The sequence below is a fragment of the Crocodylus siamensis genome, unplaced genomic scaffold (assembly GCF_052110815.1).
Source record: "Crocodylus siamensis isolate JL-2025a unplaced genomic scaffold, ASM5211081v1 HiC_scaffold_32, whole genome shotgun sequence".
NCBI lineage: Eukaryota > Metazoa > Chordata > Crocodylia > Crocodylidae > Crocodylus > Crocodylus siamensis.
Genome location: NW_028324442.1, coordinates 26,106 through 96,558, shown reverse-complemented (window position 1 = coordinate 96,558; position 70,453 = coordinate 26,106). Strand labels below are relative to the sequence as shown.

The window sequence follows — 70,453 nt, the reverse complement described above, 5'->3', positions numbered from 1 at the left end:
CTCCCCAGGTCTTCTTTCCTGCCTTCCTTGAAGATTGGTACCACATTGGCCTTCCAATCTTTGGGAACTTCACCTGAGCACCTTGAGTGCTCAGAGATCCTTGCTAGTGCTTGGGCTATGACGTCTGCCAGCTCCTTAAGTATCCTGGGGTGCAAACTGTCAGGACCAGCTGACTTGAAGGTGTCCAGCCTCTCAAGGTGTTCCTTTACAAGGCCTACACTGATGTATGGTATCAATTCACCCTTGCCCTGGCCATCCCGCATCATGTTAGGCAGAGTAGTCCCTTTGGGCTGGTGAAAAAAACGACGCAAAATACTCATTAAGCAGGTTGGCTTTTTCTTGGGTGTTGGTTGTCAGTTGTCCCATTTGGTTTAGCAGGGGTCCAACGTTACCCTTGCGTTGCTTCTGACTCCCCACATATCTGAAAAAGGACTTTTTATTGTCCTTGATACGTGGAGCCAGTTGGAGTTCGGTTACAGCCTTGGCTTTCCTGGTTCACTTCCTACAGGACCAGTGCAGAATACTCCTCCCTGGGGGTGATTCCAGTCTACCATTCTCTCACTCAGAGAAACTCAGCCAGGTGTCACTATTGAGTGAGAAAACAGCAAGAGCTGACCTTGTTTTTTTTTAAACTGCTGCTTTAATTTTATAGGTGAACTTCTTGCCAGTGAAGGTTTTTACCTTCACATGCATGATTGGTTCAGTTATGGGGAAGAGCTGAAGTAAAAACGAAACCTTATATCTGCCTAAATACTCCCACCCCACAACCACCTACATATATTTTTTCAAGTTTTCACACTGAATCAAAAATTTTCTGACACTCATCTCTGCCTGAGGGAGTTATTCTGAAAGGTCAGAGCAAACAGGGGAAAGAAACCCCCCCCCAGAAACTATTGTAAATTCAGAAATAAATGGTTTTGGAAGGTTTTATTCACAAGGACCGTGTCCCCATGAGGGTATGCGTGCATTTCACAGCACAACACACCCGTTTGCTGCCTTGTGTGCACCCATTCACCACACTGCTAATTTGCAGTGTGGTAGATTTTTTTGATAGCAGGAAATCAAGCTGTCAAAAAACCTGATGCTAACAACAAGTGGCGGGGTGCACAGGCAGCTGGATCTGCACCATTGCTGCCTCGCAAGGTCCCCAGGTAAGGCTTCTGAGACCAGAACCTGAGCTGGCCCCAGCCTCTCCTTCCCCACCTGGGGCAATTTGCCCTGCACCAACCCCATGTGCAGGGGTGTCCACAGCAGCAAAAAGCTGTGACACATATTTGCGGTGCTGCTATTTTTGCTGTGGCAACCACATGGCCTGACATATGCAGACGTGCTCAAGGAGACTAGAGAAGAGTTAAAATAGAAACAGAGATTGAAAAGAAAAAAACCACGTGTTGTTTATGATGTAAGAGATATGAGACACAGATAAATACCAGATAAAATCATGCACAGTATGGGATTAGATCAATGTGGTGGTTGTTATAAGATCTCCTAGCTTCACTTGCATAGAGATAAACATAGACTCTACTGATTCTTGTCCCTTGGGCTGCAGCAAAGCTAGAGAGAGCTCTGCAAACTCCCAGGAGTCAGCAGTCCACCAGGGCCTTGCCACCCTGAGCCCTCTAGCTTCAGGGCCAGGTAGGCCTGGGCATTCAGAGCTCCTGGCAAGTGATCCCTCATCCTGCCAGGAAAGTGCTGGCAAGCGTTCCTGCAGCAGGAGTAGACTGACCTCGGGCCTGTGCTCCCAGGAGAGGATGAATGTCTCTGTATCGAGCTAGGGAATGCTGGCCCAAGGAAGTGATGTGAGCTGCCCAATGCATGAGCGGAGTTGGCAGCACTGCTAGGAGTTGAACCTAGAGCCTGGAGCAGCAGGTAAGTCTGAGCCCAGTCCTGCAGTGGCCTCTTTGCTGTTCTTTCCTATCCTGGGTTCCTCTAGTGCAGGGGCAGGCAATTATTTTGGATGGAGGGCCACTTACCCAGTCTTGGAACGCTGTTGAGGGCAGTATGGGTAGCCCTGCCTCTTGACAGGTGCCCCGCCCCTTGACAAGTGCTCCGCCCCCTGGTCACTATCTTGGGACCAACGTTCCAATGTCTTGGGACCTATGTCTCAGGGCCAGCACCGGTGGGGCCCGGAGTGGGGTGCAGGCTGGCAGGGGTCTGTGGAGCCAGGCTGGACTGTACCAGCAGGGAGAGGGGGGAGCTGGCCTGGCTCTATAGAGCCCCTGCCGGCTAGCACCTTGTACTCCTGCCGCTGTGCTCTGGGCCCTACTGGCACTGGCCCCAGGACACCAGTGTGGGCCCCACCCTCCTGCAAGTGCTTACTCCCATTGCCCCCCTCAGCCCCACCATATGGGTGGGAGTGCACAGCCCCAACCCTGTGCCCCCTGGCAGGGAAGGAGCTGGTGCTGAGTGCACGGGAAAAGTGTCCCCTCACCCACTCTGTGGCCTGCACTCCCTGCTGCAGCAGCTCTCAGGCCATGCGGGGCTGTCCTAAGCAGGAAAAGGCAGCCCCAGGCGGTCTGTGAGCAGCTGCAGTGCAGGGTGCTGGACATGGGGCTGGGGAGGGGCCACTTTTCCATCCCCCCACTGCACTGAGCACCAGCTTGTAACCCACTGCAGCGGGACAAAGCGGCCCCTCACCCGCCCCGTGACTGGCGCCCTGCACTGCAGCTGCTTGCAGCCTACCTGGGGCTGCCTGTGCCTGCTCAGAACAGCCCCGTGCAGGCTGTGAGTGGCTGCAGCAGGGAGCATGGATCACGGGGCAGGCGAGGGGCCACTTTTCCCCACACTCAGCTTTTTTCCGGGCTGCTTTTCCTTGGGCTTCTCCTCTGCCCAGGACCCCAACTACCCCCTTACCTGAGGTTCCGGTGCGGGGCAGCCACATGGTCCCAGGCCAGAAGCCCCTTCTGGGGTGGGAGCGGGGGGACCCTGCTGTTGCTTGGAGCTCACTGGGCTTCCCCTGGGTCCCACCACCCCTGCTTCCTGTCATTTTTGACAGGAACCAAGGACAGATCAGTATTAATTTTCTAAATTTTTGAGGGCCCCCGCCGGTTGGTTAGAATGGACTTGCAGGCCAGATCTGGCCCATGGGCCATATTTTGGCCACCCCTGCTCTAGTGTCACTGGTTGGGCTAGGAGCACCAGCCCTCGTGTGATGCCAGCCCACCAGCGCCAGCCCTAGACACCCATTCGCCACTGTTCTGCCTTCATATCCCACCCAGACATGAAATGGGAGGACAACTTTGGCCAGGGTCCCCAGTGAACGATCCTGCGTTCCTTCCTAATGAACTAGAAATTTAAGAATTGTGGGAGTTGGCTTCTGTAGCCTACAGTGTCCCCACTCAAAATCCTTGGTGCTAGTGTTAGAAATATTATTAAAAATGCATTATCAATAAGTCTTGTTAAAACAGTGCAGCTGTCAGCCCTCCCTGGTGAGAGAACTGGGAGAGCTACTGAGAGCTCTTTGTATTAAGGTATCACTCCCTCTTTGTTTTGCAAAGTTACTATCTCTTTGTTACAGTAAAGCATATACTCCTCAGCTTTTCTCATGCAGATAAGAGTAAATTGCAGTTCTAGCCTTGAAGCAAGGAAAAAATTCAAACTCTTGTAACCTCAAATATTGTCTACCCATGCGCAATGAATTAATACATATAAGCCTATCCACCCCGCATACTTAAGTAGTTAATTATAATACACATGCGACGCATGATTTGACGTATTCACATACATGTTTGTATGAATCGGAAATGAGTTGTAAAAGTTCCTTCTTCTGCACACGTGGTCAGGAGAGAGGGGATAAAGCCAGCTGGGCAGTTTCCCTCGGGGGCAGCAGAGTGTTTGATCTTTTGTCTCTCTCTCTGACCCTATTTGCAAATATATACCTTTTGTGTTGCTAATAAAGTGTGTCTGTGGCTGAAGGTTTTTTTCGCCTCCCGAGAAACGAACCGCGATTTTTACATCACTAGGTTGTGACTTTCACTCCCATCCATCCCTGTTCTCTTATTTTCTGTCCCTTGAAATCTCTTCTTGGTCTCCCGTGGCCTCCCAATCCCAGGAAGAGGGAGGCTCAGAGCTCTCTAGGTGGCCAGGCCCCACTGCCCTTCACACAGTGAACAGGACAGAGCAGTGCCTGCTGGGCTGCACCGCTCCTGACCAAGCCCTGCCTGTGACCACCCCATACCTACTTTTTGCTGCAGTTGCTCTGTCTGGGCTGGGAAGCTGGAGAGAGCAGCTTTCAGGCCAGGGAGGGCCTGTCATGTTGTTCCAGGGAAAAATCCCCACATCTGCTTTCAGGGAGGGCTGAGATTGCAATCCCTATAATGATAGACTCCTATTATAATCACTGGTCCCAAAGGGCCTACAGGCCATTTGCACCATCTGGGGATTTGGCTCATAGATCCCAAAGTATTCAGGACTGAGGAAATGATTCATACCAACTGGAATCAGATGCATTGACTCCAATCCTGATGCATGTTAAGGTCAACCACAGCTGTTATAAGGAAGGGCCTGAGATCACCTCCACAGCAGTGAGAAAAGTCCCTTTTTAAAAAAAGCTGGTTCTCTTTGTCTGTCCCTGTAACAGGTGTTGTGAGAGGAACAGCTACATCCATTAAAAATAAATGGTAAATATCCCATAAGAAGCAGGTGGCCACTGAGAGGCCTTTATTAGAAAGACAGTAACCAAAACCAGTTGCTTTCATCAGATGCAGTCACTAACACAAGTGCACACCATCTCTCCCCTCCCTCAGACACACAGCGTGGAAGTACATCATGCACATCAAATTACAGAGCCCATGGAGGCTGGTTAGAAGTTATCCAGCCCCTGCCCTTGGGCCTAGAATGAAGGTGCCTCAAGCTACCTTTATAGTTTCCCTTTTTTGTCAGGGTTGCTCCAACTCATGTTCCTTGTCTGGTGGTCTTTTCTTGTCTGAGCCCTAATGCAATGAGCTCTGGCAATGCCAGATGCAAAGTAGCATGAAAGGCTCTGATCTGGAAGGAGTTTGCACTGGTGTGAATGACTGTGGACCCATGTGCTCGCGCAGGCTGGAGGCAACCTAGTACTGCTGTGTCCCCAACATAGAGTGAATGTGCAGTTAATCTCTGGGGCTGTTCATAGACTTTACCTTTTTCTGGGTTTAATCTGGACTACAGCTGTTACTTTACACACTGGATGTCTGAAGTCTGAATTACAATTGGCTCCAGACTGAATTAACCATTCGATGAGGATTAAAGTAAATGCAGACTGGGGCAATCCAAATTAGGCTATTTTAACCTGTATTAATTAATATGTATATAGGTAGATATCTAGGGCTTGCTGGTGCTCACGCTCACCCCCAGGTGCAGGAAGTGAGTGCAGTTTTGTGGCCCAGCCCTGACCTTGAGTGGTGGGCGGGGGTTGCAAGAAGTATTGTTAATAACAAAATAAAAGGAAGTTATTATATTTACATAAAATATTGTTTTTGGTGTTTTCTTTCCATGGGTGGATGAGCCAGCTGGTGAGGATCAGCCCTTCCCATGATGGGGACAAGGTGGGGTTTGCCCAGAGCAAGACCAAGGTGGGGTTTGCCCAGCCCGGTCTGGTCATTTCCCCCCTGCTGAGATGTGGCAGTGGTATTTTTGTATCCAGAGCTGCTGCATCCTCCTCTCCCTTCTCCTGGGGTCCAGGACAGGCTCCGCTACCCCCTGCACAGGGCCCCAGCAGCCCATCCGTGGGGGCCAGATATAGATATTGCCCCTGGACCCAGACAAAGCCCAAAGCCTGTGTGTTTGTGTGCCTGCATGTGAGTGTGGGTGTGTGTGCACAGGCAACCATGGGGCCAGTGGGGGAAACCAATTACAAGCTCGTCCACAGCAGCATGCTTGCCAACCTCCTCCAGGTACTCAACCACAGCCTGGAAAAGCGTAGGCTCAGGGGTGATCTGATGGCCACCTATAAGTTTATCAGGGGTGACCACCAGGATCTGGGGGAACATTTGTTCACCAGAGCGCCCCAAGGAATGACGAGGTTGAACGGTCACAAACTCCTGCAAGACCGTTTCAGGCTGGACATAAGGAAGAATTTCTTTACTGCCCGAGCCCCCAAGGTCTGGAACAGCCTGCCAGCGGAGGTGGTTCAAGCACCTACATTGAACACCTTCAAGAGTAAACTGGATGCTTATCTTGCTGGGATCCTATGACCCCAGCTGACTTCCTGCCCTTTGGACAGGGGGCTAGACTTGATGATCTCCCGAGGTCCCTTCCAGCTCTGATGTCTATGAAATCTATGAAATCCCTACCTGGCAGTGAGAAGGACCTGGGCTCATGGCTGCTGCCTGCTGAATGCAGCCTATGGGGCTGGAGGTAGAGGGGGTGTTTTGCTTTGTTTTTTTTTGTCCTAAGGAGGAAAGGAAATGACTGGTGCAGCCCTGATCCTGCCATCTGGGCCCAGGGGCTCCCTGACTCGGGCCCCTCTTTGACTCTCCCCCCCAACCCCTCCCTGCATGCACACAAACAATAAAGCTCCTCATTAAAGCCAACAAGGATGTAGAAGCCAGTAAGCCCACTGCTGGGCAACCATGTTATTTGGCTTTATGAAGCACTAACTGCTTTCTGTGGCCTTTATTGCTGTGCCAGTAATCAGATTGTAAACACAGGTGAGTCAATACCAATCACAATGAACTCCATTGACAGAGAATAACAGCAGCTTTATCTTTATGGCTCTGCTCCATTTGCTTTCTACCAGTAATATGCCACACCTGTCCTCCACTGTGTGCACAGTCCCCCCCCAGCTCCATGCCCTCTGCAGACCCTCTCAGGAAGTTCTCTATTCTGACATCCACATAATTAGTAATCACTTTCAAAATGACTAATCCTCATCTTCAAGAGGAGACTGGATAGGCACCTGGCTGGGGTCTTATGACCCCTGCCACCCCCAGTGCTCCTTCCTGCCCATGGCGGGGGGTCGGACTCGATGATCTGCCCAGGTCCCTTCCGACTCGTTGATTCTGTGTTGAACAGCACCAGACCCAGGGCAGATCTGCTCGAAACCTCCTGCCATTCCAATAGCCTTTGCTTGTGTCTATTCAGCCAGTGGCCCGTCCACTTTGGACTAGCTTTGACTAGCCATATTTCTCCAATTTGTTTATGAAACAGTCATCTGAGATGCTGTCAAAACCCTCTGTGAAAACCAAATATACTGGCTATCCACCCAGCTATTTTCTTTGCCAAAGAAGAAAACCAAACTTGTTTGGTAGGATTTCCTGGCTGCTCATGTTTAGTCTTTCTTCCTCCAGATGCTTCAAATGGACTTTTTTATAATCTGCTCCAGTAAATTCCTGGGTATTGAAGTCAGGGCGACCAGTCTATAACTCCCTGCATCTGCCTTTTCCCATGTTTAAAGCGGGGATCTACGTTGACCCTGGCACCTAACCCATTTCACAGCTTGGTAAATACCATCACCAAGGGCTCTGAGGTCTCTTCTGCTAGTTCCATCAGTGCCGTGGGATGAAGTTCATTAGGCCCTACTGACTTGAGTTCATCTGAGCTGGTCAAAAGCTCTCTGACAGTGTCCTTCATGATCGTGACCCTCAGCCTTTACCCTTCTTTGCCCACATAATCCTTATCAGTTGTCTTGTTGAAACATATTTTTTGGTTAAGACAAAGGCAAAGCAGCTGGCGAGCAGCTCTACCTGCTTGACAGTTTCTGTTAAGACCTCACCCTGGCTATTTAGCAGCAGACCCACAGATCCCTTGGCTTTTCTTTCCTGACTAATGCAGTTGTGGAACCTCTCCTTGTTGTCCTGCTCTGCTTACAGCTCTGTCCCCAACCCACCGGCTCCAGGAGACCTTCTGGAACAGGCCTCCCTGCCAAGCCCCTCTTCACCTCCCGGGGTCCTGTGAAGACACTCAGTCCTCTTGCCTTTGCCTGGAGCAGCACTAACTCACAGCCGCAGCACGTGGCTCACTGTGAAAATGACACCCCAGGGCATGTAGTGGATATGGTGGGCCAGGCATGGAAATGCTGGTTCTGAAATAGCTGCCTTTTCACAGCTGTCGTTAACATCCTGTGAAGTCACGATGCTGTTGCTAGTAGGACCCTGTTTCCGTCAGGACCGAAAACCTCTCTATTGGCTGATGTGTGAATTGTGTTTCTCAGGCTTGTGCACTTACCAAATCAGGTGCAGTTTCTCACTTGTTAACCTTTGCACCTTGGAGCCCCACTCACAGACTAGGATATCAGTGCACTGGGTGCTGCACAGAAAGAACAAGTGTTTGGAGACAAGTTCCTGGTGCAAGTGTTGGAGAGACCAACTAGGGGCCATGCTCTTCTTGACCTGCTGTTCACAAACATGGAAGAAGTGGTGGAGAATGTCACAGTGGATGGCTGTGGTGCCCTGGGTGTCCTTGGGGCAGTCACCTCAGCCCTCCCTGTCTGAGTTTCCCCACCTGTAAGTAGTGGCACACCTCTCCCATGCACACTCGCCTTGTGGGTGCAGTATGGCGTTTCTCGGCTGGCATTTGCACAGGACTTTGGGCAAGCAGCAGGGTCTCTGAGTGCTCAGCAGCCGCCCCTGTGATGTCCCGAAGAGCGTGCCAGGACCCTGAGTGGTGAAGCAAGCCTAGGTCTTTGCGTGTGCCAGAGCTCCTCAGTGGGTGGGGGGCAGGGCAGGGTGGCAGTGGGTGGGAGCTGGGAGCAAGAAGGGGCCGTGGCTCTGCATTTGGACATCACAGTGTCAAGCTGTGATGGGACAGGCAGGGAAAGGGGTGAGAAACAACAGCACAGCGCATGCGGGGAGACCAGTGACACATGCAGTGGCTTCTCTCTGGATTCCAGCTGCTTTCCCCAAATCTCAGGCCTTCCTGCGACCTGCCCTCCTTCTCCACTGCTGTCTGTGCTGCTGCAGGGGCAGGCGGGGGGCAGGGTGACAGCGGTGGTGGCTTCTGTGCACCACTGGGGGCTGCCCCCCACTGCAAGGGAGCTGAGGGATGTCGGGGTGGGGAGGGCTGGCGGGGTTAGGGGAGCCACGGGAAGGCGACCCCTGCCCATGGCACAGAGCAGAGCTTGCAGCACTGGCTTGCGTACCAGCACTGTGGTGCACGGCTGGGGCTGGGGGTTCAGCCACCAGTTTCACCTTAAATAAGGCCTACGCAGACAAGATGATTATTTTTTTTTAAATTGTTTTTTATTTGTTCAATTGCACAAAGAAAGATGAATGATTTGAACCCTGTAGATACCAGATTGTAGAGCTGCCTACTACATCTGGTGGTAGAAATGAATAATTACCACTTAGCTGTAGTTAAATACACATGGGATGAAGGCCAATGAGGTTTTCTGAGAGCACAACCACTTTGCCTTACATTGAAGACACCAGATATAACCAGCTTTACTAAAGGCTGCTGCTGCCATTTTAAAGCTCTCTAAAATCACCCATGTGTAATTTAAGTGACCTCCTTAGGCTGCTTTAAATGGCAAAAATTGGATCTGTGATAGATCCATTACTGAGAATGACCGCTGCTATAGCCAGGGCCTATCACAGCGGGGGTTCAGCCACCCAGGTGTAATTTAAGTGATGTGGGACAAAGATTGGGGATTTGTCCAATTTAAAGAGAAACAGAACAAGCCGCGTCCCCGGTTGTGGCTAGGGTTTGTGGTTGAACCAACTCTCGGTTCCTCCCTCCCTGATATCCGGGGCCAGAGCCGAGCCGAGCCAAGTGCCGCGGGAACACGCCTCTGCCATCCAGTCAGCCCGATCCAGCCAGCAGAGCCCATTGCTCCCCCAGTCGCTGACTGGTGTCGGGGGGCACATGACCCCCCTGACTCGTGGCACCAGTCGCCCATGTTCAGACCTCTGCCAGTCTCGCAGTTCTCTGCTCTTTCACAGTCCAGTGGGTCTAGGCTTCTCCCTAACATGCCAGTAGCCTAAGGACTTCCATGGGCAAGAGGCTCAGCCTGAGCGCGGTGGAGAGATTTGCCTATTAACAGCATTTATCTCTTCATGGTTGAATGGTGAAATAAAACACCACCCCCCAGACTTGCCCTTTCCTCTCCCTGTGATCCCTGAACTGAAGTGTCCCCCCACCCCAGACCTCCACACAAGTTACAGTGCGTGGTGGCCCTTTGGCAACTTTGACCCAAATTTCCCATTTATCATCTGTCCCTATAGGAACTTCCCACTCCTGGAAGGCAGGGCTGGTGCATACAAGACGTCTCCCCAGGCCTCTTATCCTTAAACTGCTAAAAGCAGTTAGGACGTGTGATGATATCAGTCGCAAGAAGCTGAAAAGAGTTGTTGCTTCCCTTGCCCCCTGTGTACCAATGGGGGTATACAGATAAGAGATGCAGTACCCCATAATCTGACCTTGCATACCAATGGGGGCATGGAAATAAACACCACGGGGCACGTTTGCTGTGGAACTGACTAATTAGCTCTGCAGTGAAGGTCTTGGCATGTACACGTGCACCCCTAGGAGGGTGCGGGAAGCTGAAAATGCCACTGCAGGATAGTACGTGTAGCCACAAGCACTACCCTGCTGCAGAGTCTTCTTGTGAGTAGCGGCAGCACATATGTAGATGCTGACCCTGCTGGATGGGGCACAACAGTGCTTCACTGGGAGTTACCTACAGGCTAGCCCCACAGTGAAGCACCCTCATGCCCCAGGCAGCCCCTCCGCAGTGTGTGAAACCAGGTTAGAGCACCCTAGGCTGGCAGGTGTTGAGGAGTTCATGACTCCTTGCAGAGCTGTTCTTAAAGACACAGAGTTGCTGTCAGTCTGAAATTTTATTCAGTATGTTGGGCACCCTGAGCAAGCTCAGAGGCCTCAAATAAAACTGTTAGAGGTGATTTATAGTTTACAGACAAGATGCGTGCGCAGGTGGGAATTTTCCAGTGTGAAAGAAAACAAGATATCAGGTCAGCGTGAGAAACTTTTAATTAGTTTAAGCTGGTTTTTGGCTACATGCTTGTTTTTGAAATGCTAACTAATAGGGAGGGGGCTACATCCTTGATTGCTTCAGACTTCAAGGCGACTAGGATTTGGTCATTCTGGAGTCTTATCAGGCCGTGTCCTTGAAGTGCTGAGTCTGTTTGTAGTTAATTTCTATACTATTATCTACGGTCTTGTTAGTTAATTTCTACACAGGCTGCAGCCTGCCTCCTCTGAGCCTCTGCCATTACTGAGAATCACCACTGCTATACCCAGTATCACGGGGGGCCGGGCGGGACGGCCATTTGGCCTGGGCCTCTCATTCACCGAGGGCCTCAAATTTAGACTTCTGACGTTATCTCCACATGAGGTTATACGTACAGACACAGAGATACACTGACAGGATTGAAAGAAGGTGTTCATCACAGAACTTTAAACTTGTGTCCCAGTGCCTGGCCACACCTCCTGTAGTGCACGATGAATTAATATATGTTTAATATACCGGGGGTCTCAAAAATGGAAGTGGCCCAGGCCTCTCTTGACCTCTGAGAGGGGCTGGCTATACCGTCATGATAAACGTGAGTAATGGTTGCTGACTTCAGTGGGAAAGTTGGCTTTTTTAAACATAGGGAAAAATCTACCACATTGGAAATCCAGACTGAGTCATGACAAAAAGGAAATAAAAAGCAAAGGCCGTTCAGACCAGCTAAATCTGAGCGGGCGCAAAGCTTTCTCTCGTGCGTGGATGACCTCTACCTGACTCAAGAAGTCTATGGGCCAACGAGAGGCAAAGCGCTGCTCGACCTGGTACTGGCTATGGTGGACGACCTAATCGGCGACCTAGTGATTGATGGGAAGTTGGGTGACAGCGACCACGAGCTGATCACCTTCACCATCCGCCGTAAAGCTGGCAAGTCAGTCAGCAACACAGAAGTCCTTGACTTCAGAAAAGCCGACTTTGACAAGCTCAAGAGGCTAGTCGGTCAGGCCCTCAGGGACCGTGACCCCAGGGAGATGGGAGTTCAAGAAGAGTGGTTGCTTCTCAAGGAAGCAATCCTCAATGCACAAGCTAAATCTATTCCAACACGGAGGAAAGGCAGCAAGAAGGCACAGCAGCCCCCCTGGCTCTCCAGGGACCTAGCGGACCTCCTACGGCTAAAAAGGAAAGCCTACAAAGGATGGAGGACGGGATTCACCTCCAAGGAGGATTACTCTGCGCTGGTCCGGTCCTGCAGGGAGCAAACCAGGAAAGCCAAGGCTGCAACTGAACTCCAACTAGCTTCAGGCATCAAGGACAACAAAAAGTCCTTTTTCAGGTATGTGGGGAGCCGGAGGAAAAGCAAGGGCAATGTTGGACCCCTGCTAAACCAGATGGGGCAACTGACAACTGACACCCAGGAAAAAGCCAACCTATTAAATAGGTACTTTGCGTCAGTCTTTCATCAGTCACACGGGATGCCCATGCCAGCTATGGGACAGGGAAATCTGGGTGAGGGGGATCCCCTACCCTCCATCAATGCTGACCTCGTGAAGGAACACCTTGAGAAGCTGGATACCTTCAAGTCAGCTGGCCCTGACAACCTGCACCCCAGGGTACTCAAGGAGCTGGCGAGCGTCATAGCCCAGCCCCTGGCACGGGTCTTTGAAAACTCCTGGCGCTCTGGTGTAGTGCCCGAAGACTGGAAGAAGGCCAACGTGGTGCCGATCTTCAAGAAAGGGAGGAGAGTGGATCCGGCTAACTACAGGCCCATTAGCCTGACTTCTATCCTGGGGAAGATCTTAGAAAAGTTTATTAAGGAGGCCATCCTTGAGGGACTGGCCCAGGCTAACATCCTAAGGGACAGCCAGCACGGGTTTGTTGCGGGTAGGTCTTGTTTGACCAATCTCATTTCCTTTTATGACCAGGTGACCTATCACCTGGATGAGGGAGAAGAGATTGATGTCATATATCTTGACTTCAAAAAAGCTTTTGATCTGGTATCCCATGATCACCTCTTGGCCAAACTGGCCGGTTGTGGCCTTGGCTCCACCACGATCCGCTGGCTGGGAAATTGGCTTCATGGTCGGACCCAGAGGGTTGTGATTGATGGCAGTCACTCATCATGATGCCCTGTGACCAGTGGGGTCCCTCAAGGCTCTGTCCTGGGACCCATCCTGTTCAACATCTTCATTAATGATGTGGACATTGGAGTCAGGAGTGGACTGGCCAAGTTCGCCGATGACACCAAACTTTGGGGCAAAGCATCCACGCCAGAAGATAGGCGGGTGATCCAGGCTGACCTGGACAAGCTCAGCAAATGGGCAGACGAGAACCTCATGGTGTTTAACACCGAAAAATGCAAGGTTCTCCACCTTGGGAGGAAAAACCTGCAGCACCCTTATAGGCTCGGCAGTGCTACGTTGGTTAGCACTACAGAAGAAAAAGACTTGGGGGTCATCATTGACCACAAGATGAACATGAGCCTCCAATGCGATGCTGCGGCTAGTAAAGCGACCAAAATGCTGGCGTGCATCTATAGATGCTTCTCGAGCAAATCCTGGGACGTCATTCTCCCCTTGTACTCGGCCTTGGCGAGGCCGCAGCTGGAGTACTGCGTCCAGTTTTGGGCTCCACAATTCAAAAAGGATGTGGAGAAGCTTGAAAGACTCCAGAGGAGAGCCACGCGCATGATCAGAGGTCAGGAAAACAGACCTTACGATGACAGGCTGAGAGACACGGGACTCTTTAGCTTGGAAAAGTGCAGGCTCAGGGGTGATCTGATGGCCACCTATAAGTTTATCAGGGGTGACCACCAGGATCTGGGGGAACGTCTGTTCACCAGAGCGCCCCAAGGGATGACGAGGTCGAACGGTCACAAACTCCTGCAAGACCGCTTCAGGCTGGACATAAGGAAGAATTTCTTTCCTGTCCGAGCCCCCAAGGTCTGGAACAGTCTGCCAGTGGAGGTGGTTCAAGCACCCACATTGAACACCTTCAAGAGTAAATTGGATGCTTATCTTGCTGGGATCCTATGACCCCAGCTGACTTCCTGCCCTTTGGGCAGGGGGCTGGACTCGATGATCTCCCGAGGTCCCTTCCAGCCCTAATGTCTATGAAATCTATGCAATCTAGGCTGTGGCGTTAGGGTTTGGTGAGAAAGTTTCAGGATTGGCCCTGCTCACCTGGCTGTTCCGTTTCGGGACTTCAGACGGACAGAGAGGCGGAACAAACCGCCCTTCCACCTCCTTCCGCGCCGTTGCGGTTGGACCAACGCTCGGCTCCTCCCGCCCTTATCCCGGCCCTTATCCCGGGCGCCTGCGCCTGCGCCAACTCCTCGCAGCGGACTGCGCTGCGGGCGCGCGGCCAGAGCCGAGCCGAGCTGAGCCGAGCGCCGCGGGTCCCGGCAGGCGGAGGTGAGCGGGCGCGGGGCCGGGCGGGGGGGCCTCAGTAATGGGGGTTTGCCGGCTGGAGGCGAGCGGCGGGGCGGTAGCGGCCGGGCCGGGGCCCGAGGAGCTGCTGGACGCCGGGGCAGTCCCGGCCCAGCCCGGCGTCCCCGCGCCCCAGGCAGGCCACCGCTGTAACCGACGGCCGGTCAAAATAACGTAGGTGGCTCCACACCAATCGCCGCAGCAGCAGCAAAGGTACCCGAGCGGAGCGGGCACAGAGCCTCTCTCTTTATAGAGGCACTGACAGCAAGAAGTGACAGCGTTGTGTTGTGTGCGCGACGGCGTATCGTGTGTTTTTATGTCTGTATGTGTATTATGGAGAGAAAAGGAATACTTATCGGGTTTTTCAACTCGAAAGCTTTGTAAGGTATATCTTTTTGTCAGGCTGAGGAAGTACCTGCAGTACTTCCCCCTGCTCTCCCCCCGCTCCCCAGTGGTCTGCCCCAGCCGGGAAGTTTCTTCCCCAGGAAATTCTCCATCCGGGTCTCCAGTTCCCTCACTCGGGGCCCCTGGCTGGGGAGGGCATGGCCCGTGCTAAGGGGCTCATGGCCTCCAGCACCACCGAGATCTGGGAGATGGTGCGCACTCAGCTCTGTTCAGGGGGCGGCTGATCCTGATCTCCCCCAGCAAGGCCATCTCCTGGGTGGCCTTCTCCTGCTCCACCAGCCTCTCGAGCGTCGGGTACGTGGAGTTCCACCGAGTCTCCACGTCCTGCAGGATTTTGTGCTGCGGGAGAAACAGGCAGAGCTGAGCATCCTGCAGCACATCTTGCTCCCCTTGATGCTGCGGTAGAAGTAGCCCACCACCTTCCTGCATTTTGAAATCACCCGGCTTGTAGCAGTAGCGGTGGTGGTATTACTGGCAGCCCTGCCTCCCTCCAAGGCATCCCTGACTATGAGCTGCAGTCTGTAAAGCTGACATCATGGACAGCCTTCACCACATTGGTGACCATGAACGCGCAGGTGAGCTAGGTCTGCCCAACGAGCCACCCCTGCACCATGCAGTTCATGGCCCCCATGATCTCCCTTGCCGTGTGAAACTCATGTAATGCCCCAGCTTGGAGGAGATCCCACCAATGGCCTGACTGATCGCACCAGTGCCCTGTGAGGGAAAGGTAGGTGTGATGGCCAGCCTGGCTGCTCTAGATGTCGGAGGGGAAGTGCAAGGCTACCTGTGGCCCTGCCTTGTGCAGCTCCTCCCTCGGGTACTCCCTGCATGCCTCGTAGAGTGCGGGCGCCACCGTCCTGCTACACGTGGTGTGTGCAGGCACTTTGTCAGATGGGGCCAGGGCCAGAAGCACTACAAGCCTCCTGAACCCTGGCCGCTCAGCTAAGGAGAAGGGCTGGCTTTCCAGAGCAAGCATCTCCCCAATGGTCTGGGTGATCTTGCTGGCCTTTGCGACTCACCCCTGCTGTCTGTCCTCCTTTTCCCCCACTGGTCCAGGGTGGCCTGCCTCTGCTTTGGGGGAAGGGAGCTTTGGAGCGAGTGGGGGGACTTCCCTTTTGTCACGTTTGCACTGGTGCCAGGCTGAGGAGCAGGAGGGGCGAGGGGGTGCTGCCTCCTCAGACGCAGCAGCATCGCCGTGGTGGACAAGTGTTTCATGTCCTTGCCCCGGCTGATGTGCCTTCAGCAGTGCTGGCAGATAGCAAACCTGGGATCATCTGCCAGCTCTCAATGCTCCCACACTATGTTACTCGCCCGCTTCTGGGTTGAGGATGAGGATCCTGCCTTTTCCCAGTCTTCAGCAGCCCGAGGCACAACAGCAGAAGGAGCTGCCTCAGCTGAGCCACTTGCCTCCACAGCTCAACCTCCTCCGAGGTGCTGCTTTCTGGAGGAGACCTCGGTCTAGGGGAAGTTCGAGGGGTGTGGAGCCCAAACCGTGATTCTCCCTCAGTCCCCAGAGGTGCTTGAGCCAGTGTGCTCAGAGCCCCTGGATCCAGCTCCTCTGGCAGTGGGGGCTCACACTGAGAAATGACATTGGGTGGAGGAGACAGTGATTGCACTGCTGGTGCCTATTTCTGGACTTGGGGGAGGTGGTGCAGGTGCAAGGACATCAGGTGCAGACACTGCTCCCACTTGCTTCCTTCCACCGACAGCAGAACATCCTGGCTGCTTGGGAAGAGAAGCCTGTTTGGGGGGTGGAGGGGGACATGCAGCTCTAGCTCTCCCTACCCTGCCAGCTGACCTGGCACCTGCCTTTCCAACATGCTTCATATTAATCTTTCCTGTGCTGCAAAAGGGGCGTGTGTGTGTGTGAGACGCTCCTTTTGTGTTGTGTGTTTTATTCCCTGTGTTGTGTGTGCACACTGGACTCTTATTAATAACTATTTATGGTGTTTTCTGTGATGTTCTATTAATGTGAATGTGTGATTACTACTGTACTTCTTGTTCTTCTGTGATGTGATGTGTACCTAAAATGATGCATCTCCTTCTTTTAAGAGCCTGAGTTCTGTGTTAGGCTCAGTCTGAATCTGACTTCTGTGTTGTCTTCAGTCTCTATCTCAACTAACTGTAATAATATTAATAACTACTATGTATAATGTGACTCTTCTCTGATGAATACCTGATTTTTCATCTTCTATGTACGTAGAAGTGTGTGTGCGTATGCCATCTGTGTTCCTCCCTGCAGTGATGGATCACGCTGGCAGGGAAAGCACTGAGCTTTTTGTTTCCCTGCACAGCCCCAATGTTTACTGTGGAACTGATGAATTAGCTCTGCAGTGAAGGTCTCAGCATCTACATGTGCACCTCTACAAGGGTCAGGAAGCTGAAAACGCCACCGCAGGATAGTATGTGCAGTTACAAGCACTACCCTGCTGCAGAGTCTTCTCGTGAGTAGCGGCAGCACATACGTAGATGCTAACCCAGGTGGATGGGGGCACAAGAGTGCTCACTGGGAGTTACCTACAGGCTAGCCCCACAGTGAAGCACCCTCATGCCCCAGGCACCCCCTCTGCAGTGTGTGAAACCAGGTTAGAGCACCCTAGGCTGGCAGGCTGCACTCTGCCTCCTCTGGAGCCTCTGCCAGGTGGGGTGGCTCTGACTGGGCTCCACTTGGCGGTGCATGAATAAACTCTAGAGCTGAGCACTCTGGGGTTGCTTGCTCTCAGGCACATGTTCAAACAGGGCATGCAGGAGCCAAAAACTCTGGAGCAATAAGCTCTGTAGTTTATTCTTGTGTACTTACTGCACATGTAGCTGCGTCTACTGAGAGGTTGTCACACAGGTACAGGAGCAGCAGGGTTACATCAGTGTGTCCCTGTGAGAGCGTGGGTTTCTAGGGGTGGCCGTGAACTCCCCTAGCGCCCCTTACCACGCCAGTGTGGTACTAAAACACCCTCACATATCGCTCACCACATCTTTGATGTTAACAATGTATAAGGGAGGCTGCTTTTTATCCTTTCTGACATGGTGCTCTGACGCATCTCAGTCTCAGCTCTATTTCTGGTGACTCGGTGCACCCCAGCCTTATGGGCTATGCATGGCTCCAGTGGCCCCTGTACCACGCCCCAAGCCTCACAGGTGTACCGGACGTTGTTTGTTCGATTTCCCCTGGGCTATAACACAGAGCTGACCACCGGACTCAACGTTCTCCAAACCCCACCACATCTGTCACCCGTGTAACTGGTGGCTGGTACATTCAGGGCCAATCACTTTTCCTTGGTCAGGCAGTACTCTTCCTTCCTGGCTGCCAGCAGAGAGAGAGAAAGAGTGAGCACTCCCAGCCTCCAGTCTGGGTCTTATAGTGGTCAGCCCTGCCCCTTCCTGTCAGCTGACTCACCAGGTGTGGGCCCTTAGTGCTTCCTCGTTGCCCCTAGCAACCAGCACCTGAGCCCATACCACTGCTTTTCAAGGAGCAGGCACCTTAATGCCCTGCTACAGTTCCCAAGGCCGTCTCTGCCTGCTGTGGGGCTGGTAACCCTGGCTACATTCAGGGGGGCCATGTGTGGTTTGGGGCTTTGGCAGCAGGGGCATGTAGCTGGGAGGGGCAATGAAATCACCTACCTGAAGCTCAGGTGCAGTGACCCTGAGTACACGTGCTCTCTCTCCCCACAGGTAACTCCTCTGGTGCAGACCAGCCAGGGGACTGCAGCAGAAGAGAACGGAGTGATGGTGCTGCAGCCAGCTGGCTCAGTCAATGGCAGCGCTTGCTGAGACCCTGTTGGCTCTGGAGCTCCAAGCAGTGCCCAGGAGAGTTTTGAATCCATTCATTCGAATGCAACCCAGACACAGCTCAGTGGGTGTGCGTGGCTGGGTAAAACACAAGTACAAATTGTATTTGAAAAGTGTTTTATCCAATCGCCTCATGCAGCTGAGCCGTGCCTGAGCCACAATCGAGTGAGTGGCTTTGAAATTGTCTTGCAAGGGCTCTGCCCATACTACCAAGCCCAGGTGCATTAGCTACAGTTGAGCGCATGAGGGCACCATGCCTGGATACTGGGATTTGATGCCTTCTGCAATGGAAAAAAAGAGGGAGAATGGATCCTGTGCCAAGGCTGAGCCTACATATTTCCAGGAAGACTCTCAGAAAGGAAAAGGACAGACTGATGTGACCATGCCTTTGCAGGGTGGAGAGAGAAGCACAAAGTCTCCTCAAGGTACAGCCCCATGCTGCAATGTTCTGGTCTTCCGCTGCCCCGGTGTCAAGACCAGGAGCACAGCGCAGACCTGTACCTCCTCCGGTAGTGGCTGCTTCGTGCACAGAAGCAGGGTCCAGTGAAGGACTTGGCCTCTGGATTTTGTCCCCAGATGTCCCATCCTTACCGTCTCCAACTGCAACTACGCTATGACTAATTGCTCCTAAGGGATCAGGGACAGAGTCATTGACAACTAGCAACCAAAGAGTACTGCTGTTAAGGACAGTGGTGTGATTGCTCTTCCATTTGACATTATTTTAATTCTTTTAAATGTTTTCTGTCAAAAGTTCACACTTTTCCCTCCCACAAGTGCCCCTACCTTTGCCTTCTGGGTCCAGCTGTTCCTTCTCCCAGTATAATGAAGTCTGCTCTCCTTCTGGTGCAGAGACATGGTGGACAGTTCCTGGTTATTTTTCTTTCAGGCTGCCTGGCCACACTCCCGCCATGGGTAACTCTCTCGCTGATTCTGAGTGTGGCTCTCAATCTCTGTCTCACAATTCTCCTCATCGCACACTCAGGTGAGTGAAGAGCCTGCACTGACCACGCCTAATTCAGGCCTGTGTCTGTCACACAGATGCGTTTTCCTCTGCCTCTCACTCCCACAACTCTTCTCTTCCTCAGGAGTCAGATCAGGCATTGTCAGCTTGTCCCATATTGAGACCTGGGGAAATGGTCTCCCGAGCTAGGGTTTGGATGCAGTAGTGGGGGTCACTGGGCACTTGGTGGCCGTGCCATCTCCTCTCTTCCATAAACTCACTAAACTCCATCCTGCATCCAGGAAGGCTGGAGAAGCCGGAGCTGTGGTTGCACGGTGCATGCTACACCTGGATGTTGTGGAGTGTGGGTTGGTAGCCCATGCCCTGCAGGCTGCATCCAGCCTGCAGAGTGATTTTGATCTGGCCTACAAAGCCTGGAGATTGGCAGTGTTTTGTGGGAAGGGGGCTCCTGGAGGCATGAGGGTTGTGCACACAGTGGTGGCCAGGAGAAGCAGCCAGGCGCTTGCTCAGAAGCATTGACCAAGTGAGGGACGTGACGTCAGCCCGTTCTTAAAGCTTGCTGATCAGCCTGCGGCAGGATGCTGCTCCTGCAGGTACCGGGCAGTTGCAGCATCCCGTGGTGGCCGGTTGATGTGACCGGTGGTTTGATCTTGGGGCTCCCTGCGGTGAGGTGTTTGGAGAGCAGCTCTGTGCCAGCCCTGCACCGTGCCCTTGTTCTCTGCCCCCATGGACCTGACACAGGCACAGGAGCCTCTGAGCAGATGTGCAGGTTCAGTCTGGCAGCTTGCAGGCAGGCACCAAACTGCAGCTCCTGCCGAGGAGGGTGGGGTTGAAAACACAGGTCTTGATTTGGGGCTGTCCCCTTGGGAGCTACAGGCAGTGCTAGCCCTGTGGGTTGGTGAGGGAGGCAGGCCTCTCAGGAATGAGCCCAGGGACTTGTAGTGCAGCATGTCGGTGTTCGGAGGCAAGGTCGTACTATGTCGCCACCAAGGGCTTGTTCCTGGTTACAGAAGGGCAGATATCTCACCCTGTTCTGTTTCTGTCCCCAGCAAAGAGGCCTGAACAGCATCCAGCTGCTCCTGCCATGCCCGTGCTGTCATGTCCTGCTGGCTGGATTGGCTACCTGGGGAGATGTTACTATTTCTCTGAGGCCCAGGGGAACTGGGACTCGAGCCAGAGCAACTGCTCCTCTTTTGGTGCCTCCCTGGCCCGGATTGACAACAAGAAGGAAATGGTGAGAGATGCAAGTCGTGGGTGGCACTGCTCAGCAGGCCTTGCCTGGGGCAGGTTGGCAAAGGGGGTTTTGTGCCCAACTCAGTTGGCCCCTGGGGCAGCTCTAGGGGGCAGCACGTCCCACCCGGTGCTGGGGAAACGGGGGTGCTCTGCACTGCTCCAGGCACGCTCCCCTGTGCCCTTGCCTTACAGATGATGGCAGGAGAAGGGTAGGGCTGCTGTACTCTTCCTTGTTTTGTTTTTTAATCACTTTTTCATATATTTTTAAGAGACCTGGAGGTCTTTCATGACTGCCTGATGCCAGGAGCCAGGGCTCGAAGAAAGTAACAAATACAGTGAGCTTTGCAGTAAAACCTTGAGAGCTGCAGACAGTGCAGGCATGTGACGGGGTGGGAATGCAGCTGAGGCCTGAGGCCAGCACTCAAAGGATGGCCGGGCTGAGAGGAAGCAGTGTGCTCCACCTGATGGAGATCCCATGTTCTGCACTGCCTTCCCAGGGCAGGAAGTTGAAATGCCACGTCTGCCAGCTCACCCCGACTTGCTCCAAAATGCATCTGGAAATGCAGCTATTGCTCTTCATTCAGAATTATTATTTTTTTTCCTTTCTTGGATGTTCCTCGAGCAAACCGCTTGGCTGTGTCCAGCCACGACAGTTCACTTTGCTTCGGCAATGACGGCTGCCCTGGTGCCTCTTGGAGACAGGGGTGTTGGTTCCTCCTTTCCCTGCTCTCTCCTATGGGCTCCCATGGTTGGGCCGTGTCCTCCATGGTGCTCAGTGGTGTCTCAGCCAATAGGGAAACCCTCGTGCATCACTGAAGACAACTTGGGCGGGGAGCCTGGCCCATAGGTGGGTCCGGGGACTGGAGGCACCAGAAATACCACATCCGTGAGGCTGCACGGCCGATCAGATGCTGCACATGGGCTAGTGCTGAGCTGACCCACAGCAAAACAGTTCCTCAGGGGAAAATGGAAACATTGCAAGGAAAGTGATGTTCCTCTCTGCAAAGATGCTCCTAGGGAACATCTCTTTGTTGCAAAAACCCTTTTGAGCCAACATCCCAAGTCATTGTGCCGTGCCAAGAAGTGTTCCTGTGTCATGACCTAGGTGGATGTGGGGAGCAGGCCTGCAGTGCCTTCCTGGGGGAGCGCAGGCTAGGACTGCAAGAGGCAGTGACACTTCTTAGTGCAGAATGGGCCCCGGCTGAACCATCTGCTGAGTATCCGCTCAGAGAATTGGCATGGACTCCAGGAGGAGGATATGTGTAACATCTGTCTGCTCTGTTTTTCTGAAACAGGCATTTCTAATGCGCTATAAAGGCCACTCAGACTACTGGATTGGCCTCCGGAGGGATCCAGGCCAGCCCTGGCAATGGGCTGATGGCACCAACTTCACTCGCTGGTGAGTCCCTTTTAGATCTGTGAGCTGTGTCCGAGTGTAGCCTAGAGGCTGGAAGAGGTGGTCTCCTTGCAGCACAGAGCCTGGGCTGAGACTCCTGGTTGTGCTGCAAGTTTTTGTGGGATCTAAACCCAGACACCCCGGGCTCATCTGAGCTGTGAAAGGGCAGTGCCAGAGAACTATGTATATGGTGTGTGCACGGTGCCCCAAGGGAAACCATGGGCCTGCCTTGGTGAGGCATTGGGCAGGGACCAGTGTGTGTGTTTGAGTCTGAGTCCTGTTGGTATGTGCCTGACATGGCCACATTACCACGTTTCTGGGGCAGCACACACCGGGCACTCACGCTGTGTCACCTTGCGGCTCCTATGCACCTTCCTTCAATAGGAGTAGAAGGGTCTGAAGAGCCAGAGTCTCCCAACCAGTCTGTGCTGTCCCACTGCTTCTGCTGACTGAGTTTCTTGCTGTGGCAGGTTTTCAGTACTGAATGAAGGACTCTGTGCTTACATGAATGACAATGGTATTGCCAGCTCCAGCTGCACCAAGCAAGGACTTTGGCTCTGCAGCAAACCAGCCAAGGAACCCAAATGCAAAGTGAGTGACTAACGTGGGCCTGCCAGCCCACTTGTCTCTGCATCCCAGTTTCCCCAGGTATGTCGTGGAAAGCAGGAAAACACTGGGAGGCACCATCAGCCTTGGTCAGATCAGGACAGTGTCTTCCTGGCAAATCCACTTAAAAGCATCACTGCAGGCTTCAGACTAAATCTGATTTCCTTTCATGGCCCCTCAGCCCCTCCCTTCCACTTGGCTGGGCACTGGCAGCCTGTGGATCATGGAAGACAGGACCTGTCAGGGAAGCTGGTCCATCAGGTGGGGCCAGCCATGTCCTGGCCTCATCCTAACACATCCACTGATGCCCTCTCCTGCCGTGCTTGGGGCCACCTTCCTCCCCACAGTGCATGAGGGCTATGTCCTGGTATGGGCCAAACCCCAGGATCTCTTCTCCCACCCACTCAGATTCCCTGCCATGTTGCACACTGCTGCCTGCCCTCTGTGATATTTTACCCCCAGACAGTGGCCAGACTCTCTTTCCCAGGTTTTCCCCAGCCTCTCCTGTCCCTGTCTTTTCCCTGTCTCTGGTTGCCGGCAGCCCCTGATTCCCATGGTATCAGCCCTGCCTCCTCCTGTATGGCTTGTCTTCTCTAACTGAGAAACAGTTATCACTGGCCTCCTTCTCACCATCCTCCAGCCACTCCCGCTGAGGGAAAGAAAAGGGATTTTACCCCAGGGTCGCTCATCGAGATGGATTGAGCCAGGAGCATTCAGCCAGGCCAGCCCGTCTCTGGTGAGGGCATGAATAGGCTGATCCAAAAGCAGCATTAACCTTGTGTCAGGTTCATGAAATCCTGTAGGGACATGGGAAGCAAGCGGTGTTCAGTGCAGTGTGCCACGATGCTGCTTGTTCACGCCCCCAGATCTGAACCATTTCAGCTCTGAGCTACTGTCTGCCCATCCCTCTGCTCACCTCTCCCCATGCATGTTCCTAAGTCCAGAGCTCCCTTCCCTGTGCTACTTCACATCCCGTTCCTCCACTCCAGCTTGTTCTGCTTGGCATAACACCACGAGGGAACCTAATGATGAATTTAAGCTGGGACTAGTGATTCAGGGGGGGATTGTCTATGCCAGAGCTGTCCAGCTTCTGTACTGGGGGGCTGCCAGTCTTGCAAGCCACACACCACAGGCTGGAGACCCCTGGGGTAAGCTCCACTGTCCACAGCCTGGGCAGCTTGGCTCTCCCATTGCACACATAGCCTGACTCCTCCCTGCTTTGTGTGCAGACTGGTCTCTCTGTGGCGTGTGGGCAGTGCGAGTAGCACACACTCACTCTTGGCCATGTACATGCAGCTCCTCTCTTGCTGCTTGGGCGGCCCCAATTCCCCCTGGCCAGCATGTAGTGCGCTCCCTGAACCCAGCCCTGCCGCTCCACCCTGCCCCGGGGAGCAGAGGCAGGGAGCAGGAGCTGGAGGAGGGAAGGGCAGCCTGGTCACTCGGGCCATCTAAGCTGCCCCAGCAGTGGGGCAGTGGCAGCCAGGTGGGAGCCTGGGGGCTGCTTGTTAACCACTTAGGAGCTGCATGAAGCCCATGGGCCACCAGTTGGACAGCCTTGATTTACATTCCTCAAGCCCTTGCAACATCCTGGTATTAAACAGCAAAGGGAATGGGGCCATCCAACTCTTTGGTAGCTAGGAAAGCCTCACTTCCACCATGAACCCTGCCAAGCCCCTGACGGTCAGGAGAGACATTGTGATGACCCAGGTGCTTTTCCCAGGGCAGGGCTTGTCTCTTGCTCTCCAGGCAACTGACCCTGTGAGTTTCCCAAATGCAGAAAACTCAGGGAAATACCATGATCACCATGGTGATTTTTCCCAGGGACAGGGGCTAACCACCTTTTTGGCATGGGGTAGTACCCGTGGACGTGATGGTTAACTACCCTCCCACGTTCATGGCCCATGGGATGATCTTGGCTTTATGCCCACTTTATGGAAATGTGAGACTCCTCCCTAGCTTGCTCCTGCTGCTGTATGGCTGAGGGCAAGCAAAACTGGGGGGCATCCATGCCCCAAGCCTCTGGGCTTGGGCCTGCACATAAGATGCCTGCGAAATGATTTGGAAACATCTGAAGCCCCAGGTGGGAGTGGCGGATGTTTGCTGGTAGTAGGGCCACATACAGTTCTTGAATGGCTCATAGATTTGGAATTGATTTGCCTGATTTGGCTTGGAACATGACAAATTTTACTAAAATTAAAAAAAAAAAAGTGGTAATGGGGGACTTTGTTTTCACTTCCTTTTGTCTTGCTCCTTCAGCCTTTTGCCTGGGAGGAAGTGTGACTGGAGGGCATCTGAACTCCAAGGCCTTTGGGCTGGGGCTTCTACATACGATTCCTGCCATGGACTTGAGCAGTATCCCAAGTCCCAGAGTGATGGGTCTGGGAGGGAAGAGACTTGCTGGTGGTTAAGGCACACAGACTTGAATGATTGAGCTTGGCTTGGTGGATTTGGAGTTGGGAACTAATTCGGCGTCAAGCCAAAACAAACAAATAAAAAAGTTTGTGCCCAGGGTCCATCCCGACAAACAGTGTCCCTGAGGGTGCTCTCATTGCCTTTAGCAGCTCGTCCCGGTGCCAGGTCAACGAAAGCTGACAGCTCCTGGCTGTGCAGTTCTCACAGCTCTCGCTCCAGGTGTCTGTAGGCCCAGTAGTACTGTTCCCTGCACAGCCACCACCTTGTGGGGTAGTGTCTGCAGCCAGAGCCCTCTGGGGAAGAGGCAGACCTTATTAAGGCTAATGAGTGCAGTGGGCCTGATGCCTGAAATACTCCTTTCCCGTGTTTGGGGAGGAGTAGGATCAAAATGGTTTTAAATGGCCTTTGTTCTTCCCGAATTCTAGCATGTTGCAGGACCCTACCTGGCGTCTGGAATAAACTAGACTGTCTTAAGGCTGCTCTAACTTATACTGTGCTAAGTGGGAAGCAAAGAAGACGCACAGATCCATGTTCTGGCTGGGTCCCAGCGCCTTTCAGCAGCACGGGGCTAAGAGCAGAAAAAGTTTGGGATCCACACACCAGCTCCACATCCGCCAGGACAGCCCCCTGCCCAGGGAGGCAATTCTCAGGAGCCTTTCCATGGCAAGAGCAACCTGAGTGGGACTGGACTGACAGGGCTGTGACTTAAAAGTTTGGACACATTTCATTTGTCACAATATAAATGTCCATGCAAGGCTACAAAAAGTGAGAACTCACACACTTCCAAACCATCTGCAGAGCTGCAACCATGTCAGATTCATCACAAAAACATTGCTGTTGCAACAAGGACCTTTGATGTTTTGTATCACCATACAGAGTGAGCAAATGGTTACATGTAGTGCCATTTGGGGTCTCTCAGTCCTCCAGCATCCCAGAGTCCTTTGCTGGTGGGGGCAGGGAAAGGGAGAGTGGCTGGCTCCCTGACAGCTTGCTCTGCCATGGAGAGCTGCCACAGCATCCTGGGATCCTGCTGTTGCCGTCACTGCCATGGGAGCATTTGCAACAGCTGGTGCCCCTGGCAGCAGCGCAGGCAGACAGAGCTGCCTTCCAGCTCATCCATTGCCATGGGGGCATTCGGGGACAGTGTTTGACAACCCCCCACACTGGGAGCAGCAGACCAAGGCAGCAGATGCCCAAGGATCACTGACAATTTGGAGAGAATCATCAACTTGGAGAGAATCATCAAGGAGCACATCTGTGGGGGGCAGCAGGGGAGATCATGCTCAGGGGCAATCAGCATGGGTTCATCAAAGGCAGGTCCTGCCTGACCACCCTGGCCATCACCCTTGGATGATGGTGTTTGTTACCTTTTATGACCAAGAAACTAAATCCTTGAATGATGGTGTTGCTGTGGTTGTAGTCTTTCTAGACTTTAAGAAGGCCTTTCACGCTGTCTCTCATAGAATCAACGAGTCGGAAGGGACCAAGACCGATCATCTAGTCCGACCCCCTGCCATGGGCAGGAAGGAGCACTGGGGGTGGCAGGGGTCATAAGAGCCCACATGAATAAGGAGCATGGGACAGTGGTCTGTGGGCTGGAGGAGTTCAGGGATCTTCTCCGCAAGGTCCTGGATGCAGGCCCCCAGGGAAGCAGCAGACTTCCCGGGCTAAGGGGTCGGGGTCGCACATTGCCCCCTCGGTCCCCCTCAGGATGGAGTCTCCCACAGCAAACACCTTATGTTTTGTCTTGGGGAAAGTGGGGGCGGTAGCTGCAGTTGAGCCTGTGTTGCCTGCGGGAGCTGGCATCTCAGCACGCTCTGCTGGAGCAGCAAGAGGTTGCTAAGCTCTGGCAGGGCAGGGACCTTGGTGGAGTGGGCCTTAGGGCCCCTGACCACCTTGGTCCATGCCCCTGACTGGACAGAATGGGAGGTCCTGGAGTCCCTCCTTTGTCCTGGAGGGAGACGGTGGTCTACCCTCTGGCTCCCGGGGGAGAAGGGCCTGGCAGTAGGAGTCAATCTCCTGCTCACAGTCCTTGATTGTGCGCAGTCTCTGGACTGTGGCTTGGAGCTCCTCCAGCTGGTGCGCCAGAGACCCCAAAAGGGAGCAGACCCCACAAGGGGAGGCGGCCATACTCCCAGGCACCAGAGCCTGAAAAAGGGACAGGCAGCCCCCACAGCTGATAGTCAGGGGCTCTGTCTGCGTGGAGCCCAGGACCACGGGGTCCGTCTGGGTGGCCGTCTCTGAGGTGCCCAAGTGGGGGACCGCAGAGCCTGAGGGGACCCTTGGGGTGCGGTACGTGCCCATCCGTGTCACGCCTCTGGTGGGCTGGCTACGACTGGGACTGTCTACCCTGGGGAGTTTGCAGGAAGGGCCTCGGGCCCTCCTGCGTGAACTCTGCGCTAACTCACGCGCCGGCAGACAAGTGTGCCTGTTTGCGCAGCCTGTTTGTGTGGCTCCAGTTGTATGGCTCCCTGGGGGGCTGGATGAGGTAGGGGCCTGGGCCGGGGCTTGACCCGGCCTGGCTCCACTCAGCCACCTCCTCCCACTCAGAGAGGGGTTAACCCCTTCCCACCATGAGCCCCACTTGCCTCCGGCTGTGCTGGGGGTCGGCGGGGGGCTCCACAGCTGCTGGGGGGTATCTGGGGGGCTTCGGGAGAGCGGGGGGCGGGGGCATGGCAGGCTTTCACCCGTGCATCTCTTGCTGCTCTGGAGCCTAACTGGGGCTTTTTTTGCTGTTGGCAGGCCCTGCACACGTGGTCACAAACTCCACTGTGACCGGTTCAGGCTGGACGTAAGAAAGAACTTCTTCACTGTCCGAGCCCCCAAGGTCTGGAATAGACTGCTACCTGAGGCGGTTCAAGCACCCACTTTGAATGCCTTCAAAACACATTCGGATGCTTATCTTGCTGGGATCCTATGTTCCTTACTGACTTCCTGCCCCTGGGGCAGGGGGCTGGACTCGGTGATCCTCCGGGGTCCCTTCCAACCCAAATGTCTATGAAATCAGGCTCCCGGACTGGGTCCCAGTGGGAAGGAGATGGGGAGCAAAGGAGCAGCCCCTGTTGTCCCCTGATGGGGGAGCATGCCTTTAAGGTGAATAGTGCTGCAGCCTGGGGTTGTGCATGTGTTCACACCCCCAAGCACTTTGCTGTGTGGAGCTGCAAAGTGCTCAGGCATGTTGCAGTGTTACAGACCAGTGTGTGAGCACCACGTGGATTCAACAGTGCTGGGGGGAGAAGTGCGGAGTGGCTGACAGGGAACAGGAGGGAATGTAGGAAATCAGGAGGGATGTGGGGAAGGCAGTGGATGGGTGGGTGCATTGGTTCAATCTCTCTAGTGAGCTGTGATCCCCACATTGGGGGAAAATAAAGGAGATCCCTGTTAGAGCATCACTCAGCCTTGGTAAGACCCAGCAGAGGATGAGGTGCAGCTCTGGGGTCAGCAGTTAAAGGATGTGGAGAAGCTGGGGAGGATCCAGGAGTGACAAAGCTGAAGAAGGAACTGGGAAGCTGCACTTCCCCGCACGGTCAGCATCATCATGGCCAGAGACGGGCCTGCACACACTGAGAACAGGGCCACGAGTGAGATGGAGCCAACCGAGACTCACGGGGAGCCTGGAAACAGGACACACAGTCGGAGGCTATCGAGGGAGGAATGAGGACAGATTCAGTGGGGACACTGGATCCAGGTCTTGCTCCTGGGGCTTTTGCTGCCTCCTCCCCAAACACCCCTGCCAGAGGCTGTCCAGGGTGGATCCCTCATTGCTCTGTGGTGTCCATGGACCCAGGTCTCCAGTGAGTGGAAATTCTCACACCGGTGTCACCAGAGCTTTGCTGATCTGCAGCAACTGAGGATCTGCCCCAAAGGGTCCGGATCAAACTGACCCCCCAGAGCAAAGCGGCTTCCAGGGAAGCCAGCCCCGACCAGGGTCCTGCTGTGCCAGGTGCCGCAGAAACCCCAGGCTGAGATATCCCTTCCCCTCCCTCCTGGGAGGTCCCTGATGCCTCAGGGCTACTGTTCATGGGAGTGAGGGCTCCTCCAAGGGGGTGGAGCAGCCCCCTGATAGTCAGTCACACCCCAGCATCATCCACAGTTGGCCAGCCTCTCATCCCGTCCCTGGGATGCAACCCCTCCAGGCTCCTACTGCTGGGGACACAGGGCCTGCACTGGGGAGGGGGCAAGTTTGGTCCTGGATTCCTAGTTGGGGATACGCCACCCCTCTTCAGCTGCAGGTCCAAGGCCATTAACTTGTCCTTGTCCTGCATGGCGGCTGCCAGCAGGTGCTCTTAGCCTGGCAGGGCAGGGGTGTGAGGATGCACAGGAAACCTCTCTTGGGCTGGGCTAAGGCTATTGCCTTTGTCATCAAACCCCTCCCACCCTGAAGCTTCCCTGACACGTGGTGGGGAGGAAGGATCAGCCCCTGGGTCGGATCTCAGTCCCTTGTGCCGCCTGTGCTGGGCTCTAGTGCAGATCATCAGGCTGGAGCACTGCACGCTGCACTCCCTGTCCTTACCAAGCATGATCTGGGCACCATCTAGAGACACAGCTGGGAACTGCACATGCTCAAGGGGGTCCTGGCCTCTCCCCAGCCCTCTCAGTTAGTCTCCTCCATGTAATGGGTAGGGCTGTGTGAAGTTTCAGGTGGTGATTCAATTTGGAAATTTGGCCTGATTCGGTGGCCGAATCTCCAAATCCAAATTGAATCGGGGGACCAGTTAAAAGGTTCAAATCAATTTGAAGCTCTCTCTGTCATGACCCCCCTCTCCCCCCCCCCCCCATGGCTTCCCAGCTACCGGCCCTTTATGAAAAAAATCCAGTAAAACCCCCACAATCATCAGCTCCTGCAGCAGTCTCAAGGCTTCTGGTGGCTCATGGCAGAGCCCCCCCATGCAGGGCGGGGCAGTGAGAGGCACCAGAGATTGCCTACCCCCCAGGCAGCAGCCAGTGAGTGGGGGCTTTTTTTGTTGTGTTTGTTTTAAAGGGCTGGAGCTTGGGTGGGCTGGACAGCCATGGGGGGGGGCGCTGGGAGAGCTCACAGGGGTTGGTGGGCTTGTGGCAGAGCCCCCATGCAGCATGGGACAGAGGGGGGCAGCAAGGATCACCCCTCTGCCCAGAAGCACCTGTTGAGTGGGGACTTTTTTCCCCCAAGTGCTGGGAGATGGGGTGGTGGGGGCAGCCATTGCAGGGCTGGGAGAGCGGGCAGGGGATGGGGGCTGTGTGATTCGGAGATTTGGCTGATTTGGTAGCAGCTGAATCACTGAATCGAAGCACTGTCCCCAGAATCAGTCGAATCCAAATCCAAAGCAAATGCTACCTGCTTTGCACAGCTCTAGTAATGGGCTCTCAGGTCCTAAGTTGGCCCAATCCTGGGCTACAGTTTAGCACTCTTCCTGATGGACACTTCTTGACCCTGATACAGGATTTAAGTAGATCTTTGGGACCAGCCCTGATTTGCATCCCCTGGGCACGTCTACATGCTGGATACTACTGTGCAGTAGCATTGCATGGCAAAAACCGTGCTGAGATGCTACTGTGTGTGCAGCAGTATTAGGCTACTGTGCAGTAGTGTCACTTAAAAGGAGTTCACCGGTGTTACTGCTCAGTAACTGGCTACCGTGCATTTATTTAACATTTGCTTATACAACTACCAAATACATGTGCAACAACCACTGTGCAGTTGCATCTCGTGTAGAAGGGCCCCCTGAATCTCTGGCCCTGCATCGGCCAGTGAAGCCGAGTCCTTTTTCCACAGGATGACCCTCACCCAGTGTCAGGGCATCCTTCCCCCATCCTTCCTGTGAGGCAGGGAGGAAGCAGCCCCCGGACCCATCTAGGACCTTTCCTGTGCCTAAAGTGTCATCTGCTGGAGCACAGAGAGGAAATTCAGGCTGGAGCATCTGACACCCTCGCTCCTGTCACAATGGCCCCACACATCCTGGCCTGCATCTCTGCTTCCTGTGTGGTCTCACACCAAGCCTGGCTTTGGCCCCTTTCAGGATGGGGAGGGCAGCATGGCCTTGAACCTGCAGTGCAGGGGAAGGGGCCCATCCCAGGTTGGGAGATGAGGTACCAATTTCAACCTTCCCTCCCACCCCACAGGCCCCGTGTCCCTGCAGCAGGGGCAGCCTGGGGCTATTGCCCCAGGGGAGAGCGGGGTGGGGACAGGGGGCAGAGACCTGGGTCTGGGGCAAGGTCGAGTTTCTCAGCCCTGTGCAGGGGCTGCTCAGTGATGCCAGGGCAGGAAAGGGTGTGAGCCTGAGCCTGGGCCTGGGCTTGTCACCCCTATTTACCCACCAATAGAAACCTGGCTGCTGGCCCAGGCCATGAAGACTGTGCAACCCAGGGGCCTGCTACCCTCTCCCCTCTGCCCTGACCTCCATCAGCTCCAACTGCCGGTCCCATCCTGCCAGCTGGTACTGCAAGGGGGGGCATCTAGCGGCCATTTAGGGTGTTGCTAATACCCCTTTTAGGGTATTGCTTACCTGAGCTGCACACTAACCAGTAACACGGGTAAAAGTTTCTATGATGGGAGCACAAGGAGGCCTCAGCTGAGATCAGAGTGGGGATCCATGCAGCACCTGGTACACAGGAGTGGCGGGCTCTGATCTCAGTTGATTTCAATTTCGCATTAAATTTGGATGGCATTTTAAAACCGGTGTATTTAAAATGGAAAAGAGAAGCTGTGCGAGCGCCAAGGAGCCGACCAGCCCCGGGATCCCGGGAGCGAAAAGCCCGGCGCCGATCGCGCCCCCCCGGGAAAGGCGGCCGGGGAGACCAGAAACCGGCGGGGCGGAGGGTGCTGCAGCTGCCGTGCGCCTGCAACGCCGGGAAACGCAGCGGGGGAACTCGGAGACCCGAGGGGTGGAGGCAGCCGCCCGCCGGAAGCCCTGGGAGGCGGAGCAATGCCTCACTCGTTGCAGGTGGGGAGGAAAGCCCGGACCGGACGTCAGGAGGGGCGGACCGGAAGCGCCGGCGCCGGAGCGGCCGGAGCACGACCAGCCCGAGCGTTCTGGGGCAGGGGCAAGGCCCCGGAAGGGGCGGGACGACGGGGGCTATAGACCCCGAGCAGCGGAGAGACTGTGGAGGGGGGTCGGGAGAGTCGGCTCGGCGGGCTAGGATAATAGCCCACAGACCCATTAAGGCGGTGGGTGACCCCAGCACATCCTGGGGTAGACGTAGGAAGAGCCCGGTGGTAGGGGCTCAAGTGGACAGGCGGGCCAGGGGCCGCCGAAACCTGGTACTCACGAGGACATCCTGGCGGACTTCCCCGGGCGGGGAGGCTTCGGGGCTCACAGAGTTCGGACATTGACCCACACCCTGTACGGGTGCAGGAGTGTGGGTGTTGAGAGACTGGGCATCAACTAACCCGGAGGCTTGGGCGAGGGTGTAGGGGAGGAAGGAGCCCTCAAGGACCACCCCTCTGGGGAGGACAGTACGGAGATTGGCAGTCTCGTTCTCAGCAGGGCGAACACTGGGGGGAATTCACTGAACATATTTAATCAAAGACGTGGCAGGCGGTCCCGGTGTACACCGCTTGAAGACCAGCCCCTCTGCCAGCGGGACGGAAGGGCGTTGAGGCGAGAGGAGACGGTCCCATAAGTGGAGATGTTCAAGCCGGCACTTTCACAGAAGCATATAAAATTCAAGCAATGAAATATAAAATATATTAAAAATATGCCAGCAATCCATTTTTAACAGGCCTGGTAAAATCAAGATTCACAGAATCACAGCGAGGTAGGGGTAGAAGGGACCTCCGGAAGTCATCTAGTCCAACCCCCTGCCTGAGGCAAGATCACCCCTATCCAAACCATCCCAAACTAATCCTTGTCTGACTTAAAGCTACGCAGGCAATGGACCAAAGGCCTAGCACCTTTACTTACCATTGGTAAAGCAGGGGGATGATAGTGCTTTTTGCTGCAGCTACAAAGAGGAGAGGTGATCCAGGTTCCACAGAAGAGACCTGAGATGAGTTTCCTGCTTGGCACACTTCCTGAGCGACCAGGGGCAGAGCACAGGGGGCTCGAAGATAAGAGAAGTGTTGGGGGGGAGGGGGTCAAAAGCAGCTTGGTACATCCTTTCTTTTTGGTGGGACTAACACTTAGGTGCTTTTGCATTTCCCACCAGGCTCCTTGATGCTCCATGAGACACCTACACCCTTCAAAACATGCCCTCAACAAGTTTCTCTGCATGTGATGGGCCCCAGGTTTCCTAGCGTGGAGCCTGTGGGGCACTCAATAAAGTCCTGAACTGCATCCCACGTCCCTGCATTTGGGGGTGCAACTCCTGCAGACAGTGGTGGTGGAGGGGGAGGGAAGCATGGTCAGGCAGGGCAGAGAGAAGGGCTGGGGGAGAGGGAAAGTGCCCTACCATCTCCAGGGGTGGCCCTTGGCTCCAGGTGTGCAGCTCATGGGCAGGTGGGTGAGCTGGTATGGGCACAGATGGCTGGCTGCAGCTTCCCGTCTCCCCCTCCTGGCTCTCCTTCCTGTGCAGGGCTTGCTAGGCAGGTGTGGTAACCAATCCCAGTGGCTGGATGCTGTTCTTGGCCGCAGAGAGGAAGTATGGCTGGTTGATGTATCACCGGGTAGTGTGGTGCAGTGCGCGGCCACCTGGGAAGTGGCCCTCTTTGGCACCAAGCTGAAGCTGGCATGTGCAGGGACCGTCCCTGCTCTGTCCTCATCCTAAGCGGGCTGCTCTCAGAGTAGCCAAGGGAGGTGGTTCCCCCGCTGCCTGAGCAGCCGAAGGTGGCCAGGACCTGGCACAGGAATCCTGAGGGGCTCTCCCTGGAGAGTCCTCCTGGCCAGTGGCCCGTGGCTCGGGCTCTGGCAGCCTGCCCATGCTACAAAACATGCTCTGGGACTTGCCAGGGTCCATGGGGGCCAGGATGCTGTCCAGTTTCCACAGGAAGGGCGTGGATCTGCTGCAGCCCTGGACTACCTTTTGTGGTCCTGAACATGGACCCACTGCACCCTCAGACTCTTGGCCTTGACTAGTGCCAATGCTCCTGCATCTGCTGGGTTATAGCCAAGTACACATGGGCGCTGGACCTTGTTGCCTGTCCATACTGCCACTGGACCTTGATTTCCCCCAAGCTGGCTATGAGCTCCGTCATTTTGTCATGGCCTCAGTTGCACCTCTGTCCCTGTGTGTCAGCAGGTGTGATGTCTGACATGGTGGCAGCTGGCAGGGGCCTTGGCAGTGCAGCCCAGGGGCCCAAGTGGTGGTGTCCAGGGTTAGGTGGGGCACAGTGCCCGGGGACCAGTCTCAGGCTAGCAGGAGCCTCAGTGGCACAACCCCAGAGTCTGGGTGGCAGTCTCCAGGGGCAGGTGCCCACAGTAGTGGGGCACAGTGGCCAGGGGCCAGGCCTGGGCTTGCAGGGGTCTCTGTTGGGTAGTTCTGAGTTCTGGGTCACCGAGTTGCATGGCAGAGGAGCTGCCCAGGCCATAAGGCTCCAGAAGCTGCCACACAACATGGCTTGGCAGCAGGCAGGACTCTGACCCCCACTGATTTGGCTGATTGGATACAATTTGCACCCACATCACCATCTACACATACATTTCATTGTACTAATTTACTCTGCTGATGGATAGTACTTGTATCTGATGGGACTGTCCTATGACAGAGTAAATTAGTCTACTGTGTCCTCACAGCAGCACGTGTGTAGACAGTGGGCATGTCTACATGAGACATTGGTTGCATAGTACCATCCCATGGCAAAAACCATGCCAATAAAGTACTGCACAGTAGTATTAGACTACTGCGCAGTACCATCACAAAAAGGCATTTGCCTCTGGTACTGAGCAGTAGCTCTGGCTAGTGTGCATTTATTTAAAAATGTGCAATAACCACTGTTCAGTAGCATCTCATGTAGATGTGCCCACAGATGCTTTTCTGTGGAGCAAATTAGTCTACTCTGCAGTAAAGTGCACATGTAGACACGTCCAGTCTGCCACAGTGGTGGGTGTGGCTCCCACTGAGTCTAATGGAGTGATCTCAAATGAGGCCCATGGGGCAATTGGCTCATGGTTGCCAGTGGAGCCACAGTGTGTTGGTTACTATGGAGCATTTTTCTCTCTACAGATACCTGCTGACCACTGAGCACATTTCTCTCCTTTCCTGTTGTGGTGTGAAAGTCATATTTTCCGATGAGTGCTTAGGCCATACTTGCAAAGTAGGTCACCAAAGAGCTCAAGCAATAACTGGGCTAAGTAGTTTCTTGCTCTGTTATCTTCTCTGCTGGACTCTTCTCACTGCATTGGCAGTAATTATCCAATGTAATAATACATCATTATTGTTTCTGTCAGATGCCCAGCACTGCAATGGTGTTGAAAAAACAATTCCCAGACTGAAAAAAAAACTCCTTTCGGTGAAGCTTGGAATAGGAGCAGAACTGGGTCTCGTGGCTGGCTTAATTCCCTGCTCAGGGTACCTGGCTGTGGCACTTTCCAACAGGCTTTGAAATCAGGAGTGAGACAGCAACGCGTCCCTGCCTTTTGACAGCTTGGCGCTTAAGTCCTTGGAAACAGCCAAGACCACCTGGGTGGACAATTCAAAGGAAATGTTAGCTCTTGAGTGAGGGTCTTCCTCTCGGCATGTGTACATACAGCACTGAGAACAGGTCATCCCTGAGAAGCACAGCCTGGTGGGACTGGTACTGCACTGTACTAAAGCAGCTGTATGACTTCTGGAGCAGTAGGGATGGCATGTGGAGCAAGCATGGTCTGTCTCAGCATGGTGCTGCGTGGTGCCAAAACCAAACTGTACAGACATCCCCTGGGGGTCCTCCGTTTTCCCTTCCTGTTCCCCAGCCAGGGTGGATGAAAGCTAAAGCTGATTACTTTGCTCTCTTGCTCTGAGCACATCATGGCTGGGGATCCGCTTCCCCCTACTGCAGGACAAGAGCAGATGTGTGCATCTGCAGTTGCCACAGATCAGGCGACATTTTCAAATCTCTGCCCCTTTTGACCTTGTGCTACACGTGTCATCTGCCTGAGCAGACACAAGTTCACTCACTGTGCCAGGGTGTCACACACATGACCTGCAGGTCAGATCTGCCCATGGACATGAGTCATCCAGCCAATGGGGCTTCTCATGGCTCCAGAACAAGGCTGCTGCTTGCTGTCCACCCTTATTACCTGCCAAATTTGCAGGGTTTGGTCACTAAAATTGGCAGCAGCCAGAAATAGGAAAAGGGTGGGCAAACAGCGGCAGAGTTAGTTCTGTGGGTTCTGGAGATGGTGGGTCTGGCAGCTGCAGCAAGAGCCCCGCATCTGGCCTGTGCAAGTGGGTCATCAGCCAGCAACAAGCCCTGAGGTCTGGATCCAATCTATTATTTCCTTTGAGTTTGACATTTCTCTTCTAGGCTATAGTGTTTTGCACATCTTTCCCTCTGCTTTAGACTTCTCTTTGTGCCCCCACTACAATCTCAGTCAGACTCTCTGACGTTCTCTTATTAGTGGTTCATCATCATCTGGGAGTCAGCTCCTGATTCTGTCTCAAACTCCCTTCTTGATCACAGGGGATCACCTGCTGTCCTGCTTGTAACTCCAGGGTGCCAGCTGGGCACCTGCTTTGGGTCAGAGTCCCCTGTATGCCCTCGCATCCAGGCCATGTCTGGCAAGTTCTTTGCACACACCTCTGGCCTGGACTATCCAATCCATACACTCAGCTAACATCTTCATCCAGGTCCTCAGCCTCTTGTGCCTTGTGAAGCATCCTTTCCCTGGCTGTGACAGCACACCGTGTTCTGCTTAGACCATCCAGGACATGGTGGTATGGATCACGATCCAACCATGTTCTGTGACCAGGGTGTCTTCTCTGGGTCTCCCTCTGCTGCCTCTCCCTCTTCTGTTGTGTCCCGTCTCACGTTCTGTGTCCTTCGTGTCCCATCATCACCCTGCCTCAGCTCTCATTTGGCATCAAGTCATTGGCTCCCACCTGCCACTGCCTCATGAAATCAACCTTCATCACTCATTAGGTTTTCAAACCTTCATACTTTCCCCAGCTGCCTTCATGCTCTGAAGAGTTCCCAGTGCACATCCACAATATCTTTGTTCTGCCTCCCCAACATGCCTACTTCACAGTTAGGTCCACAGAAAACATGACGGGAGTTAGACTTGATAGGTTACTCAGTCTCTTACCTGTCCAGTTGTTTCACCAGCCCTAGTGCTCCCATATCTGCTTATATCCAGATGTTGTCTATTGTCTTACACTGAGGTTGTCAGCTCTTTGAGACCATGGATCCATGTAGGAATGGCTGCAAGTTTTGAGTAGTATCCCACAGGGTCTGTCCTAGGCCCAGTGTTGTCCAACATGTTTATTAATGATATGGATGCTGGCATAGAAAGCTTCCTGAGCAAATTTGCACATGATACAAAACTGGGAAAGACTGGAGGACAGGAGTGAATTCAGAAAGATCTTGACAGATTGGAAAGCTGGGTTGGAGCTAACAGTTGACGTGCGATGCTGACAAATGCAAGGTGCTTGGGAAGAATAAGCAAACACATGAATACAAAATGAGTGATAATTAGCTAGATGGCAGCACTACAAAAAAGCATCTAGGAGTCTTGGTGGACTACAGACTCCATACGAGTCTGCGTTGCGATGCAGCTGCACACAAGATGAACATGGTGACACAGGAGATGATAGTGCCTCTCTACTCAGCACTGGTTAGACTTCATCTGGACACTGTGTGCAGTTCTGGGCTCTGCATTTTAAAAGGAACGTGGAGAAGTTAGAGGCAGCCCAGAGGTGGGTGACAAAGATGACCAAGGGCTTGGAAAGCAAGTCATATGAGGCGAGGTTGAAGGCAACGTGCATGTTTGACTTATAGAAAATACGCTGAAGGGGGAACATTATGCAGACTTCAAATATTTGAAGAGCTGCCAAAAAGAAGAGAGAAGATGCTTTTTCTCCCTAGCTGCAGAGAGCAGGATATGGACCAATGGTTTGACGTTTTGGCGTGGGAAGGAATGATGTTCCTCCTGTTTTTACAGGTATCAGAAGAGTGGCTTTTTCCCCTTCCTCAGCAGTGGGTTTTGGCCACAGCTAAAGCTGGGGATTTTGACTGAGGTATGCCAGTGCTCCTGTTGGGCTGCAGAGTAAATTCGTTTACTCCAGCCTAACAGGGGCACATGCGTAGACACCAAGATGTTTACTGTCCGGCTAATTAATCTACTGCACATGTGTTAGATACGCCCTGTGATTTGGAGCCTGGGGGGTCACCTTTTGCCTTGCAGCAGGTTGCATGAAGGGGGCCCAAGCCTATAATTACAGCTTCTAGGTGCTGCAGTATCAAACAGGAAGAAGTTGCTGCTCTTGCAGTTTAGTGAAGTGGGTCTTGCGTAGCTGAGAAATGTACAGAGGACAGCCCAAATGTCACAGTCGCTGACACTGTACCGACATGAAGGAGGGGAACTAGTTGGGCTCTAGTTTCACACTTTCCTCCTACTTAATACGGCTGTGCTTCAAGTTATGGTTACATCGTTGGTTGCAAGGCAGAATCACCAATTGGCTCGCTGATTAGCCGACTGCATGAATGATTTGTATCCGCTGCAAGCAGTTGAATTGTTTCTAGTCAAAGTCAGGATGACAGCTAGGGTTTAATGCTTTAGTGATATTCAACAGAAAGCTAGTTTTAAGAAATGGAAAAGCAATTTCCTGAGGGAGCTCATTTTGCACAATCCAAATACAGTCCATTTTAAAACACTGGGGGCACCCGGGGTAAGCCTGCCAGCCCAGGGCTGCTCCCCCAGCTCTTAAGTGACATAAACTTTTTATAAAAGTTATACACTTTTTTTTTTCATTTTTCCTTAATTTTGCTTCATGCTTTGTTTTTCTCCTATTTTGTCTCCCCATTCCCTCATTCCTTTTCTTTTCCTTCCATTCATTTTCAAAGCAAAATGTTTCTATGAAAATGGTTCATGGAAAAAAGGGGAAAAGAGATGGGGAAAAACACATAGGAAAAATACTATTTAAAAATATTCTATGAAAAATAGATTTAAGAATTGTATTTTGAAGAACTTAAATCAGCCTTAAATGTAAGGTCTGCTTCCAAATGTTGCTCATTATGAGCAATGCTTTTTGGTTGTAGCATTCTTTTAATGTCATCAAACTTGGCCACATTGGACAGGTGAGAGGCAACAAGGCACAGTGTTATTACTAAGTGTCGGAGCTACTCAGGGCACCGTTGCGTTGTCCCCTCTCCAAAGAGCGTATAAGCTACATGGACAAGGAGTAAAAGAGAAGAAGCCGTCACTCGGCAGGTCAGAGACAGAGCTGAGATCAAGCATTGATCTCCTGGTTGGTAGAGGACAACATTTCTCACATTCAGCCTTTTGATCAGGAAAAATGAATCCAGATGCAGCAACACTAAAGCGTCTCATAAATTCATGTTGATGTCACCAAATGATTCCAAACCCACCCCACAAAAAACCCAAACAAGCAAATAAAAGCAAGGCAGAACCAAGAGGTTCAGTATTTTGAAACCAATTGCAATTTTCAGTTCTTCTGGCTTTTTGGCATGAAAGTAAACGTGTACTGAATGTTTGGAGTCTGACAAGGGGTCAAAATCAAAATGAGGCATTTAGCTCATAAAGAAACAAGGTGTTTTGTTCAATAGGGAACACATCTTTTGGTTCTGAAGTCGCAAAAGCTTCATTTTCGCCAAATTTAAAGCAATTTGGGGGGTTTCCTCCCATTATATAAATTGCCATTGAACCAAATCCATCAGTTATTGGTCAAACTCCCTTCTAGACGTGCAGTTCCATTCCTCAGTTAATGGCCCTGCGAGATGTGTGAAATGGCTGGGCATCGGGGCACCACTATCGAGGTGTAGGGACAGGCTTCCTTAGCTGAAGGCACTGACTTGTCTGTGCGTGGGAAGGGAGCCCACACAGCCACAAAGGAGGGGAGCGGAGCTCACCCTGCTGAGCCACAGCACTTCCTCTGATGTTGGCGCGTGTGTTGGCTGGGTTTGCACACAGATGCTGGGCTGCCCTTCAAACACAGGCTGGGCTGTTATCAGCCGCCTGCATCATGGCCGGGGAAACCATTTACGCTGACCTGAATATACCTTCTGAGACCCCCTTCCCAAAGCCTTCCAGCTCACGTCGGAAACTCAGTAAGTGGCTCTTGCTTCCCTCCATCAGGGCTGTTTCCTGCTGAAGAGTTCGCTGCTTCCACTGGAAGCCGGAGGAAGCTGCCCCACCTAGTCTGCCTGCTATGAAATGCCCTGGGTGGGTAACAGCAGGGTTTCCCTCCCCACTCAGCACCAGCATCCATTCAGATGCAGGGATGCTGCTTGCAGAAGTGTTGGAGGAAGGGACAAGTCCAGGGACCCGCACACCGTGCAGGTGGTGTGCCACAGAACTCATCTCAGGAGTGGGTGGAGGTCTACTCAGTTACGGGAACCTTAGGATCAGGCGGCTGGGCAGGAAAGGGACAGTGTTAGGTCTTCACCCACCTTGCTGCATTGACTTGCCTCCCTTTGCCACTGATCCTTGGTCAAATGATTTCGAATAATAGAAAATTAGCGTTGGAAGGGACCTCAGGGAGTCACATTTAGTCCAACCCCCTGCTCAAAGCAGGACCAGCCCCAACTAGATCATCCCAAGGCTTTGTTTAGCCGGGTCTTATAAACCTCCAAGGATGGAGAGTCCACAATGCCTCCCGATGGACTTTTCCTCTCCTGGTGCCTCGTTCTCCATCCCAGCCATTCCCAAGACAGCTGTAGGGCACCTTGTGGGGCAGGACAGGCTCTTACCCTGTGTTTTGGCAGCAGCTGGCACATCCAGGCCCTAATCTGGGCTACAGGCCCTCAAGATACCACTGGTCTATAACAACAGACAAGACCACAGAGGAAAGCCTGGACATGCTATGCAGTGAAGAGGGGCAGGGATGCTGGGTGGATGAAGCACTGCAGTGGGGCTTGGCCAAGATATGGGCAGGGGCTGGAGTCCTGCTTCTCCTCTAGGGCCTGCGGGAAAATCCCTGCCATTCCGTGTTCCTCAGTGTCACTTCTGCAAGTGCCGACCTCCCCTGCAAAGCTTGGTGAGACTAGAAGGGGAAGAGCACGCATTAAGTGTGAGCAGCAAGGTGGTAGCTAAGTCTCTCCTGCAGTGAGTGACATTAAACATATTTTTGCAGGCTCCTTCAAGATGCTTGCGGTCTAATCTTGCTCTGAGCTAGTCTCACTTCTTCGTGGATATTTTAAACCTGTTTTTTCCTCTTTGTGGCTCCAACTCACCCTACACAGAAAGGCCAGTGATGAATACCAGCACCCAAGACCAAAAAATAATGCTGGCATGGGACACAGGGGGGAATGACATGGCTTCATCCTTCTCCAAGTAAGGACACCGACTTACAATCTTGATGGGATTTTTCACTTTTAGACCAGAAGGGGTGTATTTTGATACCCCTGCTCCCCTCTCCTCCCCCAGACCCCCACCCCACACCATCACTTAGTTCCTGACTTGGAGTACAGTAAGTGCTTTGCATTTTGTTTCTACTTTGGTTGTGGTAACATCCATTTCTACACAGGCACTAGCCAACCCATCTTTTCTTTCACCCTGAACACTATCAGCTTATTGAGGTCAACAAAGCATTTGTTTAATTTTTGGGCAACACCTAAAATTATCTTTAATCTTTATCTCATCCTCACTGGCCATGTCTACATGAGACGCTGCCTGCACAGTTGTTTCTGAACAGTTCCTTAGTACTTGCAAACACAAATATCACATTTTGTGTCATGTGACACTACTGAGCAGTAGTAACAAGCAATCAGCATCTTGTGTCAATGCAGCCCCTGAATAGCAGCCCCCTTCTCTAAAATGGGGCTTTTTGGGGGTCAATGAATGCATTTTCCATTGCTGGTAGACTCTCTCCTTACTCCTCATTCCCTTTGCATCCTGCTACATACACACTGCAATCAGGTCACCTCTCAGTCCTCCTTCTGAGAAGCTGAACAGGCTCCCTCAGTCACAGGCATTTTCTCCAGCCCTCCAGGCATTCAGTGGCTCTTTTCTGCACTCCCTCTAATTCTTCAGCATCTTGGCAATGCCTTTCAGCAGCTTGTTGAGGGCTCTTGGGAACAAGTTAATTCAACCTGCTGTTGCTTCAACAATATTTACCCAGCAGAGAATGGTTTTTAACTTCCCCCTTAATAATTACCAATACACCAGAAGATACTGCGTCATCTTCATGTAATGCGAGGGATTCGTCTTGCTTCTTTTCAAACCCTGAACAGAAATAATTATCACATGCTTCTGCCTTTTCTGCATCATTATTAACAAGTTTACAGTCTCAGTTACTGAAGCAAATGTTCAATAGGGAAAAGCCCATTGTGTGTGGCTGAATTGGGCCCTAAGTAAAATTGAGCTAGTAGTTTGTAGCTGAAAAGTGATTCCTTCTCTTGCCTTTCAAGCAGGGGTTTCCTTTTATATTCTGATATTTCCCATGTGTAACCCAGGTACACCCAAGGGTGTGCCCTAATCTCAATTGAATGGGGTGGGTAGGCAGGAAGGGGTGCTGCGAGAGGGATGCCAGCATTTTGAGCGGATCTCTCTTTCCCCTATAGAGTTAGCCCAAGCCTAAAGTACTTAACTACATACAATTTATTGAGTTCTAATATACATATATTTACAGTGAATGTTAACCAATAACCAAGGTCAAACCCTAAACAATACTATTTACCCATTGCAATAGAACAAGTTCAGCAGCATCAACACCATACAACATCACAATACAACCTTTCAGTTACAAAATATAAGGCGCAAACATGAACAATTTTAATAACATCTATTCCTTCTGTCACGGAGTGGGGCCTGTGAGCAGCCATGAGCTCGCTAGCGCCCCCTGCTGTGTCAATTAAGGTGGTCCAGCACCCTCTTCTTGCCTGCCACGTCTTTGATCTGATAAAGTTCAGTAAGGGAGGCTGCCTACTTCCACCTTGACACCGTGCTGGTATTACCTCCGTTCCAAGTGGGGTGCTCCAACACCCCCAGCCTTATGGGCAATGCGTGCCTCCTACCTCCCCTTTAGCACACCCCAAGCCTCGCTGCTGTTCCTGGACATTGCTCTGTCCTTGGCCTCCGGCGCCCTCTCTGGCACCCCCGGGCCTGTCACTTGCCTGGTGCCCCTGGGGCTCGTCATGCCCCGGCACCCGTCACCAATCCTACTGGGCCTATCACACCACTGGCACCCCTTTACCGGCGCCCCTGGGCTGGTTACGCACCTGTCACCCCTTTACTGGCGCCTCTGGGCCGGTTAAACAACCTGCACCCTGTTACCGGCGGCTCTGGGCTTCCCGCGCTCCTCGCCCCCTCTAGGGCCTTTGCCGCGCTTCCCGCGCTCCTCGCCCCCTCTAGGGCCCGAGCACCCTTTCGCAGCTGGGGCTACAACCCCCACGCACCGAGCACCTCTCCGGCACTCGTCACGCTGTGCCCCCTGTGGCACTGCTCACTGTGCCCCCGCTGGGCACCGGGAACCCCCACACTACTGAGGAGCCCCCGTGAGGCCTCCTCGCACCCCTACAGCCTCACCCGGTCCTCCGGTTTAATAATCACCACAACCAACTAAAGTCTCCCCCTCTGGAGTCGCAACAACTTGAAAACCATAACAGAACACAGAGCCTCTCGGCTGTACCATAAACAAGAAGCCTACCGGCTCCTAACACAATCCTAAACCCCCGAGCTTATAAACCCAGCTCCGCTCTATGCTGGCTCTCCCCCATACCTCTCTCTACCCCTGCATCATTGCAGCTGGTCAGGGTGGTCAGGCTGCAACCATCGATCCAGGCAGCTCAGCTCAGCTCAGCTCAGCGCAGCCCTGCCCCTGCCCCTGCCCCTGCCCCTGCCCCTGCCCCTGCCCCTGCCCCTGCCCCTGCCCCTGCCCCTGCCCCTGCCCCTGCCCCTGCCCCTGCCCCTGCCCCTGCCCAGAACTGCTACTCTGGCTCTGGCCAGGGCTGTTTATAAAGGCCCAGCCCTGCCCACTTCCGGCCACATGACCTGCCTGGTTGCCCCAGCAACCGGCACCTGGGCTGCCCTGGTGATTGGCAGCTCCTTAACCCCATATTAGTCACAGGACATCTCCTTGATCCTGTGACACCTTCATATAGTCCCTGACCCATGGCAAGAGACAGTCCTCCTTCCAATGAGGTCCCTTGGTTGGGGCGTGCCCAGGAAGCACCAGGGCCCCTCCCCTTAGGCCTTGACTAGGTGGGAGGCTGCTCACCCAGCCCCTTCTCTGGGTTTGCCCGCCCCACATGTCTTTCCCCTGTGGGACCCAAGGGCCCAATGACTCGCGCTCTCTCAGGTGGTGGTCGGGGTGCAGCTTGATGAGGTCTCCTCTCCAGGCCTCTCCCGCACCGCTGGGCACTGAGGGCTCAGCTCTTCTCCTCTCAGTTGCTGCACCATCGCTGCTGGCTTCTGGGTGCTGGGCCTCACGCTGCAGCACTACTATTTCCCTGTGCCCTGGCTCGGCACCAAGGGCTCTTTTAGCACAGGCCAGCACCTGAAGGGCTGTTCTTACTCCAGGAGGCTAACCCAAGTGCCTCCACTGCTCCCCAGCTCCCCTCCCTTGCGCACTGCTTGCACACCTCCCTGCCCAGCTGCCTGCCGGGGTTACTTACAGTGATGCCTGAGCTGCCCTACCACTGCTCCCAAGGCTCGGGCCCACGTGCCACCCTGCGCACCGTGGGACCTGGCATCGCCCCTGTGTGCTGTCAGCAGCCTGAGTAGTCTCACATCGCTCCCAAGGCTGCTTCTCCAGTGGTGGCTTCAGAAGCCTTGGGCCTATTGCCTGCTGGAGGAGAGCTCCCCAACTTGTCTTGGCTCTGCTCTTCTTGAGTCCCTTGCTGCATTTGCCCCTAATGCTGGTCTTTTATCTACACTGGAGGCCCCGCCCCTGAAGGCTGCCAGACCTGCAAAGCACAGTCTTCAATCAGGTCCAGGGGCTCTTCCCACCGCCCCCCCCACCCACTCTGAGCAAGAGCAGGGCAAGCCTCTCCCACCTGTTACCTGATTGGTGGACCAATCACCACTGCTGCTGGCTCCTGGGTGCTGGGCCTCACGCTGCAGCGCTATCAGTATCAGAAAGCAGTGAAAAAAAGTTTCAATAATCGGTGCAATTCTTGATAAAAACTTTGAAAACTAAACATTTGAAGGGAACTGAAATTGGAAAAGCAATAATAATAGTTAATAGCAAATGTTTTAATGCTGCACCCAAATTAAGTAACAAATAAAGGTGGAAAGGAATGACAAATGGGAAGAGTTCATCTGAAAATATGAGATGAATTGAAAACATAGAAAAAATAAAAATTCCAGGATCTGAGAAGTGGTTGTGTTTGATCCCCACAATTTTTGGCACACAAATGATAAATGTTGAAAAACTAAACTTACATGTCCATGCACTTCTTTGTTCAGTACACATGTACACAGGCAGAGACAAATACTGGGTTGCCTGAGTAAAGATGGGCTTTTAAAAGAAAATGAGGCACACAGGTAAGTTTGCTTCCTAAATGGAAGAGCAGGAAGGCAGCAGGATAAGCTGCCCTGGGAGGCTGGAGAGTCTTCCTCATTGAACGCTTCGAGAAGAGGCTGGATAGACATCTGTCTGGGACAGGTTAGAAACAGGGCTTCCCAGATCTATGCAGGGCTTGGCTTAGATCAGGGGTATCCAAGCTGTGCCAGGAGTGCCATGAGTGGCACAGTCATCCTGTGTGTGGCTTGGGGCAGATCCGGGAGGTGGCAGGCAGCTGATAGGGCAGGAAGCGGAAAGCAGAGCAGGTGATCAGGCAGTAGGCACCAGGCAGGAAGCTCAAAGCAGAGGAGGAAATTGGGCAGTGAGTACAGAGTTGGGAGCACAAAGCAGAGCAGGGGACTGAGCAGGGGAAGGGGATCACAGTAGGGTGCAGGGCTATTCTGTGATATATCCAACAAAAAGGTTGGCCCCCAGCAGCTGAGATGAACCTTTGAGAGTCCTTCAACCCCCAGGACCTTGTGACTCTGGGCAGGCCTTGATCATGCCGGGATAAAACAGATTTCCAAGACAAAGCCTTTTATATTGTGATCCTGCACACCTACAAACCCAGTGTCCCACTTTACATACCTCTGAGGTACTGACATATCATTTCTCCTGGAACAATTCCTTAGAAACTCTCTACTCAAGGAGAGCTGTGGCCTCGTTCAGATCATTGTAAGCTCAGAGCCTTATTTTAATTTTAGTGAATGCTCCATATACTGATTGTTTCCCAAATGCTGGCTCTCCCAGGTCCCCAGGTGAGTCCACGTTGGCATCGAGTCGCACTCTACGCTGGATGGATCGGGAACATCATCCTGGGGATGACTGTGATAGTGATGGTGCTTTGGGGTGAGTAGCAGAAGGCTGCATGGATGGGTAAGGCAGTAGCAGAGATAGTCTTGGTCCCCTGGAGTTCCACTGGGCATTTCATGTCATGAGAAGGAGATCTTCAGAAGCACCTAAGGGATTTAGGAACGTATTTCTTTGGCCTTACATATTCTCCTAAGTTGTAAGCCCCTATCTCCAGTGTTTGGGATTCGTTTCTTTGCCCTACCACTGATGTGTGGTGAAACTGTGAACATCTTGCTTGATCTTGCTGTGAGTCTGTTTTCTCTCTGTAATAGGGACAGCTTTATTTTTAGACTGTCTTTGTACAGGACAGGCCTTGGTCTCAGCTGGAGAGCCAACATGCTGCTGCCCTGGAGCAAAAGCAGATGTTAGGTTCATCCCTGGAGCAAAAGCAGATGTTAGGTTCATCCCAGGGGTGACTGTCCTGGGCTTTGACCGGGAACAGTTATTAACACACACAGCTCGAATGAGGATGAACTCTACTGTGAATTAGTTGCTATTGGCCCAGGAAGAAGTATCTTTACAAGTACTTATGTATACTTCACTGGTCCTTAAAATGGGACAAGGGGCTTGTACCTCTACAGGATCTCAGGATAAAGGTTTTTTCCCCCCAGGAGAAATCTAGTGTCTGTTTTTAGCTCCACTCATAACATTTTCCATTGGCTTTGAAGTGTCCCCTGCTGGCCAGTCACTGTTCAACACACTCCTGTGTTCACTGTGGGTGTTAACAGACATTCAGGTCCATGCCTTGTCTCATGGCACTTCAGATAAAGCACCATGAATTAGAGTGACACTCCCCACCCAAAAGACTTTTGCCTGTTGGGTGGGGGTGGGGAATGGAGCCTGCCTGCTTCATGATCAGAGCTGGGCTGATGCACCCCGACCCTCCTCCCCCACTCCCGCTCTGGTGCTGCCTGCAGGAAGGGAAGGGGGGAGGGGAGGGGAGGGGCAGTGAGTTGCTGGCTGGGTTTGCCCAGCCTGAGCTGGAGGAGGTGGTCTTGAGAGTGGGTTGGGGGGGCACATGGTGGGGGGGATTCAATCCATGTGCTCCACCTCCAGCTCCAGCTGGGCAAGCTCCAGCCTGCAGCTCACTCCCCTCCTCCTTCCCTTTGTCAGGGACTCTAACTCCAATTTCTCAGGTGCGTTGTCTGACTGCAAGAGACAGGCAACACCAGCAAGGTCTTATCTCAAAACTCTTTATTGAAGCATGCATACAACAACAAAGAGCAGCCCATCTCCTCCAAGAACCAGCCTCCCCTTGATAACAAGTAAGCAAGTTTATATAGACAGTTTTGCGTCACAGATTCTACACCTAATTGACTCAACCCCCATGGTTAGTTAGAAACTTCTAGTACACATGCCTAGCTATGTTGAGGAGTCCGTGACCCCTTGCAGAGGCGATTTATAGTTTACAGACAAGATGTGAGCACAGGTGGGAATTTTCTACTGCGAAAGAAAACAAGATATCAGGTCAGTGTGAGAAACTCTTAATTGTTTCAAACTGGTTTTTGGCTACATGCTTGTTTTCAAATGCTAACTAATAGGGAGGAGAGCTACCTTCTTGATTGCTTTAGACTTCAAGGCGACTAGGATTTTTGTCATCCCTCAGTCTTATCAGGCTGTGTCTTTGAAGTGATGAGTCTGCTTTGTAGTTAACTTCTACACTATTATCTATCTATGGTCTTGTTAGTTAATTTCTACAGCTACACAATAATAGGCTTTGGGCAGTTCTTACGCATAAGCATCTTCCTTATCATCAAACATGCAACTTTCTTTTCAGCACTGTTACTTATGGTAGTGCTGGGTTCAAGGTGCGGTGACCCACTCTTGCTTATCAGCTCACATTCCTGTCACTATGTTGTATCCAGAGAGCTTATGATTATCTTTTTTTTAGCTTCTCAGCAGTATTTTTCTTTGTAGGCTTTTGGGCCTTCTCCCAAACATCCTATCAGACAGTGCTGGGGGCAGGGCTGGGCTGCATCAGCCCAGCCCCAATTGCACAACAGATTGGCCCTAGGGAACAGACATTCCCCAAGCTGCCCCAAAGTAGAGCGCCTTCATCTGCTCCCCCATTTGATGAAGGTTAATTTGTCACACTGTTGGCCACTTTCAAAGTGCTCTGCAGGTATGCACTTGTGTCATGGTATAGTTATAGAGTGCTTTTAGGGAGCCGATGGCATGACTAATATAACTTCTGTCTGCCTCCGTTGTTTCCTCCTTTTCGCCATGACTTCTTCATCTAAAAACCAACTGGCAGTGACAAAATTATAAGAAGAGCTTGGGAAGCAAATAGCATCATTTCCCCACAGCCCAGCCCAACCATTTTGCAGTGCTTCATGCTGATAATAAATGGCCCAGAAGATGCTTCTCAGCCAGTTTTCTATTAATTATCGGCAGGGATCTGGGTTTTTTGTTTGCCATGGAAAAACCAGTAAAACCCAGATTCTCCTTTAAAGGAGAAAACCCCTGGTAAATGGTGGGTTTCCCCTTGTAGGCTGGCAGAGTTCCAGCCTGCAGGGGGCTGGGGGCAGCGGGAAGAGGGCAGTCAGGCAGGGGCACCATGTGCATGTGCACATGTTGACATGCACATGACCATTGGCGATGCGTAGGGGGTGCACACGGGTGCATGTGCACACCCTGAGCTTGGTGGTGCACCCCCTGCAAAAAGCGCTGCCGATGCTGCCAGCGGTGCCTGCGTGTGGCTGCCACTCACCACCACCCCCTGCTGCCGACACTGCTGTGGCCACCTGCGGGAGCTCCCCGCTTGCCACTGTCATGTCTCTGCTGCCGCCACCGCTGTCTGTGGGCAGTCACTGTGCCTGCCTAGCCTCCAGGGGCACATGGTGTTCATACACATGGCTTCCAGGCAGCCTGCAGAGCAGCTCCCACAGGTAAGTCTGGTGGTGGCGAGTGGGGGAATTGAGGCCTCCATAGTGAGGGAGGGAGGGAGGGAAGGAGTTGGACATGGCTGGGGCTGCTGCCCAGCTTGGGAGGTCCATGGGGCTTGGGACCTGGGGCCATTTCCATGGAAGATGCCTGTCTGTGATTTCTTTGATCATGCAGAGGCTGCTGCACATCAGCTTCCACATGGTTCTTGACAGAATGAGACCTTGATCCAGTGGCAAGGAGGCCAAGACAATTGGAGAATCAGAGTGCACTGTTTATCAGGGTCCTGCTACAGTAACATGCACAAGTCCTGGCAGAGACCAGGGCCCCGCTGTGTTGTGTGCTGCATGGGCATACAGGCAGGGATGGCTCCTGTACCACCTGAGATCAGGGCCATGTTGGGCCATGCCTCACAGAGCAATGAAGGGGCCGGAGGCCCTTGGCCACATCTTCTTGGGGGTAAGGCAGAACAACAAGGGAAGGGTAGGCTCTACATGGTCTTGAACACAGGGGCAGCTCAGGCATCCCATTCCTTCCTGGGAATATGGGAATTGATTTCAATCCAGTTTTGGCCCTAGTTCTGCATGCTTAACTTTCCCCTCTTAGCCAGGCAGACACCAACCACCACAGTTCAAGCTCACGGAGCTGGGTAAGGATGATTATACCAGGCTCTGAGGTGCCTGGATGCTGTGGACATGGGGTCCAGCTACACCAAACTGAGACACAGGTTTGGGGTTGGGCAGCTTGGAACTGCCCAAGAGCCCATTTTAAGCATCCAGGACTGCCCAAATCCAAACACTCTTTTACTGTCCAGCCCTTCAGACCTCAGAGAAAGCCAGTGGGAGTCACTGGAAGTTGCACCAAAACAGGCTCTGGATTAGAAGTGGTGCGTCTGCAGGATGCCGTGCCCAAGAAAACTCTTGCAATCTCCTACTCAGGCCCAGAGGCCTGGATGACACTGGCTGGTGCACATGGACAGCCCCAGCTTTGCCCCCAGAGGTCTCTACAGCCAGGAGGTGTTGCCAAGTCCCGTCTACAGCTGGATAATCTGAGACATGGTAGTGGGTGGGGCAGTGATTTGGCCAAGGTCCTAGCAGGGCCCAGTCTCTTGCTCCCATTCAGTCCTCTCTCCTCCAGGTCAAGACAGCTGTGGTCATGCTGAGACCCCAGGAGCCAAGAGTGGAAACACATCGGCCACCACGGGCACTGCGTGTCAGGAGCAGATCCTATTTGACTTGATCCAGAGCCTGTGCCCCCAGCACCGGCGCAGCTCGGCAGGTAACTGCAGCTCCTTGGTTCGCTCGCCCACCTCTGCTGCGACTGTGGGTGCAGCAGGGTCATGGAGGGAAGGGGCACAGAGGGAAGGGGCCTTGCAGGGTGTCTTGTCCAAGCCCAGCACAGATGCAGAATGGGCTGCTCTTGAGCCATCCCAGGCAGACATGTTTTTGGCCTCCTCTTGCAAACTGCCAAGGAAGGAGAAGCCACGACTTTCCTGGGCAGCTCATCCCACCCTCCTACCGAACTGAAAGCTGGACGATTCTCCTGATGTTTAGCTTGATTTTGACTTGCTGCGTCTAACCCCGTAGCTCCCTGCCCTGCCCCCTGCGGCAGGGGGAACTTGCTCTCCCTACTCTGTACCACAGCCTCTCCAGGAGTTGAGGCTTGCTGTTGGCACCCCACCTCTTTGTCTCCTTTTCTCAACTCAGCCCCTCGTTCTCTTGCCTTCCTCATGGGTTGGTTCCCAGCCCCTCCCTCATCTGTCTCTCGCCTCTGATTCCCCCAGCCTCTCCCTATCCTTCCTGAACCGCAGTGCCCAGAGCTGTGCACCTTGCTCCAGCTGGGCCCGACCAGCACTGAGTGACATGGAGGGGGGCAGACAGGTCTTGGTTACACTGTTAGAGGTCATTTTTCCCCACAGCAGGGATCCCAGCTCCTACCCACCCCATGGCCCTCCCTGCATCACTCTGAGACCTCCTGTTCCTCCCTGTTCCCTTCAGCTGATCCCCACTTCTCCCATTTGCTGCTGAATTCACACTGAGCCCCTGGCTGCAGTTACCCCAGTCCTCCCTTGGCTGCTGTGGCCATGGAAAGGTGGCTTCCACTGAGTAAATCCCCTCTGTGATCCAGGGGCTGTCCCAGCTAGTGTGTGGCCCCTGAATTAGTCTTGCTTCTAGCATCTCCCACAACACTGCAGGGAGGGGTCAGGTGCATGGCCTGAGTGCTGCACTGGGAGTAATCTCTGCTTCCCAGCAGCTTTGAGGTTGCTCTAGTCAATACAGTGTCCCAGGAAGGGTCGTGCACCTCCCTGAAATCCAGGAAAAACAAAGAGGACTTAAAAATAGCTCCAGCCCTGCCCTGTGCCCCCAAAGCAGGAAGGGAGAGAGAGAGACTCAGGCCTGGTCCACTTGTTATGAGTGATCATGATGTCCATCTCTCTTCAGAGGGTCCTGGCTGCAGACTCTGCCCCCTGGACTGGCGGCTGCATGGGGACAAGTGCTACTGGGTCTCCACAAAACCAAAGTCCTGGAGTGAGAGCCAAGAGGACTGTGCAGCCAGGAGCTCCCAGCTGCTGCTGATCCAGGACCGGAAGGAGCTGGTAAAGAGAATAACAGTGTCCTGCAGGGGAGGACAGGCCCCAAGGGGCTTGGGAGGATTCATCCCTGGTGTGGGCTTTCACAACTCCCAGAGTTGAGGAGTGATATATATAGGGACAGACAGACTGCAGCTTGGTGCAGGGATCGTGCAGGACATGGGGGCATGAGCAGGCGGAGCTGTGCCAGGCTGTGTTCACTCAGCTCCTCTCACACGTCCTCACAGGACTTCATGAAGAACCTGACAACAGGGAACAAACACTTCTGGATCGGCCTGTCCGTACCCTCGCCAGAGAAAGGCTGGACCTGGCTGAACGGCTCCCAGCTCAATCCAGCTGCGTGAGTGTTTCCTGTTCCAAAACTAACTTTCTCTTTCAGCAGAAAGTGGCAGGGAAGTGGGGGAGATTTTGGGAAAAAGATCCCAGTCATCCTGGGATACCAGTCTGCTCTGTTTGGGAGATACTGGACATCTGGGAAGAGGTGACACTGATGCCGCAGGGACTGTAGGAAGTGGGCAGAGGGAAGAGGAGTGTTGGGGGAGAAGAGCAATGGGGCAGGGAGCGTGGGCAGGGGACCCCATAGCAAAGGGAACCTGAGGTAAGACACCAGAGAGGGCAGTCAGCCATGGGCAGCACAGCAAGGATCTGAAGGGACAAAGAGCAGGGATTGCAGAGCTTGGGGCAGGGGCAGGAAACGGCCTTCATGTTGCTGTGGGATGGTCCCTCTCCCTGACAGGGACCCTCTGCTTTGATCCCCAGGCTGCAAGTGCCCAGCCCGCCTGAGGGGAAGGTCTGTGGGGCAGTGAGTGGAAATCAGATTCAGTCTGAATCCTGCAGCACCGGATTTCAGTGTATTTGCCAGAAAGACGCTGTCCTGATCCCCCTGTGGCTCTGATGGTGCCTCCCAGGGCTTCCCTGCCTTCATCAATTCACACCCGGGGAAACTGAGACTCAGGGACAAATGGACCTAATTGAGATCCTGCAGCAGTAAGTGACAAAGGGACAATAGATCCCAGGTGTCCTGACTTTCATCCTGACTGTGCTCCAAGCTGCTGGACCCCACTCGTCCCAGAGCCAGGATATGACCCAGGCATCCTGAGTCCCAGCAGCCCCCACCTCCAACCCACCAGATCCCGTTGTCTAACAAGAGCTGGGACAAAACCCAGGTGTCTTGATTTCCAATTCCCTTTGCTCCAGCCCACCAGTGCCCCTTCCTGAGTGAGGACCAGACCCCAGGAGCTCCGGTTCCCAGTCCTACCTTGTCATGGCCCACCAGACCCAGTGCCCTCCTGACTCCAATCCTCTGGGCCCAGGGAGCCAGCATGTCCCGATTCCCACTGGAAGGATGTTCCTGGTCCTCTCCTCTCACCTACTTCAGCAGTGGTGGGGCCATGGGGTCCAATGCTGGGCAGGGCCAGCTCTCAGTCCTCCACTAGGGGAACAACTGGGAGAGGCTGGCTCTGCCCTTCAGATCCAGTAAAACGTGGAGTGTTCCCCCATCATGTGTGCATGTGTGTGTGCATGGTCATGTGTGTGCGTGAGTGTGTGTATGCATGTACGTGTGTGTAAGGGGAAAGGGTCTCTCGCTGTCAGTCCCATTACCTTTTTCGTCCTTTATTGTAGCTGTGGGGGGTGGCAGGAGCGGAGTGTGCAGCCTCTAAATCAGTGGTGGGCAATATTTTGGGCAGAGGGCCCTTTACTGAGTTTTGGCAGGCCATTGTGGGCCACATGACAGGCAGCTCAGGGCAGATAAATATTAATTTTCTAAATTTTTTAAGGGCTCTGCAGGCTGGATAGAATGGCCTGGTGGGCTGCATCCGGCCCCCAGGCTGCATTTTGCCCACCCCTGCTCTAAACGTACATGAAATGAACAATAATCTTGCTCCCAGAACCAGCCCTGCTCTGCTGTAGAAATGTGGGTGTGACATAAGGGATTCTCCATGGGCAGGGAGAGAGAAACTGGTTTCTTTGCTCACCTGCTCTGGTTTTTGCCAGCAGGGTGGATGTGCAAAGTTGCCCACTGCCTGCTGTTGTCAGTAAAATGTTTGCAGATCATTAGTTAAGAAAATGATTTGGTTGGCAGCCATGGAAATAACTGAAACCCCAACACACACAATCCAGCACACTCACACACACGGATCTGTAAAGAAAGCCAACACAAAAATCCCTCTAAAATCCTAACCTGTTCTTTCCCTTACAAAAAGCAGAGTTAGCCACGTTTGGAAATAAAGCTTGTCATTCTGAGAAGCATTTCAAGAGCCTGCTGCTGAAGGCAACACTGGCTAAAGAAACACAATGATCATCATGTCTTTCAACTTTAACTGTATGGATGGCAGCGATGCTTTCACACTGTACTACTTCACACCCGTGATGCTCCTGCCTGCACTCTGGTCCATGCTGCACCCTTAAGGCCCAGCCGAAAGCTGTGTCCTGGCCCCGCCGTCTCCCTTCCTGTCCTGCCCAGCCTGGTCCCACATGGCTCAGCACAGCAGGCCTTGGAGGTGAGCACTGAGCCGCCAGTACAGACAAGGGACGGCCAGGGTACAAAGCTGCACACCACGGCTGGGGCAGGAGAGGGAGGAGCTGCCAGGTGGCTCCCCACAAGGTGCTGAGCTGTGGCCCCACTTAGACACCAGGCGGCACGGCTCTGCTCAGATCTGTCCCTCCGTCGTGGAATCCATGATTGAGCTGAAGGCTGGAGCTTCAAACCAGCTCATGTTGTCTTAGCTATTGTTGTTTCTTTCTTCGTGCTTGTGTAGCAAGCTTGCCTATTGGAGCTTGGGTTGACGCCCAGGCTTGAAATCGTGCTGTTTTGAGGGAGAAGAGAGAAGAGCGGGGCTTAGAAGAGCTGAGAAAAGCTGTGAAGCAGGGCGAAGGCGGTAGCTCAGAAGCGCCCTTGGAGATTTCTGGAAGCTGGGTGTGAAGCTTGGCAGTCTCAATGATTTAAACACCCAATACATATTAAAAAAGAAGAGTGAGCATCCCAAATTCCCATGTGTCTGTCAAATTGCTGCCTTTCCTTGGAAAGCTTGGGCAGTTCTTCAGTGCTCCTTAATCCCCTAAAACATTCTAGAGTACATGAACAAGAAACAGTCCTAATGTTAAAAGATTGTTTAACACAATATTGCCACAGTGAAAGAGATTGAGTTGAGTCGGACTTACCTGATTTACCACGGGGAGTAAAGCAAGGGAAGCGAGTAATGAGCACTGGTTTGCAGGTCCTTTTATACAGCTTCTGAAAAATCGTAGTGCAAGCACAACACCCATTTTTCCCTTCTCAGATGCAAAACATTCTGGTTTGGATTTCACGCCTTCAACTGAAATAATTGTTTTCCTGGTTGCTTGTGATTATTAATTTTGTCCCCTGCCTCACGGGATTCCACATGCACACTGCATGCATAAACCGTCCTAAACATTTCTGGGACAACTACATTCCCGGTCTTATGGAGATGACTTAATAGATATCCCACAAGCAGGCAGGGTAAAGTTTGCTGAAAATCAGGGTTTCCTTCTGGGGGGAAATTCTTCAGCATTTTGAATTGGGCATTGAACTTGATTCACAACAGAAGCCAATATTTTCACTGTTTACCTCAAAGATAGCACTAACAGGCTGTTTTCTACACATTTTGGCATCGAAATATCAAGAACATTTCCATAAATGTAGGTTTTTTATAACAGTGTCAGAGAAGACCCAAAAGACCCAGAGCAGTGAAAGGAAGGAGGAAGGGAAAGGTGTGTCCCATAGCTCCCTTCATACACTCAGAAAGTGTTCAGAGTCACTCAGATGCTGGGTTGTACCTTAGAGAAGGGTTTTCGCTTTCCCCATCCCCTCTTCTGACAAGCCCACCACACTCATATTCCACTCCATACACTTCAACTCCATCCTCAAAAACCTGCAAACATCAAGTGTTCATGTTCCTTGAGCAGGGATAGGCAAAGTGCGGCGGGCAGCCTGGATGCGGCCCACCAAGATTTCTATCCGGCCCGTGGGGCCCCTAAAAAATTTAGAGAATTAATATTTATCTGCCCCTAGCTGCCTGCCATGCAGCCCTCAATGGCTGCCAAAACTCAGTGAGCAGCTCTCTGCCCAAAATAATTGCCTGATACTGTAAAATCTCAGAATTTAGAAAATAAAAGTGCTTCATTAGCTGCCATTAAAGCTGTTACAGGGCCAAATCCTTACACCACTTCAATGTTCATACTTGCCTGCTGGAAGACCCCCCCTGCATGTAGCAAGACAGCCACTTTAAAAATGCCGATCAGACTCACTCATTTCTAAGCCTGAATTAGGTCACGAATAATAGTCTTGGAATTTGCGGCTCTTCGAGTTGCATTGAAAAAGCAGTGGCAGGTTTCTCTCTCCTTTTTGATAATAACAGGTCAGATCTGCTGGTGGTGTCACTTAACATAGTAATGAATGTCTATGGCATCTGAAAGAGAGAAAGACTCTTCTCCTTTCTCAGATTAAATTAAAATTTTGTTGCGGTGTTGTTCTGTAAAAGACTGGGAAGCGATTTCTAAAACATGGCTCCTGCTACACACCAAGTCTGGTCACGGCTCAGATTAGCTCAATCATCTCAACACACTTCACCTCGTTAAGGATACAAGAAACGCTACACTAGGACAGATCATAGGGCCATGGTGAATGTTGCAGGAATGTTACAGAGGTGAGGGCATATAAAGGAGAAGAATACTTAAGGAGGAGATAACCAAACTGTTCTCTCCCTCATTATGTGGTGCTGTTATTTCAAAGGAAGCCTCTGCATCCCTGGACTCCACTTGCAATCCATTGCAGACCGCTTGACACGGCCACAGTGGTGTCAAAGGGTTTTGCTGTTACCAGAAAAGAGAAGCTCTCTTATCCTTTGCTTCTAAGTAGACATTTGGCTACACAAACTGCATCATGGAGAAGCTACTTATTTCCCTCCTTATGTTGTGCCTTGCTTCATGTGACATTATTCAGGGGAAGAAGTAGTTAATCAAATAGATGGAAACAGCTTAGTAGTAAAAGTCAGCATCTGAAAGAAAGAAAGACACCTTGTAGAAATGAGCCTGGCATAGAATCCTGGCTGAGGCCCTTTGGAAAAGCTTGGGAATATTTGCTCTCTCCCCTTTATCCCTTCTGTGACTGTATACGCAGTTTCTTCTGTGCATTAAAATAACTCTACAGCGTAATGTTTGCCTCCTGGGTTTTTTTCCCTGCCATTGCTTATTTGCAAACCTGCTGATGAAATTCCCTCCTATGGAGAGCCTCACACCCAGCATGACTCAATTCCAACTCAAGTCCTATACAGAGATGAAAATCAGCCCTGGAGCATGTCTGTGTGCTCTGGTCTTTCCTCCCATCTAAGATGGGGTTTTTGCTATTCTTTCTCATATAGAGCGTTTGCTTCTTTTCAGCCAGGCTCAATGACTGATAATACTTTGCTTTCTACATTCCAGAAACATAATGCCAGCACTCATATCTCTCCAGCCCTTCCCTCCCATACCTATAAAAAGAGCAGCTTCATATCTCCCTCCCAGTCACGCCACTCTCCTAGTCCGTATTACTCAAAAGCATTTCCAAATTAAGACAAATCTTAATCTAAGCAGAGCTGTTCTGCAATCTTGGTGTTTAAACACATCACTATGAAAAAGGAGGAGCCACGGGCCTGTCCGCATGTATTTGGAGGCAGTAGTCCCCTATTCCATTTCCCCAAAACTAATACACAGATTTCCTGCTGTTTGATTACAAGGGAGAATGGAGACTGCTGAGAGAGAGAGAGAGGCCTCACTCAGTCGGTTGTATGTTGAACACATAGCAGTCTGGACTATCAAGTTTATTAACGCTTTTACTGGCAATGTGACCTTAATCTCAACACACCACTACTAATTTTCACAGATAATAAGATAATAACAGACACAGTGGATGTTATAATGCTCTCAGAATTTAGGAAATCAAAGCACTTCATGAACAATCATTACAGCTGTAACAGGAGCAGATAGTTACATGACTACAAAGTTCATACTTTCCTCCTGGAAGACACCCCTGTATGTAGCAATAGAGATTTTAAATAAGCAAATCAAGCTCACTCATTCTTAAGCTTTAATTAGGTCATGTGTTATTGTAGCCTTGGAATGTGGGGCTTTCTAAATTGCATTTTAAAAGCAGCACCTGATTTCTCTCTCTTTTTTATAAACAATTTTTTTTCAGACTTCACAGGTGACATCTGCTAGTGGTGACACTTAACACAGAAATCAATTTCTAGGAATCTTGAAAGAGAGAGAGAGAGAGAGAGAGAGAGACTTCTCTTTATTCAAATTAAATGAAAAATTTGTTGGAGTGTTTTTCTGTCAAAGGATGGGAAGGTATTTCTAAAACACGGCTCCTACACCATGCCAAGTCTGGTCAAGGTTCAGATTAGCTCAGTCATCTCAACACACTTCACCTCGTTAAAAACACCAGAAATGCCACATGGGACAGATCATTGGTCCATCCAGAAGGTCGCAGGTGTCTTACAATGGATGTGGTCATGTTAAGGAGCAGAATATTGAAGCAGAACGTAACCACACTGTTCTCTCCCCTGACCACCCCCCTCTGCAGCTCCCAGATGAGCAGGAGCGGTATCTTTTTCTCTCTCAATTGTATCTTTCTAGGTTTTGTATTTGGAACATATGAACTTGCCGACAACTGTCTTGGCTCGGCATGCAAAAACTTGAGGATGTTCAAAATTCAAGGCAGACCTGAACCAGCTGGAGAGCTCTGCAGACTGGAACCAGATGAAGTTCAACAGTCAGAAGTGTAAGGTGCTCCATCTGAGGGCAAACAATCCCCAGCATACCTACAGGCTCAGTGATGACAATTTGACTTGCACCATGGCCAAACGGGACCTAGGGGTAATGATCAACCATTGCATGAATGTAAGCCAGTGGTGCGATGCTCTGGCCAGGAGGGCAAACAGCATGTTGCCATGCATTAACCATTGCATTCATGCAAAACTAGGGAAGTGACACTCCCGCTGTACTGTGCACTGGTGAGACCACAGCAGGAGTACTGTGTCCAGTTGTGGGTGCCGCACTTCAACAAGGATGTGGAAAAACTTGAAAGGGTCCAGAGAAAAGCCACTTGTATGATCAGAGACTTGCAAAACAAGCCATACAAGGAGGGGCTGAGGGACCTGGGCCTTTTCAGCCTACAGAGAAGGCTGAGAGGGGACTTGGTAGAGAATTACTGCTACATCAGGGGAGTACATCAAGAATGCGGTGAGCAGCTGTTCACCAGGGCACCTCTGGGGAAGAACAGGAGCAATGGATACAAACTCCTGGAAGGCTGCTTCAGGTTCAATTCCAGGAAAAGCTCCTTCACAGTCAGCATGTCCAGACTGTGGAATAAACTCCCCCCAGTGGTGGTACTGTCACCTACCCTGGAAATCTTCAAAAGGACACTGGACAGTCATCTCACTGGGGTCACTTGACTTACCTGCAATCCTCATAGATCCACAGACGTAGGGTCAGAAGGGATCTAAGTAGATCATCAAGTCCGACCCCCTGCCCTGGGCAGGAGAGAATACCGGGCTCATATGACCCCAGCTGCGTAATTATCAAGCCTCCTCTTAAAGACCCCCAAGGTAGGATCCAGAACCACTTCCCTTGGAAGTTGGTTCCAGATCCTAGCTGCCCTGACTGTGAAGTAGTGCCTTCTAATGTCCAGCCTGAACCTACTCTCTAAAAACTTATGGCCTCTATTCCTTGTTACTCAGGGAGGTGCTCAGGGGAGCAAGGTCTCTCCCATTCCCCTCTGGTCCCCCCTGCTAAGTTTATAGATGGTCACCAGGTCCCCTCTCAGCCTTCTCTTGTGGAGGCTGAACAGGTTCAGGTCCTGTAGCCTTTCCTTGTAGGGTCTGCCCTGCTGCCCCCAGATCATGTGTGTGGCCCTCTCGATGCTGGCCACATCCCTCCTGAAGTGCAGCACCCAGAACTAGATGCAGTACTCCAACTGTGGCCTGACCAGCATAGCATAGAGGAGAAGGATCACTGCCTTGGCCTTGCTCATGATGCATCTGTGGATTTGTGACAAGGTGTGGTTAGCCTTACTGACCACGTCCTCACATTGGCGGCCCATGTTCATCTTGGAATCGATAATGACTCCAAGATCCCTTTCTGCCACTGTGCTTTTGAGAAGGGAGTTCCCCAGCCTATAGGTATGCTGCTGGTTCTTACTGGCCAAGTGCAGCACCCTGCACTTGTCAGTATTGAATCCCATCCTATTCTCATTCGCCCACCCCTGTAACCTGTCCAGGTCCTGCTGTATCCTGTGCCTCCCTTCTAGTGTGCCCACCTCACCCCAAATCTTGGTGTGGTCAGTGAATTTGAACACAGTGCTTTTCACCCTCTCAACCAAATCGCTAATAAAGAAATTGACCAGTACCTGCCCCAATGAACCCATGTTGGTTGCCCCTGGGCATCATCACCCCTGCTGGTCCTTCACAGATGTGCTTCTGGTTAATTTTCTCAAAGACCTTCCCCAGGACCAAGTAAGACTAACGAGCCTATAGTTACCTGGGTCCTCCCTCCTTCCTTTTTTGAAAATGGGGACCACATTGGCCTTCTACCAGTCTTCTGGCAGCTGGCCAGAGCACCACGAGTGCTCATAAAGCCTTGTCAGGGGCCCCACAATGACCCCTGCCAATTTCCTCAGCACCCTGGGGTGGAGAGCATCTGGACCTGCTGATTTGAACATGTCCAGCCCCTCCAGAAGCTCCCTAACTTGGTCCTCCCTGACCCTAGGTCTAGCGGAGTCTCTCCTGAGTCCATCCTGAATCCCAGTGGGAGAGATGTCCCGGTCCCTGCACAAAAAAATGGAGGCAAAAAATTTGTTAAAAAGGTCTGCCTTTTCCCCTGGTGCAACCATCAGATTACCAAGCGTATCTTGCAGGGGCTCCATGTTCCCTGGCGACTTCTTCATACTCCCTATGTATTTAAAAAAGGACTTTTCGTTGTCCTTGATGCAAGCCCTAGTTCTGTATCTGCCTTAGCTTTCCTAACAGACCCCCTACAGAACCGAGTGATGGAGGTATACTCCTCTTTGGTAATAGCCCCTCCATTCCACTGGGTGTACACCTCCTTTTTGGCTTTCAGGCATTCCTGAATGCCTTTGGCAAGCCAGGGGGGCTTTTGAGCACTCTTGCCCCCTTTGATTCTTGTTGGGACTATCACTCCTTGGGCTCAGAGGATCGTCTCCTTAAGGAATGAGCACTCATCTTGGACACACGGTTCCCCTACCCTCCAGAACCCCAGTGCCCCTCCTACCAATCTCCTCAACTGATTGAAGTAGGCCCTCTTGAAGTCAAGGGCTATTGCCTTGCTGCAGGCCCTTGACACCCTGTGCTAGATGGTGAATTCCAGTAGGCAATGATCACTGTCACCCAGGTAGTCAAGAATCTGGAGTCCCCTCCCCAGGTTGTCACCTCTGGCCAGGACCAGGTCTAGCAGGACTTTCCCCAGGTGGGGCTGTGCACCTCCTAGGTTAAGTGGAGGTCTTGTATTTTGGCAAGGAGCCTTGGTGAGTGGTCAGACCTGGCTGACTGCTCCTCCCAGCAGATGTCCAGGTAATTTAGATCACCCATGATGACTACATCCCTTGCCTTAACTGCCTCTGCAACTTGACCTGAGAATTCGCAGTCCAGCTGTTCCCCTTGGTTAGGTGGTCTGTAGTAGATTCCCACTGTTAAGTCCCTTTCCCCATGACCCCCCTGTATCTTCACCCAGAGCACTTCAGCCTGCCCCTCCTCTGTCCCCATCCTGTTTACTGAGGACATGTATTGCTCTTTGATGTAGAGTGTCACACCCCCACCTCCCCCCCCCCGTTCTATCCCGCCTGTATAGTCTGTAGCCCCTAATGTTTACTGCCCAGTCGTGGGATGAATCCCAACAGGTTTCTCTGAGCCCTACTATGTCCGGGCTTGTACTAGCTATCTGGAGGGCAAGTTCCTCCTGCTTATTTCCCATGCTATGAGCATTAGTGTAGAGGCACTTGAGGCCCTATATTGCTGCATGCACCACCCCCCAATTCTTAGGACTATCCAGACCCCTGTCATTTACCTGAGTACTCCTTGAGCATGTCACTTGTCTTGGCTGGGAGGTGTCCTCATGTCCTCCTGTGGCCCCACCCCCAGCAAACCTACTTTAAAGCACACCATTCGAGATCACCCAACCTGGAAGAAAAGACACGCTTGCCTCGAACTCCAATGGATTCCATAGAGCAAGACCAGGAAGAAGGTTGACCCATAAACTTTTAATTTAAAAGACAGCTTGGGGGGTATAATTTCCCAGTCCTAAGCTAAATTAAAAAGCACAATAATTAGAAACACAAAGTGAAACAATTACAGTATCTGGAGGATTGGCACACACAACACACACATGTTTTGTTACTAACAAGGACGTCTAGTACAGAAGATGCCACAAATGCTCCCAGCAGTCTCAGAACTATATAAAAGGTAGCACAAGTGAAGATGTTTCAATCGCTTCTTGAATACTCTCTTCGGTGAGCCAGGTTCAGTCCAATTTAGCTTGATCTCTTACACGTATCTTTCTTTCAGTGGTAATTTAAAAACTGATCTTACACTTCTCTTCGTTGGTTTTCAGCATTGCTCAGGATCTTTCTCTTGTTTTTGTTCTTTTATTGCAGTTGGTGGGTGGCAGGAATTAGAGGCTCACAGCCTGTGAGGTTGGCATTTCAAGGGCATTCAGGACACTAATGGCCAGAGTAAAAGAGGGACCCAGCTGAGGTGATGCTGTGCCATGTCTTGTAAAAGTGTAGGTGTGCCCAGTTAGGAGTTACAATCCAATTCTGAAGTTAGATGTCCAGGGCCCCCTTATCTCAAATGATGAGACTCAAGATCCTGCAATCCAAACCAGGCAGCATGTTCAGCCCTTTCAAAGCCCATAGGATATACAGCAATAGCCAACATCCCTCCTCTCTCCCCGTCTGGGGTGATTCCCTGCAGCCCAGACTTTGCCCAGGATTGTGGGATCCATGACTGGAGACTGCCTAAACATGAACCCTCCTGCAGTGCAACAAGCGTAGAGGTGTAATCCACCTTCGCCACCCAGATCCCAGTGGTCACAGACAGAAAGAGGCAAACTTGGTTTCTGGGTCCTGAAGTGAATGCACATTTCCCACATCCCAGGACTGTGCCTGTGCTGTCGGGCCCCGGACTGCCTAAGCTTGAACTAAAGGCAGTCCTGCTGACATCCTGGTGCAGCTCCCCACAGGGCCCTGGAGCCTGCTTTCCAGCCAGCATTTTGCATGCACAACAGTGAGAAGCTTTCAAAGCTGTTGTTTAGGGGAAAGGCTGAGGGCAAATGGAGCAAGGAGACAAGGGGGAGGAAAGGAGAGCAGCGACATGGGCAGAAAGGAGGGCTGGGGTCTGCATTAGCTTGCTCCGTTCCCCAGTCTCCAGGTCCCTGCCAGATTTCTCTAAGAGTCGCACCCAAGTTTTGACCCTTGATCCCACCAGAACTGCATGTGTGTCATGTTTCCTTTGCTCCCTGCTGTGTTTCAGGTTCACATCCAGCACAGCAAGATGTCTGACAGCCTAGGCATGTTGGAAGACCTGTGCTACCAAAACTCATCTTGTTGTTGGACACCCCACTGCAGAAGGCCATGTTATTGTTGTTGCTATGATCCATGCACTGGGGAGCTAATTTGGGAGGGATGGTGCTGTTGCCCGGGGTGGCGTGGTAGCGGCAGATATGGAAGCTGCTGGCCATGCTAAATCCAGCTTGAATATCCATGGTACTTGAAGCAACACGGACATGAAAAGCAAGATACAGATTCATGGCTAACCCCAAGAACCTGGCTTGAAGCAGTGCTAAGCACTCAGCACCTCTACTGTGAGGGCTCAGCATTGCTAAAAGACTCCCTACCCCTTACTTGTGCTTCCTACACTTTGATTTCTCTCTCTAGGAACTTTGAATGGTCCACACTGTTAAGCATTAAGACCTCTTCATTGTGTGCTGTCATTTAAAAAGAAACCTGTGCCTCCCTAGAGTCCACCTGTAATCCATTGCAGGCCACTTGACACATCCACAGATGTGTAGAAGAGGTTTGATGTCAACAGGCAAAGAATCCCAGTTGTAGCCATTTGGAAATCCTTGGGAAAATTTGCTCTCTCTTCTGTATCCCTTCTGCATCTGTATTCTCAATTTCTTCTGTGCATTAAAATTCCTCTGCAGCATAATATTTGCCTCCTGGGGTTTTTCCCCTTCATTCCTTATTTGCAGATATGCTGGTGAAATTCCCTCCCATGCAGAGCCCTGCACCCAGCATGACTCAGTTCCTAATGAAGTGCTACACAGAGATGTAAATCAGCCTGGAGCATATGTGTGCCCCCCGGCCTTTCCTCCTAGCCCAGATGGGATGTTTGCACTTCTCTGTCGTATACAGCCCCTGGTCCTTTTCAGCCATGGCTCCATGAGTGATAATACTGCACTTTCTGCATTGCAAAAACAGAATATCAGCCTTCAAATCTCTCCAGCTCTGTGCTGACATACTATTAAAAACAGAGAGCGCTCTCATGCCTTCCACCCAGTGATTGCAGCCTCCAACCTGGGCTGGTCAAAAGCATGTCCAAATTAAGAGAAATCAATCCTAAGCAGAACTCATCTGCAATCCTGGATTGTAAACACCTCTATGTGAAAACGGGGAGCACAAGCCCTGTCTGCATCCTTGTGTCTACCTGTTCCTGGAGGCAGCAGTGCCCTATTCCATTTCCCCTGAACTCAGAAGATGAAGGTTTCCTTCTGTAGGGTTACAGGGGAGAATGGAGACTGCTGAACTGCTTGAAAGCCCTGGAATGACAGAGAGCTGGAAATGAAAAGCCAGATACAAATTCAGGGCTGCGTTTAATAGCATTGCTTTCAGGAGCATGATCATTTCCTTTCTTTTCTTTCTGCCTGCTCTGTGATTAATGTTGACAGCATGTTTCCCAGTTACAGTAATGCCCCTTTCTCTACTTTGGTGGGATAATGGAAACAGATCCCTCATGGGGTTGCATATATATCACCAAAACTAGGCTTATGCGCCACTCCTTGTTTTCTGTTGGATTCTCAAACTCTCCAGAGACAATAAGCAGAAAAGAAACACCAGTTTGGTCCATGCTCTGATGTGCGGGCAGGTCTGAAACTCAAATTGGGGAAGGAGCCTTTATTTATTATGCACTGGGGCACACCTGAAATTTCTGATTCAGTGGCCAGCAAAGCCAGCTGACGCTTATTGACTGTTTGACTCCAGAACAGACTTCAAATGCTTCCCAGATCTACAGAACCCCAACTTGAAAAGAAAATTTTGAAGTGACTTTAGTTTTGCCTGTTTTATTTTTTTCCCCCCATGGCTGCGTTTCCCTTCATGTCAAGTACAACTTCATTTATTTATTGACTTGCAGTGGGTTCACAGTGTGGTAACCTTAGGACTCATTGCAGAAGCCTATTGCAGAGCTGCCTGCTGGTGATGGCAGGGGATGGTTGTAGTAGAAAATAAAGCAATAGGGTCTCATGAAAGTTGCAGCTTTGAGGCTGTATGGGATGAACATCCTCAATGTTTCCTATATGGAGCCAAGACAGTTGTTGGCATCTTCATACATCCAAATAAAAAACCTAGGATGATACACAAGTGAAACACAAAAAACCCATTCCTGCTCTGTTGCAAGCTGCAGAGGGAGAGGGGCAGGGGAGAGAACAGTTTGATTTTGTTCTGCTTCAATATTCTTCCCTTAAAATTCACTCTGCCAATGTAAGACACCTGTGACCTTCTGGATGGACCCATGATCTATCCCCTGTGGTGTTTCTTGTATTCTTAATGAGGTGACAAGTGTGTTGGGATGATGGAGCTTATTTGAACCCTGACCAGACTTGGAGTGTGGTAGGAACCATGTTTTGCAAAGAGCTTTCTACCCTCTTACAGAACAATACCCCAAGAAAGTTTTCATTTAATTTCAGATAGGAGAAAAGTCTGTCACCTTTTCCTCTTGGTGTAGAACTCAATTGCTGTGTTAAGTGATAGCACCAGCAGATCTGTCCTATGAATTTTAAAAGAAAAATTGTTTATGAAAAGAGACAGAAACTTGCTGCTGGTTTTTAAATGCAAATGAATAACTGCTAAATTCTAAGGCTATAATAATACATAATTAAGGCTTAGAAATCAGTGAGCTTGATCTGCCTTTTAAAATAGGCTGTATTGCTACATACAGGGGTCTCTTCCAGTAGGAACCTAACATAGCAATTTGTTGTAATGTAACAATTTGGCCCTGTAAGGGATTTAATGAGTGTTTATGAAGTGTTTTAATTTCCTAAATTCTGAGAATATTAAACTATCCACTGTGTCTATTAGTATCCTTATTTTCTGTGAAACAATGTGGTGACATCTTGATGGGAAGGAGACATTGTAGCCATAAATGACTTCCTAAACTTGATACTTGCGACTGCTACATGTGCAACCAGCCATGGAGTGAGCTCCACGAGGTGGTGTTGCAAGATATATTTATGCTATGCACTATTAATTAAGGTTTGGCAGGCTGGAGTTCTACATGTGTCCTGGACAAGAGTATCATTGATTATTTCAGAGCCATGGCCATGTTTGGCTTTCACATCTCTTGCGTTTTTGGGATGAGCTTCTCCTGGACAATCTTCTGAAGTAACCAGTGAGCATGTACATCATGTTGCCATCTCCTTTCACTTCACCTACTTTGTGCAGGAAGAGGAGAATTCTGCTGAAGACAAAACTAGTCCTGAAGTTTTAGCCGCTAGTGGAGATGTTGCATGGACAAGTTCAGTAGATAGTACAAAATGGAAAGCTTTTTTATAAGATTTTACAGATTTTTCAAATGCAAAAAAATCTACCTCTCTTCTGCAGTTGACAGTTCCTAAAAATAAAATTTTAATGGGAAAGTCATGCTCTCCTTAGAACATCCCGTTAGATCCTCAACTAATGTGAACACTTGATCTATGCTGTTTTGTTCAGGATGGAGTTGAAGTGCCTTGAGTGAAATATGAATGTGTTGGGCTTGTCAGAAGAGGGGATGGGGAAAGTTAAAACCCTTCTCTAAGGTACAACCCAGCATCTGAGTGACACTGAACATTTTCTGACTGTGTGTAGGGAGCTATGGGACACTCCTTCCCCTTTCCTTTCAGTGCATTGGGTCTTTTGTGGCACTATTAGAAACAAAATTAATTTATGAAAATATTCTAAAGATTTAAATGTCAAAATGTTTAGAAAACAGCCTGTTAGCTCTACCTTCATGGTAAACAGTGAATATATTGGCTTCTGCTCGAATCCAGCTCAGTGTTAAGTTCAAAGTGCTGAAAAATTTTCCCAAAAAAGGAAACCAAGTGACAGCAAATTTTACCCTTCTCGCCCAGTATGACTTGTACTAAGTCATCTCAATCAGGCCAGGAATGCAGTTGGCCCAGAAATGTTTAGGATGGAAAAAACATGAAATGTGCATGTGGAATACTGGGAAGCAGAGGACAAATTAATTATCACAAGCAACAAAGAAAACAATTATTTCATTTCAAGGTGTAACATCCACAACAGAAGATTTTGCATCTGCTAAGCAAAAAAAGGATGTTTTGCTTGCACCAGGAAGTTTAAGAAGCTGTATAAAAGGACTTGCAGACCAGTGCTCTTTACTTGCTTCTCCTGATTTACTCTCCCTGGTAAACCAGCTAAATCCGATTCAACTCAATCTCTTTTAACTACATGGATACTGTGTTTAATGGACTTTTAACACTGGGAAAGAATCTTGCAAATATACTCCAGGACATTTGAGGATATTTGGGGGCACTGAAGAACTGCATAAGCTTTCGAAGGAAAGGCAGCAGTGACACAGAGAAATGGGAATTGGGATGCTTGTTCTTATTTTTCACTAAGTATTGGGTGTTTGAATCATTGAGACTGACAAACTTCACACCCAGCTTTTAACTTGGTTGTGCACAGAAGAAAATACACAGTGGATTCTTTCCAAGTTTTCGTCCAGCTTTTGGAAGAAAGTGCTACCTGGTATTACTGGGGACTGTTCATCACTGTTCTGATCCATTGGGTTTTTGTGTGTGTAATTAGATATATTAAATGCAGATTCTCAGGTGCTCAGTTACTGAAATGCCTTTGAAGCCAACAGCTTGTCCTGCCATTTTATTCCCAGAAGAGCCTTTTCCCCCCCACGTACTCATTAGCAAAATGCTGACTCACCAAGGGCCAAGCGATAAGAATTTTTCTCACATGTCCCTACCTGAGAAAGGAACATGGCTGAAGGCAAGTGGAGCAAGGAGATGAGGTGGAGGAAAGGAGAGTAGTAACACAGGGAGAAAGGAGTGCTGAGGTCAGCATTTCCCTGGTCCATCGCCCAGTCTCCAGGTCCCTGCCAGATTTCCCTGAGAGTTGCACCCAAGTTTTGACCCTTGATCCCATCAGAACTGCAGATGTGTCATGTTTCCACTGCTCCCTTCTGTGTGCTTTAGGTTCACCTACAGCACAGCGAGATGTTTGACAGCCTGGACATGATTGAAGACCTGTCTTACTAGGGCTAGTCTGACTGTTTTCCCCACTACCATAGAAGGCCACCATATACGTGTCGTTGCTATGACCAATGCGGAAGGCTGGTTTGGCGTGGTTGCTGCTGGTCCATACCCCCCCAGTGGTGCCGTCAGGGCAGCTCTGGAAGCAGCTGGCCATGCTAAATCCATCTCGAATATCCACGGCACTTGGAGCAATGCAGATATGAAAAGCAAGATACAGAATCACAACTTACCCGAAGGACATGGCTTAGAGCAGTGCTAAGTACTCAGCACTTCCATTGTGAGGGCTCAGCATTGCTAAAAAACTCCGTCCCCCATACATGCTTTTCCTACACTTTGCTTTGTTACTTTATGAACCTTGAATTCTCTGCACTATTAAGCATTAAGGCGTCTTCATGCTGTGCTGTCATTTAAAAGGAAGCTTCTGCTTCCCTAGTCCACTTGCAATCCATTGCAGACCACTTGACACAGCCACAGTTGTGTAGAAGGGGTTTAGTGTCAACAGGAAAGAGAAGCTCTCTTATGTTTGCTTCTAACTAAAAAAATGGCCACACAAACTTCATCATAGAAAAGCTGCTTATTCTCCGCTTTGCCTCATGTGACAATATTCATGGAGGAAAGTAGTAAATAAATAGCTGGAAACAGCTTGGTAGTAAAAGTCAGCAGCTGAAAAAAAGCAGTGCACCCTGTACAAAATGGGCCAGGCGTAGAATCCCGGTTGTGGCCTTTTGGAAAACCTTGGGAGTTTTTGCTCTCTCCTCTGTATCCCGTCTGTTTCTGAATACTCAACTTCTTCATTGCATTAAAATTACTCTACAGCATAATATTTGCCTCCTGGGTTTCTTTTCCCCTCAATTCCTTATTTGCAAATCTGCAGATGAAACTACCTCCTGTGCAGAACTTAGCACCAAGCATGACTTAATTCAGACTTAAGTCCTACACAGAGAGGAAGATCAGACTTGAAACGTGTGTGTAGTGTGTACCCTTTCTTTCCTGGATAGAGTGCCTGGTCCTTTCCAGCGGGGCTCCATTACTGTTAGTACTGCGCTTTCTACAGTCCAGAAACATTGTGCCAGCCCTCAAATCTCTCCAGCTGTTGCCACCCTGGTTTGATTGAAAGCATGTCAATATGAAGACAATCCATCCTAAACAGAGGTGATCTGATCTCCAGCCAACTTAATCCTTTCAATAAGGAGGAGCCTGGAGCCCATCTGTGCCCTGTGTCTTCATGTCACTGGAGGCAGTAGTGCCCTTTTCCATTTCCCCAGAACTCAGAGCTGGACGGTTTCTTCCAGTGCATCTGCATGAGACGTTCAAAGCGCAGTAGATTAGTCCTAGTGCACATTAGCACTAGGTGAAAATGGTGAAAGCTGTGCTAATGTGCAGGAGCCCTAAAATACGGCAAATTAAAAGACGTGCACTGGTACTACTGTGCTACAGGCCTACCCGTACAAGACAGATTTTGGAAATGAGACATCGTACTCATTAACTCCAGTCACACGTTAGTGGGAGTCAGGGTGTTGTAATGTCTTGTGAAATACATGGTCTGTAATCCTGAAAGTTTTCGTGCCTTGTGTTTGAGGCAATATTGTACAAAACGCTGCGGATTATAATGATAGGATAATGTAAATCTAAAAACAATTTCCACTCACTGACTAGCTTTATTATTGTATGACGCCCTGAAGCAGGAGGATTACATCCCTTATGCATTTTCATAGAGGAACTCCAGCTCAGACAACAGAGCTGTGATAATTCATATTATTAACAGAAAAAAGAAAAAGCTAACACAATAATACTAAAGAAACCAAACCGCAACAGAATCATTTCACAGGAGTTCAGCACGTTCAGTTCCCTGACGGCTTATCTGAGTCCAACCGAGCCCCCTACTTCGCACACTAAACAGGTACAACTATGAGACTGTTACTGCAGCATCAACCATGTATTCATTTTATTAGTT

General features: G+C 51.5%; 1 protein-coding gene across 9 annotated transcripts; it reads left to right on the top strand.

Moving 5' to 3' along the window:
- The first annotated feature begins 14,143 nt into the window (after nt 1-14,143).
- LOC149851920 (C-type lectin domain family 2 member D-like) lies at nt 14,144-57,109 on the top strand. Of its 9 annotated transcripts, none has more exons than XM_090030221.1 (7): nt 14,144-14,292; nt 18,382-18,923; nt 19,385-19,480; nt 20,509-20,693; nt 21,988-22,091; nt 22,559-22,679; nt 27,849-28,498. In XM_090030221.1, the coding sequence occupies exons 2-7, from the start codon at nt 18,752-18,754 to the stop codon at nt 27,879-27,881; spliced, it is 711 nt and encodes a 236-aa protein (XP_089886347.1). In that variant the 5' UTR covers nt 14,144-14,292; nt 18,382-18,751; the 3' UTR covers nt 27,882-28,498. The 9 variants fall into 9 exon arrangements, with proteins under 9 accessions (XP_089886347.1, XP_089886342.1, XP_089886349.1 ...); XM_090030216.1 differs by lacking the exon at nt 27,849-28,498 and adding an exon at nt 25,532-26,507; XM_090030223.1 differs by lacking the exon at nt 27,849-28,498 and adding an exon at nt 25,532-26,507 and having other exon boundaries at nt 22,559-22,736.
- The last annotated feature ends 13,344 nt before the right edge of the window (nt 57,110-70,453 follow it).

What these genes read in the sequence shown, in the direction of transcription:
- LOC149851920 (XM_090030215.1), top strand. Translation starts at nt 40,053, where the DNA reads ATGTTGGCGCGTGTGTTGGCTGGGTTTGCACACAGATGCTGGGCTGCC. An exon ending in GCACCGGCGCAGCTCGGCAG is followed by an intron (nt 50,634 to 51,796) that starts GTAACTGCAGCT and finishes ATCTCTCTTCAG; the next exon opens with AGGGTCCTGGCTGCAGACTC. An exon ending in TCCAGGACCGGAAGGAGCTG is followed by an intron (nt 51,952 to 52,172) that starts GTAAAGAGAATA and finishes ACGTCCTCACAG; the next exon opens with GACTTCATGAAGAACCTGAC.